Source organism: Cherax quadricarinatus, chromosome 61 (genome assembly GCF_038502225.1).
Source record: "Cherax quadricarinatus isolate ZL_2023a chromosome 61, ASM3850222v1, whole genome shotgun sequence".
Taxonomy (NCBI): Eukaryota; Metazoa; Arthropoda; class Malacostraca; order Decapoda; family Parastacidae; genus Cherax; species Cherax quadricarinatus.
In genome coordinates this window covers 6943098-7015186 of record NC_091352.1, presented here as the reverse complement: position 1 = coordinate 7015186, position 72089 = coordinate 6943098, and the positions used below count along the sequence as shown (strand labels likewise).

The window sequence follows — 72089 nt, the reverse complement described above, 5'->3', positions numbered from 1 at the left end:
TTGAAACTCTTAAAGATCCAAAGGCTACTAGCCTCAGGACCAAGAGGAATGAATTATTACTCTTATTATTATTAAATTTATGGGGGAAGCACTAAAGTCGTAGGAGTCATACAGCACCCAGGGAAAGGGGTACGGGAGGTAATCAGGATTAATCAAAGTGCTAGATAGCTCCAATTCCCAGAATCAAGAGCCCTTTACCGGCATGTCACCCTGAAAGAAAAGAACCGCTAGAAAAAAAAACGAACCTGACGACCTCGGCTGAGAGCCTGGATAGGGGAGACAGGATGATGATTTACAAACTCTTAGGAGAACTTAATATTGTAGCTGGAGATACTGCTTGAATTAAGAGGACTAGAGATAAAGGGGCACAGGTGGAAGACGAATGCACGGATGAGCCATAAGGATCTGAGGATGTATATATTTAATTTCAGAATGGGGGAAAAATTAAAGGAATTAAGTTGTATGAGGAAATGATAGCAAACTATAAAAACTTCAAGAGTAGGTATGAGATCCAAGAGGTCAGAAATCCGGAATACTGACCACAGTGTTATAGAAGGTGGGGTCAGCTGAGTCATGACCCCCACAAACAGTTCGGTGAGTGTCATTTATATTATACATCGACAAGTATGTTAATAAGACAACATGCAGTTTAAGGCATTTCACTAAAAAGTTTTATCCACAGGTCCTATCAACCCTCACAGAAGGTAGGTAGAGAAAATACACAGTATATAGCGAAGAGCTGTGGGAGAGGGGAAGGGATAGAGATGAACTAGTGACAATATATTTGATATACAATACCAACACGTAGATAAGCAAGGCACATTTGCAAAAGCTTGGGCGTGACGTCATCTGCAGTAATGTGTTCAGCCATGAGGAAACTGTCAAAGTTTAACTACTTGAAGGTATACCGAAAACGCAGACAAAAATTATTTACTGCACTACACATCTCATCACGACAGAACAAAACAAGGGACTATTATTAGTTTCATTCTAAGGGCACACAGGATATATTCTTCACCCACATTCCCAGAAAACCTTCCTAAAACTTTATCTACAAAATCCATCAATGACTCAGGAGAAGAGCAAAGATACTACACAATGTCAGATTCCAACCAAAGCAGATAGTTTTACCTGTCAATAACATAAGCAATAACCTATCTTTTCCAAGGCTAACACCAAAGTTGCTTCCAAAGGCTGAAACACCACTGCCGGCGTTTGCATCTTACTTGTGGAAATTGTGACAAGTTCTACGTTGGTGAAACTTCTAGGGACCTAAACACAAGGATATGCGAACACAGAAGTTCCTGCCAAAGATAACACCGCAATACAGGATCATCTGGTGAACGTCCCCAGCGAAAATTAGTTGCCAAAGAAGCAGACAGACAGAAAAGACTTTGTTTTGAATCTTCATTGATCGCAAACCATTAACATCACCATTCAGAGATCAGCTTCACATTGAATTTCTGAAGCACTGGCCCAATTTATTCTCACCGGATATGATACTGCTATTACATAAACTATACGGAGTACTGAGGTCGGCCTGCTAATCCACCAAATTTTAAACCTCGAGGTTTCCACCTAACTGAACACATTACTGTAAGTAACTTCACTCGCCCATCTTCGCACCTCGTGTCCCAACTATATATACGCTCTCTACCAATCTCTGAGAACTAATAGTCCTGATGGACCAAACTTTTCAATAAAATGCTATATTCCTCACACTCTTATTTACATACAATTCAGTGAACACTTGGCAAGTGAATCGATAAAATCCAAGTCTTTGTAATAAGCAGAGATAAAGGTAAAAAATAATGGACATCGGCCAAAGTAACAGGAAGTTCAGACGAAGATATACTCAGAATTGTGTTATGCATTCTAAATATATTTAAAATACTTGAAATAATGTGTGTCAATATTGCATTTAAAAAGGGGGACAGAAAAGCTCCTCTAAGCTTTAGCTCTGTATCAATGGCAAGCGTAATTTTTTATACAACTGGAGGAAATCGTTGAAGTGATAAAACATCTGTAAGGTAGCACAATGTTAAATCATTAGTTTAACCCTAGACCAGGTAAATCTTGCATATCCAATCCACCGAGTTATGATTAGTTATATGAATTATTCAAGAACGAAATGAAGGGGTGGGCTGTATTTACTGACACTTTAAAAGCTCCTGACAGGGTTCCTCATGTTATGTAGTTAGAAATGACAAAACAGTTTTAAAAGGTAAATTACTTTGGAAGATACGAAAAAAGCCCAGCAGTTTCCTGCCCAGCTACCGGCCCTTGTGGCTGTGATTCCAGTGTGACACTAGTATGTGTAGGGTTATAATGGGTGATTAAAATGAACGTAGTATACTAGAGTGTGTGGTGGTAGAATTATTGTGGGTAAGAGACTTACGTAAAGGTAGTAGCAGTAGCTGGAGCCCAGGTGAGACTCCCCAGCAAGACGATAACACAGTTCACCTCCAACAATTTCATCCTCAATTTCCAAATCCTCGTCTACCTGGGTAATTAAGACACAGGTAAGTTTTGGGCTGCCTACGTTTAAAAAATAATCTTTACCATTTTTTTTTACAAATTAAATGTTGAAGCTCATTAAAGGCTTTAGCAGCATCAACAAAATAAAGTCAACATATTGCTCCCCGTGAAATATCTTGTGTTTACTGTGACCATAAAATTTTAGAAAGCTGTACAAAATTTGTCCCTGAAAGCAAACTGAAACTCACAGGTTAAACTTTTTCAAACAAGCAGCTTAAAACTGTCTAACTTACCAAAAAGTAATTCAAAATATATACAACTCTAGTCCTAATGTCCTAAGTTACATATATTTAGTAACAATTCCTTATCGCCTGAAATTTCTTGCCAATTTGTATACGTATTTGTGTATATATATAATAACTTATAATGAGGTATATTTTCTTAACTTCTTTGAGGATTTTTTATTTAGTATTATCATTAATTATATCATCTTTATTGAGAAAACTACCAAAAATTATTATAGGCTCGATTTTTTTTTTTTTTTTGGGGGGGGGTTCAGAAGACTAATATGTCTAATGAATATGCCTTTGAGGATTTAATGCACTTATTCTGACTATTTTTTTTTCAAATCTATTTCTAATAATTTTTGAGAACTATTCATAATTATTAGAAATAATTATGTTAGGCTGTTAGGTTTAATCGACTACACGAGGGTTGTTAAGACTGTGATCCTTATGGATAACCAGCATTGTAAACACTTTAATCCCAGAATACTGAGATAAAAGATTTAGCCCTTGTCATTTTAATAATTATAATAATAAATTTCATTCGTCGCTCAACCTCTGGGACGAGCGGACGTGAGCTGAGCCCTCTGCTGTCACCCGGTGACAACTTCGTTTTCACAAAATGGCGCAGCAGGCAAGAAGGGTAAACACTGTCGGCATAGAAGTGGTGCGTGGGGCTGTGCATGCCCACTCAGCTCAAGTTTTATTACCTGCCATCATCAGGGACACATACGGCATTGCCAACGAAGAGCTGTATGGTGTAGCCTTGAACGGGGCATATAGAATTTTTGTGAAATTTCGCAATGCAAGTGTATACGAAGACATAGTCGCCAGATTCCAAGATCTTTGTGTACCAGTGAATCCTGCTGTGACGGTAAGGCTACATGATGTGTCCCGCCATTATACGTGGGTGAAGATCAGGAATATACCCTTTGAGTCTGATGAGGCAGACCTACGTGCCGTCTTCGAGAAGTTTGGGACTGTTCATATGGCGACATTGGGGAAGTGGAAGGAAGGATCATATGCTGGGATGCCTGAAGGAAGTTTTTCCTTGAAAATGACATTGAGGCATCCCATTCCTTCTCATGTTTTCCTAGAAGACTTCAGGACTCAAGTAATGGTGACCTACGGGGGGCAACGACGTACCTGTCGCTTATGCGGTGCCTATGATCACATTGCTGCGCAGTGTGTTAAACGACAGGGTACACAGGCGGATGAGCAGCATAAGGAGGCATCAGAGGACCTTGCGACGTTGAATTTGGCATGACCTGAGTCGATTTCCTTGAACAAGGCTTGGAGTGTGGAGGTCGAGGAGGCCGCCTTGAGGGAGGAAGAGTGTGTAACTCTTCCGAGAGTCATGTGCTGCCGGGCAGGCACCAGAGACCAGAGATGTGGTGTCGCTTGGTGAGGACAGGGCCGTGGAGGCTACCACTGATTCAGTCCTCCATGACCTGTTAGGGACCCCAGGAGAGGTCACAGTTGAGGGGCTTGTGGGTGGCCTGGATACTGCTGGGGTTCCAGGTGGTGAGAGGGGGAGGCATGTCAGAGACCCAGGTTGAGGCTGGGTTGCAAATTGGCGCTGTGGTGGCGGAAGTGCACGTGGATGGCTTCCGGGTGGAGGTGGGGGAGAAAGGCTTGAGTGTCATGGAAGAGAGCGGCAGTGCCCTCGGATGTGGACAATGTGCTCACTCCGGCACAACGTTCGGGCAAAAAGGTTTGGGCTGATGTGGTTGAGCATGGACTTGGGGGGTCCAGGGGCAAGGGGCATGTGAAAGCAGATCACAGAATGGTGATTGAAGATCAAGGGCGTATAAAGGGGAAGGGGGATAAAGGTGGTGTAGTACGTAAAGGAAAACCTCCATTGACAAATTCAAGATTCTCTCTATAAATATTAATGGTCTGAGAAATTATAGGAAGTGTGTAAGGTTTCATGAGCTTCTCATTAGGTATGGTGTAGATGTAGTGTTTGTGCAAGAGCACAACCACAAGCTGGGTTGTATGTTGATGATTGAGGGGTATACTGTATATGTGGCACACTCAACGAGGTTGAAAGGAGGAGTGGCTATTTTGGTGAGGGAGGCTAGCCCGTTTACTGTACATCATTGTGAGGAGGGGGGGGGAGGGGAGGGTTATAAGAGTGGATGGGATGTGGGGAAGGGATAAGATGTCTTTTGTGTGTGTTTATGGTCCGGCGGAGGGGGACAGCTGAGTGAAGAATGAGTTAGTATGTGAAGTGTTGGTGTATCACTTAAGGTTGCTTCCAGCATTAGCTGTGGTGGGAGGGGACTGGAATTGCGTCATACACCGCAGGGATGTGGAACCTAGGGGAGCAGGATATTGTTCTGGCATTCTGAGGGACCTGTTAACTGGGGTGGGGTTGGTGGATGTGGAGGGGGGGCAGCATGGGAGGTGGAGCACACCTTTGTGAGGCAGGGGTATGCTGCACGGCTGGACAGGATATATGTGACAAGGAAAGCAGTGGTGCAGAGTGTAAGGGTTTTGGATGTGTTTTTTCTGATCATAGAGGTGTTTTGGTGGATTTGGGATGGGAGGGTTGGCCAAACAGGTATAAGAGTTGTTGGAAATTGAATGTTCGGTTGCTTCAAGATGTTGAGGGGAAGGTCCTATTTGCACAATGGTGGAAAGGCTTATGGGAGGGGATGGAAGTCAATGGGGATGTGTTGAGATGGTGGGATGTGACAGCAAAGACGAGGATTCGAGAGTTCTATGTACGACAAGGACGGCACGAGAATCATTTGGCTTATGGGCTTATTAGGTATCTTGAGGGGCAGTTAAGGGAGTATTATGAGAGAGGAAGGGGGGGATGGGAGCCCCAGTGGCTGACATAGAGGGAGTGAAGGAACACCTAATGGAAGTGCAAAACGAGAGGTTTGATGCGGCAAGGGTTTTAGAGGGGTTGGAGGTCATGTGGGGTGATAGACCATCGGCGTGTGTCCTGCGAGGGCTGGGGCACCGGCGTGTTGCAATGGACATGGTGGGTTTGAGGGTTCTTGAGGACATCGAGGGGTATAGGGAGGGACAAGATTTGGTGACAACGGAGGGGATGGGAGGGTATGTTGATGCTTGGCTTAGTGCATATATGAGGAGTGTGGGTGTGAGAGAGGGGGCTTTAAGAGAGATGGGGGGATGGGTGCAGTGTGTGCTGGACAGGGACGACGGGGAACAGTTACAGGGGCCTATTGTGGAGGAAGAGGTGTGGACGGCTTTAATGAGTATGAGCAGGGGTAAGGTGCTGAGTGAGAGATTACCGGATGATATCACTCATGTGCACAGACTACAAACTTTTTGCAAAAATTTTGGGAAATTGTATAAAGAAAGTCATTGGAAAGGTAATAGTGAGGGGGGTCAATATGGGATTCCGGGGAGATCAATGTATGAGGGGCATGGGGTTATTAGAAGGTTTATTGAGGGTTCGCGAGAGGGGGAACGAGGGGTATTGGTGTTGGATTGGAGAATGGCGTATGACAGTGTCGAGAGGGAGGCTCTGTGGAGAATCATGGAGCGGCAGGGTTTCGGGGAGGACACTGTAAATTGGGCACATACTTTATATCAGGGAGCCGGGATGTGTGTACAGATTAATGGGCGGGTGGGGTTGCATGTGAAAATGGGCAGGGGATTGAGGCAGGGATGCCCGTTGTCACAAATATTATTTGCATGTTTACAGAATCCGGTTTATAGGGCAGTGGAAAGGTGCATATAGGAGGGGGTAAGGGAGGACATACGAGGTGGGAGTCCCGGTATCATAGGTTATGTTGATGACACAACTGTCCTTGTGAGTGGGAGGGAGGGATTGGAGGGTCTGGAGAGAGTTAAAGATGTTTTTGGGATGGCAACAGGTATGGCAGTGAATGTGCATAAATCAAAGCTCATGAGATTGGGTGAATGGGATGGGCGGGAGGGTGGGGGTGGGGGGATGAGGTGGTGTGTCGTGGACCGGGTGAAAATTTGTGGAGTTGTGTATATGGGTAATGCTCAGATGGCGAGGGAGGTTAATTCAAAGGGTGTGGTAGATAGAGTATTGGGAAGATTGACAGGATTGCGGCCGACACATCTTACACTACACCAGAGGGTCATTGTGGTCAATGTGCTTTTGTACAGCAAAATATGGCATGTGGCAGCTTTGTACCCTTTGGTGTATGGGGATGTCCGGAGATTGTTGAGCAGAGTTTTCCGTTTTATCTGGGGTTCGGGATGCGATTGGTTGAAAAGGGAGGTGGTAACACTTCCGGTGGCCTTGGGAGGGCTGGGGTTAATTCACTTGGAAAGAAGGTTGAAGTGTGTATATGTGAAACATGGGTTTCTAAGGGTTAGGGGGGAGGGGAGTGGAGGGTTGGGGATGCTGCAGGGAGATATTCAGAGATGGTGGAAGGAACAGGATTTGAGAGATGGTGAGGAGTTGTTGCGTCTATTGATGATGGTCAGAGATCCGAGAAACATGTGGGTAGGGTCCATGGAGAGGAAGTTATGGCCTAGGGTGGCAGTGGCAACGGAAGGAGTGTAACCGATGTAAGCATGGGAAGACATTTGGGGTTGATGAAAAGGGTTACGCATCCGGCCGAGCGTGAGAGGTTATGTATAGGTTTCTTCACGGAATATTGCCGTCTGGGGTTGTATTACGAAATAGGCAAATAAGGGAGGGTGGGGAGTGTCAGGTTTGTGGGGTAGATGAATCAGCTTTTCATGTAGTTTATTTTTGCGAAAGCCTAGGGGTTGTGCGGGAATGGTTAGGGAAAGTAATCTGGTATGTGGGGGGGAAAGGGTTGTCGGTTTTGAGAGCGCTCAGTTTAGATGTAGGTGGGGTAGGGGTAAAGGTTCAAAGGGCAGTGGCTTACTTAGTGGTTGATTTCGTGTTTATGTCATGGGCAATGAGAGACAAAGGGGCAGAGGAACGTAGGATGGCCATAGCAGCATCCTTTTATAGAACAAAGTGTCGCAACAGGGAAATATATGGTAGGAGGTGGGAGAGGGATTTCTCGGAGGGCTATAGGGACTTTCTTTTGAGGGATTTATGGACTTTATAAGCGGTAAGGGGCATGAACGGGCTGGCCTTCCCCGGGGGAAGGGGGTTGTGTGTGTTGCAGAGGTCGATTGTGTGTGTGTGGAATTGTGTGAGGAAAGGATGTTGAGGTGAGTTTTGAGTGTGACACATTAAGAGGTGTGATAGGTTTTCTCCAATAGGATTAACGCCAATTGTTTGATAATCTACTGCTTTATTATACATATTGTGTGTGATAATATTGATTTACGGTAATGACATTGTAATTTGGAGTTTTACTCAAATAATTCCATGTATTTGCTCCAACTTGTTTTCTAGGTGCCTTGCACTGCATAGTGTTGACGCTGTGATCATGCATGGTGTCCAGAGATATGCTGTGATAAGTTTGTATTAATGTCTGTGCATTATTGTTCGTCACTGGTGATTGTAATTTTCAGTTTTGTTTTGAGAGTAAAGAGTTTAATGTACGTCAGATGGTGTAAATAAAATTGGGCAACAGTGGTGTTATAGGTTTTTGTGGTTAGGTGTGCGCTAGGCACAGTCTTTATGAGTTACTTATGCCATGGTTATATTTTATGTTGTATTGTACTGTTGTCAATAGCACTATGTTATGTCCATATAAGCTGTATAGAGCTTGAATGTCATAGTTGAAGCTGTGTTATTGTTTTTTTAACGTTTGGAATTGCATGTTTAAATGTGCAGCTTACATGTGTTGGGTTTTTGAGACTAAGTTTATACCTATGGCTTTGTAATTTTGTATGTCTTTGTGACTTTTCTATATCACCAATGTTGTGTGATACATATTATGTAACTGAAGCATTAGGACAATTACATAAATTAATGTTTTGATCATTGCTGTGTGACATTAGATTAGGTAACATCCATTGTTTGTAGTATATTAGGTTGTAAATAGTGGGGTGGTTGGATAACCACGGGGGCGGGGGTAATATGTCTGTATAATATGTTCAGTGCAATGAATTGCATGATCTGTAGTCGATTACATCATCAAAGTGGGAAGAAAATGGATGTACAGATTAATTACCATTTCGAGGGATGTGTATATAAGTGTTGTTTATACGTATTGTGTAATTCTGTTGGGTAGCTCCAACAGGTTTGGGTTAAGTGATAGGATGAGGGACAGAGGGGGGGGGGTTGTACCCACACGGAGTTGTAAGTGTGGTGTGTAATGTTAGCTGTAGGTAGGACTGTGTTAATTTTATAGCCCTACATGAGTTTTATATATTATATTTTTGTAATGTCGTGTTTTAAATAAAATATAAAAAAAAATAATAAATTTCAATGTTCATAATATTAGTATATCAAGTAATATATTACCTTAAAATCCTATGTCATGACACCTTAATAAGCAGCCTCTTATCAAGTAAAATATTACCTTTATATGCACATTCTGTCTTGAGTAAATATATTTATATGTAATAAGGAGTTAATACATATGTGTCGTGAGTTAACACATATGTGGTAAGACGTTAATACATATGTGTGTGATAAGAAGTCACTATACACATATGTAGCAAGAGGTAGAGAAGAGAAGTTTAAAAAAAAATTATCTAACTAGTTGTAAGGAAACTGGTAATACATGTGATGGTTCTCACACATGTATGTTATCTCAGCCCACTCTTAAAGATTCTGCCCTTCAAGAGGGAGGGAGGGTACCTTGATGCTGAGGATGGGTGCCTTGATGCTGAGGATGGGTGCCTTGATGCTAGTGACGGGCTCTTGATCTAAAGAAATGAAACTACAAACCAAACCAATTGTCTCCCATACCCTATGCGCTATATAACCCCTACAAGTCATTTATTTCGATTCAATTCTCGCAGCTTACCTTCACACAAATCCACATAATTCTTGGATTTAAAAACATACCCCCTCCTTTCTTTCCACATTTCAGCATTTAATCTTACCAACACTCCATTTTTAGTTCTCTCAGATACACCCAATATTCCTCCACACTGGAACTCTCCCTCTCTAATTTTTGTGTCAGTTCTAGGACATTCAAGTTCTTTTCTTTCATACAAATTCTTTCTTGTCACTTGCACTATACCCACACATATTAATTGTTATTATTGATTTTACAGTGATTATTATTATTCCAAAAGCAATAAGCCCGTACGTAAGGTTCATACAATATTTTGGAAATGAAAGGCAAGAGGAAGCAATCCCGTAGCTCGAGCGCTAGCGCACTCAGCTCACACACTAAGTCCGGGGGTCGATCCCCGGTACGGATGGAAACATTTGGTCGTATTTCCTTAAGACACCTGCTATCCATATTCACCTATCCGTAAAATAGGTACGTGGGTGTTAGTCGACTGGTGTAGGTCGCATCCTGGGGACAAAACTGACCTAATTTACCCGAAATGCTCTGCATAAAAAGGGGCTTTCTGTATATTATTATGTCAGAAATAAATATTACCTGAGAAAAGATAAATTACCTCTAAATTTCACAGATCAAAAGGACCTTCATTATCATCAATGCACTTTTCCCCCCAGGCCTCCCTCATAGGTAGGGCAAATAATATAAAGAAGTCTTGGACTGAGAGAGAGAGTGGCGTCATTTAGTGAAAGTGAAGCAGGTGAAAGCAGGCGATACAACTTTCCAGTATAACAGGTATCCATGGAATAGATAATACTGTTTTATTTGTATTGTTATTATTAACCACAATGACAGGATGAACAGTGAATCAGTCAGCCTAAACTGTGTGGTGGGGACTATATACGCCATCTACCTTCATCCAGTTGTACATATATATATTGAAGATACAGAAATGACACTAATTCGAACTGGATGATAAGACTTTATAAGGTTGAATAACTGTGTTGAGGCTGCCGCTAGGCTAGCCTTGGCCGCCATAACTTTCACTTATCTGATATGACTAGGACAAATTTTTAAAGGAAAGGAAATATAGAAAAATGGAAATAAAGACTCTGAAAAAATTAGGGATAATAATCAATGAGAGAATTGGGAATAAGAAACAATGAATCTACGGGCAATGCAAGATGAAAAACTATAGGAATGATAGATGAAAAACTACAGGAATGATAGATAAAAAAACTACAGGAATGATAGATAAAAAAAATGCACACATTAATAAGAATAATAGATAAAATAATAGATAATACCCTTTATCATCATAGCCTCTGAAAAAAAAAAACACATAACAAAAACAAAGGTCTGCTTTATGCCACTGTTATTCGCTATTCCAAATTTAAAATCTGGATACATTATGAAATATACTAGTGATGTTTGAGATGAGAGCAGCACCCTACCTTGTATGAGAGACGGAGCCAAGAGACAATCACCTTGTCCTCTCTGTGGCTGCTGGCTGACTGAGTCTTGTGGTCTCTGCTGTCTTCACTATGCTCTATCACACCACCTCTACCACCATCCATATCCCCATGGTGGTGATAATGGTAGGCTTGGTTCTAGTGGGGGTGGTGGTGCTGGTAAGGGTGATGGTAGTTTTGGTAGCGGTGAAGGTTGGTGCTGGTGTGGTGGAGGTTGGCGGTGGTGGTGTGGTGGAGGTTTAGTGGTGGTGGTGTGGTAGAGGTTTAGTGGTAGTGGTGTGGTGGAGGTTGGCGGTGGTGTGGTGGAGGTTTAGTGGTGGTGGTGTGGTAGAGGTTTAGTGGTAGTGGTGTGTTGGAGGTTGGCGGTGGTGTGGTGGAGGTTTAGTGGTGGTGGTGTGGTGGAGGTTTAGTGGTGGTGTGGTGGAGGTTTAGTGGTGGTGGTGTGGTGGAGGTTTAGTGGTGGTGGTGTGGTAGAGGTTTAGCGGTGGTAGTGTGGTGGAGGTTTAGTTTGGTGGTGGTGCAAGACACCTGACATTTAACAGTGTATACTCTTCCTCGTACAGTGAACAACCAGATACACTAAATATATTACTTATCAGTACATTTGAAATAAATTCTTAATTATATTATATATTAAGAGATACTCAAGTTATATGTATATACACTGAGAACTTACTTTAATTCTTATTTTAAAAATTAAAGTATTCTTGAATGGTTGTGAACAGGTTACACGCAACCTCAATGACCTTGTAGCTGGTAGACTTTAAAACCCATTAACTACTCAACCAAAAAAAAAGGCATGTCACCATAATCTACACTTGGAAAATCTTGGAAGGAATGGTCCCAAATCTGCACACAGAAATCACTCCCTACGAAAGTAAAAGACTGGGCAGGCGATGCAAAATGCCGCCAATAAAAAGTAGGGGCGCCATTGGTACACTAAGAGAAAACACCGTAAGTGTCCGGGGCCCAAAACTGTTCAACAGCCTCCCATCAAGCATTAGGGGAATTGCCAATAAACCCCTGGCTGCCTTCAAGAGAGAGCTGGACAGATACCTAAAGTCAGTGCCGGATCAGCCGGGCTGTGGCTCGTACGTCGGACTGCGTGCGGCCAGCAGTAACAGCCTAGTTGATCAGGCCCTGATCCATCGGGAGGCCTGGTCATGGACCGGGCCGCGGGGGCGTTGATCCCCGGAATAACCTCCAGGTAACCAATAATAAGAGGCATTATGTAGGTAAGATTAGAGGCAGGCAGGCAGGTACGTTGACAGGCAGGCAGGCAGGCAGGCAGGCAGGCAGGCAGGCAGGCAGGTACGTTGACAGGCAAGTAGGCAGGCAGGCAGGCAGGCAGGTACGTTGACAGGCAGGTAGGCAGGCAGGCAGGCAGGCAGGCAGGCAGGCAGGCAGGTACGTTGACAGGCAGGCAGGCAGGCAGGTACGTTGACAGGCAGGTAGGCAGGCAGGCAGGCAGGTAGGCAGGCAGGCAGGCAGGCAGGCAGGCAGGCAGGCAGGCAGGCAGGCAGGCAGGCAGGCAGGTAGGCAGGCAGACAGGAAGGCAGGCAGGTGGGTACGTAGTCAGGTAGGTAGGGAAGCAGGAGGTGTATAAATTTACTGAAAAACATTCATGCACACTTCATCTCAAGGATCCTTATTATACCACGCGGCATTTGTTTCGTCAATCCTGCGCGCGCGTGCGCGTACTCTCATCCCCCTCCCCACATACACTCTGGGGAAGATTCATATCAAGCAGGTAATTAAAGGGAGCACGAAAAATACAGCCCATGGCTTAGTCAGGAATGCAGAGAGGCCCAGTGGAAGTATTACAAGACTTGGAAGAAGTACAGAGCAAATTAAACCGCACAAAACTGGGGAAACGGTAACAGAAACTAATACCCTCTCTTAGTTACTCAATGGTAATAACCATAACCATAGTTTTTAAAGGGGTGGACCGGTAAGCCAGCAGAAGGCCTCAGTCAGATGACCAAAAGCTCTAGCTGCGGGTCATGATACAAGTACGACCAGCGTCAGGAAACACTTATCCTCTTTCTTGACAAACCTAACCTGACCTAATACGCCAGAATAAAAATGGGGGCTGAAAGGCAATTTGGCTATTATATAACATCAAACGTCAAAAAAGTGAACCAAATATACTCAGAACAAGGAAGAGAATGACAAGACAAACAAGCGTACGAAGAACTTAGCAGATGATTCAGACCTTGAGTGTGTGCAGATGTCAGAAGTATTTTAAATATTTATAAACGTGACAAAGGTTTGGTGCAAATATTTCTGTAAATATTTAAAGAAGACCGAGTCACAATAACAAGGATCATTATGAATATAATAATGGTAAACAATGGTATACATTACTAACAAGCTGATAAGTAAGACACATGTGAAAGTTAGGTATCTTTATTCCGAAACGTTTCGCCTTCACAGTAGGCTTCATCAGTTGAATACAGAGGAGTCAGTATATTATTATTATTATAATCAAGGGGAAGTGCTAAACCCGGAGGATTATACAGCGCCTGGGGGGGGGGGGATGTGGAAGGCATTCAGGCTTAATTCGGTGAACTGGAGCACAGATCCAATTCCCTAAATCAAGAGCCCCTCACCAGCATCAAGGAACCTTCCTTGAGGGGTAGGAGTCAGTATAAGCAGTGAATATATCAAGATGTAATTAGTCCATCATCTTCGAAGACGTAGTTTTAAGATAATCAGTCCCTCAGTCATGATGCTAGTGAAGGGCTCTTGTTTCAAGGTACCGGAGCTAATAATAGGTGAGGTATGCTTGTATCCGGCTAAGCGCTCTCAGTCATCTCAACCTGTGTTTCCAGTTCGTAAATCCATTCTGTGAAGGATACTGTGTCAGAGGTCATACATCAAGTCCGCCACTCCTTCACATTCTTGCCCACTCCTGTAATTCAGCTATGTTATGAACGCAGGATTTTCTTTTTTTCTGTATCCATGCTAGTCTATAACAAAGTATGAGTTACTAGGTTATGATTAATTATTATCTAAATAATATGGGAGGTTGCGAAAGGCAGCTATAAATTGATTTGTTTTTATTATTAGTAGTAGTAGTAGTACCATATTTTATTATTGTTATTACAGAGAACCATTAGACCCGTGAAGTGTAATTAGTCAGTTACCATTTTGTCCAAAGCACTTGTCACTAAGACACTTGGCCTGTTTTGTGTGTGTGTGTGTGTGTGTGTGTGTGTGTGTGTGTGTGTGTGTGTGTGTGTGTGTGTGTGTGTGTGTGTGTGTGTGTGCGTGTGTTCAGCTGTCACCACTCTCACGCACTCAAAATACTCACACGGTGGAGTGCGTGGGTCTACCCTCTTTTTTAATTAATGCTGTTGTTGTCATGCATTCATTAACATTACTGGGATTTGCAAAACCCGTAGGGGTAATACAGCGCCTGGGAAATTACCTGGAGAGAGTTCCGGGGGTCAACGCCCCCGCGGCCCGGTCTGTGACCAGGCAACTATATACAGGGAGGCAACTATATACAGCTCAGGGAAGGGAAGAACAGTACTATTTCTTTATATCAAAAGTTTCAAATTGGCATCAAGGTACCCTTTTCCCCTACTCGTACAACAGTGCCATGCACTCATATAAGTGTCATGCACTCATACAAGTGCCATGTACTCATAAAACAGAGTGCAGCACAGAGCCTAATATTACTTGACAAAACTTTGCAGTCTAGCAAGACTTGATAAAGCTGTACACAGCGAAACATGACGTCATTAAAGACTACACAGAGGGACAACATTGTGTCATAAAGTTCTACACAGAGCGGGTCTTATTCATATGATGGCCCACCGCTGGAGCTTTTGGTCATCTGACCAAGGCCTTTCGTTGGCTTACCGATCCATCCCTTTAAAAATTAGGGCTATAAATATCTCCGTCGCCCTGCGTTGCTGTGTTCCTAGTGTCAAGTACGGTGTGGTGGTGGATTAGAGAAAGTAGCGATAAAATTGGACGATGCGGTGGTGGATTATAGAAGGCTTGGTATTTGCTCAGGCTGATGCGGCAATTATTCGGATGACTGGCTAAAAAATAGGGTATTTGATAAGGCATTGACCTGGTGAGTGCTATCATAGGTAAGTGCCTACTGAGGTAAGCTCCCCACACCACCCATCCTGTAGCGACGAGCGTGAGGTTTTCGACGATTTAAGCATTGATACTGTCTATCGTGTCATTTGTTACACAGCAGTTTGTGTAACGGCATTATTGATGGTTAAATATATACGAATATAGATAAATAAAGAAGCCTTACATATTATTATTATTAATAGTAATACATAGTGATATATGTACATAGAAGCTATAAAACCGTAGGGGTTATATAGCACCTAGGGCAGAGAAGGCAACAGCTTTCATCCAATTAAGGGATGGGTCGCCCCAGTTACATGGATCAAGAGCCTTTCACCATGGTAAAACACCCCACTAGAATAAACGTACATAAGTTTGGTATCTTTAATTTAGTTGATAAGGCTGGGAAACCAGCGTTTGGATACAGCTGTCTTCTCTGATTGATAAAACTCTCGCTGTTAGGATAGGACGGTTCCCTGGGCCTGGTCCGGGACCGTGGTATGGGGGCCATGACTCCAGGAGGTATCAACAGGTTAGTATAATTTGATTAAAGGTATATAATACCTAGAAGTTTTTGAATTATACGCAGAAGGAACACATCGGTATCTATATTGTTGCACAATCATTACTTTACTCATCAACAAACGAACAGGTCAGATGAGGTCACTGAGGTTGAGGTCAGAGGTCAGTTTCCTCAAGGTAAAGAGTGTCGTTCCACTTGGCCATTAATTTAAACCTTAATATATATATGCAATGTACAATCTCCGTATGAACTTCACATATAATAACATAATAGTCAGACCCTTGTTTTCACATTGTAATTCGCGTTCAATCCGTATAGGTCACACACTAAATGTCCTAATACATCAAATCTGTATACTCTGCATAAGTAGTTTTCAACTCACAGATGTACCGTAATGGTATAGTTTCTCACACTCAGGTATAAAGCAATCAACTGTGTATAAAAAGTTTATAGTTATTATTTTATATAAACATATATATATATATATATATATATATATATATATATATATATATATATATATATATATATATATATATATATATATATATATATATATATATATATATATATATATTATCTAATACATAATTCACATCATATAATTTCATTTGAAACAGTAGGTAATTCAGTGCCTGGGGAATAAGAGGTAATCAGGTTTGATAGACGGAAAGAGTACCCCTAACTGCTTGGATTAAGAGCCCTCAACAGCATCAAGGCACTTGAATACAGTACTACAGAGAAGATACACTGCAGGTGCAGACTGCCGTGTCTGACACAACCCTGCAGTGGTGATCGTGTTTTATTTGCCAAAGTACAGAAGTTCCTCTTGACTAGTCTTAAGTCATATGTTAACTTATTATTATACTTTCTATCCCTTTTTTAATTCAAAAGGCTGTCTCCCGGTAAGGTGGGATGAGCCAAAAAATAAAACACATTCACAATCATTCATTCAATCGACTTTTTTCCGGATACAGGAGGATCCCCTCCCCCATTCACAGTGATTCGCTTTACGGCATTTTGTTAATGCAGCGGTTTTCAATTATACCTATTCACCATTTATTCAGATTTCCTACAATAAATATATTCACCACTCACTATAAGCTAAGGACGAAAATATTTTAAGGTAAATAATGTGTACTGTATATGCATTTTTTTAGGCCTAGCTTTACTGCTCACTTAATAAACATGTTATCAGGTTTTTATATACATTTGAAAGTGAAGAAAACTGTTTCACTTTACAGCAATTTTAGCTTTACAGCCGTAACCAGGAACCTAACTTGCTGCATAAGTGGGGCCCTTCCATATTATTATTATTTTGACAGGTGTTGTAGTCATCGCTCTCTTAAGTTACCTCAATATTATCTTAAAAATCTCGTAGTTATCGTTGTTCAAGATGTATCTTAATAGCACTAGTTAAACACTTAATTTTGCACTAATATTTGGCAAGTCAGTAAAATAAATGGACATGGGCCAAGCCTATGTTATACTGTTTTGATAAAAAATATAATTATTCCCTAGAACAAGTGTATAAATACCATTAACGACTGTCTTGACAACACACATGACAACAGTCTCCCTGATACGACTTTTATCAAATGCGGACCAGTGACTGCTTCAACATCCTCTGGGTTAAGGGAGCTAGGTTGCTCATCCCAATTAAAAATAACTAAAGATCACTACCCAGCAGTTCATCTTATAATTCTTCATTGGTATACAACATATATATTTTCATTGATCTAATATATAGTTGTACTTAATATAAGGAATTCTTAATATAATAATGAAGCTGGTGTATTTAGCTAAAATTATTCGACATTTTTCTGGTTACTTTGCTACTGATTTATTTAGCTGATAAATGGCGCAGGTGAAAAATTTACATAACAAATAGTTCCAGTAACTTGGATTAATAACACCGATGAGAGGTGTATAACTTGATTACACAGGGGAGTTTGTACCGAGAGGTATTATCTATCAGTGTACACACATTCAGGCGTGTATGCGTATATACAACAAGAGGTGTGTACATTTCCGTGTGCGTATACAAACAGGCGAGATATCTGTGTAAATACACCGAGGTGAGCATGTACACTAAAAAGTGTGTCTGTGTACATACCTATAAAGGGGTGTGTGTGTGTCTGCACCTCTTAGCGTATCTTTCAGCATGGATACACTGAGAGGTGTATATAGCTAATTTATTTACACCTTTAGACTTCCTTGCTACTCGCTGTCATAGAAAATTAATATCATGCATTCATTTAATATAATCCCTATAATTACCATCGTAGTTCCACGTGTTAACACAAAAATTAAACTAATGCACCGTCTTGCACACAGGCACACTGCAGTGGCACTATGAACAAAAATACAATTGAAGAAGCAGGTTCTCTCACCAGCTTAACATCAAAGACCTGGTCCCACCACTCTTTACACCTTGATGTAAAATAAACATTAATATATTCCTTGTAGATCATTGGTGACAGCTCACAGGTAACAGTGACCTTCGTTCTGGCGGCACCATTCGGGCTGGACACGCTGGGCCATAATACCCCTCCTGACCAGTCGTTGTCTGTGGTGGACGAAGCGGGTCTCTGCGGCTTCCCAGTTGGTGTCTGGGTTGGTCCACAAGCGCTCAGCCAGAGCCGCTCCACGGGGCCAAAGCTGGAGCAGATATTAACACATGTCATCTTTAAAAGAATATATACCATGGTTTCTATAAGTATTATCCAGAAAGCAGAGGAAGTGTTGGCGAGGTGGTTTGGACATTCAGAGAGGATGGAACAAAATAGAATGACTTGGAGGGCATATAAATCTGTAGTAGAAGGCGGGGTAGGGGTCGTCCTAGAAAAGGTTGGAATGAGGGTGTAAAGGAAGTTTTGTGTTTGAGGGGCTTGGACTTCCAGCAAGCGTGTGTGAGCGTGTCCGATAGGAGCGAGTGGAGGCGAATGGTTTTTATGACTTGACGTGCTGTTGGAGTGCGAGCAATGCAACATTTATGAAGGGATTCAGGGAAACCAGTTAGCCGGACTTAAATCCTAGAGGTGGGAAGTACAGTGCCTGCACTCTAAAGGTATGTTGATATATTGCAGGTTTTTAATTGCAGTGTAGGCACGCCTTTGGCAAGATGGTGACGAATTGATGATGATAAAAGTGTTTCTTTTTCGGGTCACCCTGCCTTGGTGGGAAACGGCCAGTGTTAATAAAAAATACAATGAGCTGGATCCGAATGGTTTACTGTGCTGCCGACAATAGTGAAGAAGACATTTTGCAGAATAAGCTGTTATTGGGACAATGTTTTGTTCTACTTAGAATATTACTGAGCTTTATGAAACTCTACACAGAGCGAAAATTTCCCCCTTAAAAAAGCTTCTTCTGCAAAGTGTTTTTCCTGTCAACAACACTACAAAGCATATTTTTAACATAGCCTATTATTCATTTCAGTATAATGTACACAGATTAGGTTATTTAAGATATTACTCACCTTTGAATCTAGAGTGGTGTCGTCCACATGATGACTCCAGAGGACTGCCTCTCCTCCAAGAATAAGATTTCTGTGTGAAGATCCAGTAAGTGTTGCTGAAATGTTGTTCGGACTGTTGTCGTAGACGGCTTGCCAGCCCTTGTAGTTAATACACCAACTTTTACCACTAGGACTCAGGTTTCCAAACCCACATCCCAAATTCCAGGCATCCTGGTTGCTGAAGATAACCCGATAACCCTTTGTTAGTAGGCTCTTGATCATCTTATCAGTCCTATTCGTTAGGATCTGGATGATATATTGCTGTGGGTCTAGGTGACTCTCAATGCGATCCTTCTCCGTAAGTTGAGAGGTCCATAAGATGCCAGGAATCTGTTTACCCTGGTTGGCTTGAGTAAGGAGGTCGAGAGCAGACTTCTGGAAGCTTCCCCAAAGTCTGTAAAACGATTCGTGGTCTCGGCCATGGCCCTCTTTCTCTAGATGGGCCACGATCTCTTCTGTCGTGTTCCAGCAGTTAAGGTTCACCTGGGAAGAGATACCACGACAGTGATAGTGAAACCACCAAATAATAATATACACTACTAAAGGTGTCACGTGTACATTAATATAACTTATTACAAAACATGTTAATTTTAATATGGCCTGATTATATTTCAAGCCGTCAGTATGATAGGGGTACCTCACTGTGGGAGTCTGAAAGAAAATGATGAAAACAAAGAAACAATTGTATCAGTTTAATCTCTACCATTATTCTTTCTCATAAGATATGCTTGAATGAGGGGACAGGGGATATTGAATGCCAGTGACACCTTCCTTGGTAGCTGAGGTGACACAGATGTTGACATCAAGTTAAAATGAGTTTAGTCTTTTAGGAGACTGAAAAAAATAGAAATAAAAAAATTGTATACAAGAGTGACAGTCTTTCATTCGTTTCTGGTTGGAAAGTTTAATGTAACTCCTAGTCTTCTCAACCAGAACCGAGCCGCGATTCTCACTACTAGGCTAAAGCAGATGGTGTTAATCCTTCATATATGTTAGTAGTAGTGCATGACTGTACTGCTATTAGTGAATGATAGCTTGAGCTTCCACCCCTCATCTGAATGACTCATGTTTAGCATTTCGTATAAAAAAATAAGAAAAGGTGAAGTTCAGCATTAGCTACCTTGCTTCCTCCGAAATGAAACAGGTCAAGCGGAGAGAAAATGTCCAGCAGTTCCTTGTAGATCTGAGCCAAGATGTTGTACGTGTTGTTGTTGATGATGTTGAGTTGACCACAGGGCGGCTCCACACAGTATGACTGCCACGGCTCCTGTACCAAGCATACCACTCAATAATTTTTCTACAGACAGTCAATTTAAGTACATGTCACATCGTGATATTTCATTTTCTAAAACCATTATCAGGCTGACTGCCAAATTATTTAATTCATTATAAACATTATCAGGCTATTTTTTACTGAATCCCGAATCTTAGTAAATCTTTTATGATAACATTCACAAACTAATATCACACATTAAACCTTCCTCTACCTATACTAGATTATAATTACGTGGAAATTTTCTAGCACCTGGCACTGATATGTATATACTGATAGTTTACTTTAATCCTTATTTAGGGATCAAAGTATATATACGAATCTGTTGATTAAAGGTTGCGTGCTACCTTAATGACCATAGTTTTGTCAAGTATTTAAACTCCATTAACCAATCAACCTGACACTGTGATACTCATTTTCCTAATCATCAGAGAAACTCAACAGGTAGTCAAGTTCAGTGGCACTGTGATGAATGAAGAGATTTACTGTAATTAATATAATGAAGAGAAAGTGCTATACCCATAGGGAGAAAGGCATACTACATTTGGGGAACATAAGATAATCATGTTTGATTAAGGGGGAGGGTATCTACCATTCCTTGAATCAAGAGCCCTTAACCAGCATGAAGGTACCCTCTTTCCCTCCTTGGAGAGTTGTATGCACATTATAGAAGTGTGTTAAAACAAAATGTAATGATAGCACAAAAACTTATAGCAGAGCCAGCCATTATCTGCATGTCATTTCGCGCCCATGTCCCTGATCATTGCTTCAAAATTCATGTTAGCGAAATGTGAAATTAGTCTTAATCTCCAGTAAATATGTGTCCTATCATACCTGTCTTTTTTTCTTTCAAAGCAACTAATAAATCACCTGGTTGAGACAGACACCTAGCTTGCCCAAACCCTGCTTCTGGGCCCACTGCCACCCGTTGCCTGCGTGGGCAGGAGCAGGAAACTCAGGCAGCACCCGAACCCCTCTCACACGACCGTATTCCACCAGGTGCCGAACATCTGCCGCCCGATAGATCTCACGGGGTGAATAGGCGCCAAAGAAAGCCATTCTGGGTAGGCTCTCAAGGTACAGTGGAAAGGAGTGTGTGTCTGTGATGTGCCAGTGGAGTGTGTTGAGCTTGCTGGCCGCCATTGCGTCCAAGGTGCGTTCAATGGCCCTCACGCTGAAGAAGTTTCGGGAGGTATCAAGGAGAATGCCTCGGTACTTGTAGACTGGAGCGTCGACCACTGCCGCCGTAGACACGATCTGTTAACGCCAAGTATATTAGATGACGACACATAAGAAAGTATACTTCAACATCCTGATATACAATAATAACAATTAGTAGTAGTAGCAGTAGTATTAATAGTTTTGGTTCAATTCAGTATAGTTCTTCACCAAATGTGGCATAGTATAAACATCATATATTGCATACACCTACATTTACACAAATAAAATACTGCTGCACTATGCATTCCTCAGTAGGAGTAGTAGTAGTAGTATATGAAGCCGTAAACCCGTAGTTCATTCGATCCTCCGTTCCATAATCGTGAGTCAGAAACCTGGCCCTGGCAATCAGGATTTCCTCTGAGCCTACCTGAAAAACGCGCTACCTAAAAACGCAAGCCAGCTGAGCCTACCTGAAGAACGCCAGCCAATTCATCGTACTCGATCAGCTGAGAGAGCGTCTCCAAGGCATGACGTGCGCCGAAGAAGTCACCAGCGAGGACTGTAGCATTGGTAACGTCCCCCCGGGTGGTGATGCCCAGGGTGTAGGCCTCTGACGTCTCCAGTGACAGTCTAGTGACTCTTCCTGTAACAGTTACAGCTACGAACACACGATGACTGGTCACCTGTTCACGATTAAAAATAAGTATTATAAAAACACAAGTCACATTAGAAATCCTGTATTAAATGCATAAGCCATACTTGTAACAAAGGACATTAATCCGAACGTATTCTTTAATTCATGGTTTAAAGAACATGGTGATTATTAGACGGAGTATCAAGCCTCCAGCAATCCTTGTGTTGAATGACTCACAAAGATTAATTAAAACACTAACCAGTGACCACCTCCTTGGATCGAAACCGATTATTTGAGTGTTAGATAGGAGTGAATGGAGACGAATGGTTTTTGGGACCTGACGAGCTGTTGGAGTGTGAGCAGGGTAATAATATTTTGTGAAGGGATTCAGGGAAACCGGTTAGCCGGACTTGAGTCCTGGAAATAAGAAGTACAATGCCTGCACTTTAGAGGAAGGGTTTGGGATATTGACAGTTTGGAGGGACATCTAAACTGTCGTATCTGAGCGCCTCTGCAAAGACAGTGATTATGTATGAGTGATGATGAAAGTGTTGAATGGTGAAAGGTTTTTCTTTCTTTTCGGGTTTTTCTTTCTTTTGGGGTCACCCTGCCTCGGTGGGGAAACGGCCGAAGTTAAATAATAATAATAATAATAACTTTAAGCAGTGACCTACAGACTCCAATGAGACAATTATGTTTCAAATGCATTATTTCGGAATATTCTTGTTAATTTAGCTGCTCTATATTTTTTTAATAATACATTTATTTTTGGTTGTGTATTTATTAAATATATGTTTAATGTTATAAGACACTTTAAGTGAAGTTTTCCCCCTTTAATACCTGTTTGTGGAAGGGGCCCATCACCGTTGCTTTGCCTCCTCCCTCAGGTATGTTTTTTCCCACATTGTCTCTGAAGATATGGAAGGCCTTCTCTACCAGTTCCTTTACTTGATCCGTCGGAGCTGTTATCCCTCGCAGCGTCAGGGACTCCAGCAGGAAGTGGACAGTCTGTTGGATAAAAGGGTTGAGTTGTTACTTTATCAAGAAGCGGACAGTCTGTTGGGTAAGTGGGCCGAATGTTTCATTATCAGGAAGTGGACAGTCTGTTCGGTAAAACAGCATAAACTTCATTATAACCCTTTACCAATACTCCACCTCTAAAATCTACATTACCAATAATATCAACGGTAATCTAAGTAACAACTCAAAAGTACTTTCATTACCAACAATACCGTTAACAACAATTCTACTGCCATCTCTATTAAAAACAACACTACAATCAACACCTGGAACTGCGCCACCCAGACCCATCAACATCACTATCCACCTCACGACTAACAATATATCATAATTTCGTAACACACGCAAGGATTTTCTCAACTCCCCGGAACTGCTTCACATCCCCCAGCAATAGTTTATTAAAAAGTCCAAAGTCATAATCACGACTTCTTTCAAAACCATGATGAACCTTTAATACTTCCGATTTAAACAAATCAGAATGAGTAGCTTTAAAAATAGGTTAGACAGGATGAAAATTAGACACATGTGTAACATCTGGGTATCTTTATTGTAGATTTTTCGCCAACCAGTGGTTTAACAATACAAATTTAAGGACATAAATGAAAGACAATAGAACTATAGACAAAAGAAGAGCCAGCTTTCTTGCTTGTGCTTCAGACTCTTGTTGGTATTGTGTACTATTCATGTACAGGTTAGACAGGTACATGAGTAGGTGTGACTTGGACCTGCCTAGCATGGGCCAATAGACCTGCTGCAGTGCTCCTTCTGTATGTTCTAATGGCTTGACTGGGTTACCTTAGGTTGGATCTACATAATTTATCACTAATGTATGCCTACAAGACTTATTTACTTTCTAAACTATTGTACAAATTTATAATGCTGTCTGGAAAATTATTTACAAATTTCCTAAAAGCAGTAGTGCTTTATTTGCCACTAAACAGGACAAGTGTCTCTCGACACTAGAAAGCAAAGTTTTTACCCCATTTAAAAAAAATCTTTCCACATACTGTAGTAATGACCTAGGATTTTCTGAATAAAACCGATCTTCAATATGATAATGGTATGTTGTGTCTAATTTTCATCATGATAATGGTATAATAAGTTGATAAGTAAGACACACGTTTCAAAAAGCCTACTGTGTATGCGAAACGTTTCGGAATGAAAATACCTAACTGTTCCACAAGTGTCTTTATCAAAGCTTGTTTTATCTCAACAAGGACTCACCTGTGGAGCTATTTTGAGGAAGCCTGTGGGTGAGGGCCAGATGGTGCTGTCTTGACCACAGGTCAGTTTACATGTGCTGAGATCAGCTAGGCTGCGAACACCATCGTTCTCCTGCTTCACGCATGTCTCATTTATACACCTCCATCCCCATGGACTCGTTAACCTGAGACATACAGAGTAGTCACACTCCTAGAACACTAATGTTTCGTACCTTTGATTTTTTATATGGGTTGGTCGGTTTATTTGGTTCAAAATCTATCGACTACACGAGGATTTAAGGCAACATGTTACTTGTACACCATCAGCTAAGGATCCTGTAATCCCTAAAACATCCCCGAGTTTACTTTAATCCCTAAAATATGTGATTAAAGTAAACCCAGGGCATATAATTCTGACAACATGGTGAATTATTGCAAAAAATTGGATCTTCGATGTTTAACATTATTAGGATACAGAAACTACCACCAAGACATACTTAGTACGTACTGCCAGACACCAAAGTAGTTAAAAATATTTCTCTTTCACCAAAGGAAAGATCAAAGTCGCTGCTGCTACTACTACTATTACTACTACTGCTGCTGCTGCAACTACTGCTACTACTATTACTACTACTGCTGCTGCTAATACTACTACTGCTGCTACTACTACTACTATTACTACAACTACTTCGCACCATTTCCTTTGGTTCCTGTATGTCTTCCTTCTCGTTGCTCTTTGTTAGACTGGACGAAATCTCTTGTGTCTTATTCTCCGTACATAAACCCGTATATGGAGTGGAAAATCTACTATCACATCTTACTTATTTCAAAACATAGGCATTCCCATCTATGTGCCCTCAAAAACATTATACAATTTTTTACATCTATTTGTAAAACAATTTGAAGATTTTTTCTAAGTGAAAAAAAATCTTTTTCTGCAAATGATGAAGCAGGAAGCCAGCTTAGAGCTTCGTCCAGTCATTAAAAAGTTCTACTAAGCTGGTCAGTATATGACTAAGATCCCCAACACGAATAATGTTCATATTTCTCCTGACAAATAGTCACCACCTAGTGGTCAGACAGGTTTCCCAGGTCGACCTAAGATAAACTGTCAGGTCAACTTCCAGAGGTTAAAAATAGACTTGATAACTACCTGCGTGGATATTTGGTGTGTGAACATGACCACTCTAACACCTGCCATTGAATAGGCTTACTGCAGCGTTTCTTTATTCTTGTTTTAATATGGAGCTGTGGAGGTGTGACCAGGAGGCCTGGTCACAGTCCGGGCCGCGGGGGCGTTGAACTCTCTCCAGGTAAACTCCAGGAAGGTAGGCTTGATGCAAGGAAGGAAATGGTAACTCCAGTTCCTTATATCAAAAGCCCTTCATCAGCTCCTCCCTTGAAGGAGAGGTTGAGAAGCATTGCGACGAGTGTGCCACAACAGGGTAAAATCAAATAACTTTAATACTGCAGCGTGACCTATGACCTGGTGGAAAGTATAGTGGGAGGTGGCACTGTAACGTGAACTTAAACTTAAGATCAGTCCACGTTTAGAGTCCCGACATTATAAATTTATAACTTTAACTGAAGAGTTATAACTTAATTTACTTTAAATAATTACCTTCCAACGGATTTTTCTATAACTATAGAAAGAACGTCTTCAATAAATATCGTTATCACAAGCTTCTGATGATGTGTTGATTGCAACACGAAAGGTCTAGTTATTCAACTCCCCCGTGGTTTTCTGCGTGCATATAATATATATATATATATATATATATATATATATATATATATATATATATATATATATATATATATATATATATATATATATATATATATACATGTGGAAAATTGCATTTATCTGAATGTAACTCATTATGTACATAACAGAAAATGATAACAAAGATAATTATTATTTATCAGAGTTACATAGACAAGTAGGAATTTGGGACACCTAGGTCGCAAAAAATGTCCCCCTTCGATACCTACCACTGTCATATCCACAAGTTGCTCTGGACCTATTAATCATAAATGATTTGTATCACCAGGAATGCTGGTAAATATATAAATTTGTGGACTGTATATTAAAAATAATAAATTATAGATACACATATATACACATTTACACAACAGAAGGAGAATATATCTTAATCATAACACTCACCAATTTGACTGGAGATTAATGTGTCATGTACAGGACCCCCCCTTTTGCCAACATTTATGAAGAATTTACTGGCCAGAAATTAAACATAATTTAGACAGCTTATCTGAGGTTCCTGGAGTTGTCCTGTCCTGTCGCCTGATTCTCAAATTATGCAGGAATGCACATCCAACAATTTCGCCTCCTATTTGAGAGGTGTCAGCCCAATTTTAACCTCTAGAGCACGAAAAATTCTTCCCATTATTCACAACGTGTTATTCAATTCAAACAAAATGGCGACTCTCCCTTCTCCCCAGGCTGTTTCCCATTTTCTATGACATAAATGTTATTAAATACAGTATGGCCATTTATATACATATAAATACTGAATTTCTGGAAAATATATACAGTGTTTTCCACACATGTATATAAATTTTTGCTTCGTATATGTTGTAATGCATTACATTGTACAAATTAAAAAAAAAGTAAATTTTGGAGTTAAGCTTTGGCCCAAACAATATCAAGAAAGCTATATTGTTCTGTATGACAAAATAAAATCAACATTGATAATGTGGGTATCATCGATAACTCAAACATCACTTGAACCGATCTGACACATCGAAATTTTATAAACATTAATTAACTTTCTAGCCTCAGTAATGGCACCCAACACGAAATGAATTTGAATCTCTTGAGAAGGCACGAAGAATGAGTTTCATACACTAGTATGAAACATTATACCTGAAGGTATAATGAGTTTCAAAATATACCTGAAGGTGGTGCTGCAGGGTGGGACGCTGAAGACCAGACACACCAACAGGAAGATCCTCCCCACATCTGACGCTACTTTTGTAATCATTGTCTTATCTGGAAATAAAATTAAAACTATGCTGTCACAAAATAGTTACGATTATGCTGTTTTTTAGACGTGAATCATCATAATACTAACGGGGAAGAGCTAAACCAGAAGGGGTCATAAACTGTCAGGAGAATGGGGGAGGGGGTAATCGTGTTTGATTGAAGGGGAGGATAGGTCCAGTTCCCTGGATCAAAATCCCTTCGCCAGCATCATGGTACGAGGGAGACAGGTTGAACAGTGGAATTCACATCAATATCTCCGCAGTTGATGGTGACGAAAATGGTAACCCTAAACCATGATAGTGACCTACATGCATGACGATGATGGTGATGGTGATCCATAACCATGATGATGGTGATCTATAACCAAGATGATAGTGACCCAGAAGTATAATATTGATCCTTCGCCTACTTTCTCTCGATGGGTGTGTATGTTTCATGGGCCAACACCCACTGCCAGACACACACTTAGGATAGTATCATACACCCCTTCCCAAGCACACATAATTACGACATATAAGATTCTTAAGAGGCTTTGACAGAACAGATAGGGGCAGACTTTTCTGAAATCAGAGGCAAATATTTTTTTTAGTCTCAAGAGTGGAAAATAAATGAAATAGATGAGGAAGTGGTAAAGGCAAACTCAATACACATTTTCAATAATGCCAGCGTTTAAGAGACGAGGCCAGGAACTTAGCCTCGACCCCCGCAAACAATTCGGTGAGTACAACACACGCACACACACACACACACACACACACATTACAGTTTCCATCCTTTGTTCTCTATCACTATTAATTTCTGTGCGATAATCTGATAACACTTACATCATCCAGCACTTACATCATCATTTTGTGATTGGAAAGAGCAGTTCCCTTGTGGATGATTTTATTAAATACTATTTTTTTGTGTGGTTGGAAGGGGTTTCTTCCTTGGCTACTGGAGCAATAATGAATAAAATATGGGGTCAGGAGCTGAGACACAACCTCCGTAACTACTACTAAGTGAGAACACAGAAAGTGAAAGCAATAACTCCTTCACCTTCTTGGAACGCAAGGACAAATCTTTTTTAAATATGACATCATATGCAATCTTTCCAGTCAAGTTGGTCTACGTCAGCAATGTGCATCTTTACGTTAACCTTATTATCAAGACGCCTCATAGATCTTTTAACACATCACTTAGATCTTTGCTTACTTATAATCACGTCTCTCCTTCCTGCCACTGAAGGCTACTCTTAAAAGCGCAACACTAAAGGCCGAATGTTAAACTGCATGCAGCATCCAACACCAGGACAATAATATAGACGATAGGAGTAGGACTTGTCAAAACATTAGAATTTATGATACTCTGTACTGGTATTTCATTCTTTAAAAGTAGAGCAATACAAATCATTTTTATAGTAGCGATTCCCTTTTTTTGGTCGTCTTTCGGCAAATTTATAATAATAATCTGTATCTTTTGGCATCTCGACAAATTCAATACCCACATCTCTCGTCTCTTAAACCAGCACTCAAACCGGATATCGTTTTCATTCGCTTCTGTTCATTTTTAAACCATCCACTTATCTCTACATTATTCCGTATATTAATACTATTAATACTAAGTCCCATCACACTAAGATATACCTGAAGCCACAGTGATGCTCCGTTTATAACGTGAACAAAACAAATTCCGTCTTTTACATCAGTTCCGTTTTCTTTGGGAGATGTTTGTAGGTGGCACCACAAGGCCGTCTGTGAACCATGACTTCAGGTAAACTTTATTAAATGTTGAAATTCCTTTGAAATTAATGAAAAATTATTGCTCAACTCTGGATTCTCTCTCATACCTCTGTTTATGTGTCTTCACACCTGCTACTGTTTTGCTCATCGACAACTAAATAACAGAGGCAAATGAGAAATTAACTACTTCCTTTACTGTGGCCATGGACGATGCACATCCGTGTGGACATGCAAAAGCTCATGGCCATGGAGGATGCATGGAGGGAGGGGGTGAAAGAGGGGTCGTCGGGTGACGGTGGGTGAGGCAGGGAAGGTGTTGTATGTTAGGGGGTGAGGCCTGGCAGGAGGCATATGTTAAGGAAGGGAATGAAAGGGGCCGTGGATTGAGGCAGGAATGTGAATGAGAGGTCGTGAGAGAAGAAAAAGGGCGTGGATTGAGGCAGGTGTGAAGTGAGGTAGGGAATCATAAGGTGAGAGAGAAAGAGAAGGGCGTGGATCGAGTACATAGGAAAGACAGATGGCAGAGGACTTAAAAGTTAACATCAAGCCTATCTGCTGAGAAGTATCTACTTCTACCTAGATTTAGGACTATCATGTATTATATACGTGTATGTGTCAAGGACAGAAAAGCAGAAGGATCTCTCCCTACGCTTCAGCAACTGCTGGCATTAAAACAAGGGAAAAATATACGATATTATAATAAAAAAATACAGATATATAACTGAATAAAAGACGTAGGCTACACTACCTCTACTAAATCATTAAGTTTTTATTCGGGTACAGGTACACATAAATACAGTTACATAGTTTATCATACATAGAAGCATATGTGTAACTACCTAGGATAACCCAAAAAAGTCAGTGACATATCCATTGGGGTCCTTAAACTATTCCTTTTGCTCCACTGCCTTTCACAAAGCTGTGTACTTCCTAGTAGTTCTACTTTTGGGTACCACCAGGTCTGTTATGTCTGTCACAGCCCTGTACTTCTATTATTGACTCGGTTGCCTAATTTCAAACTGGCAGAAGTGTGCAGTAAGGTAGGGGTCGTGAGGTGACAGGATTAAATCAAGGGGGGGATAAAAGCTGAGATAAAGACAACTTTCTTTACCCTGCAGGCCACTGGCGAGACAAAAATTTCTCTCACACTGAGCTTGACACTCCGGCTGCAGGAACGAGCCTTGCTTTTTGTAAGAGAAAGCAAAGGGAAGGAAAGAGCGGAGAGAAAACGTAACACCAGAAAACAGACAAAAGAAAAATACACCACGAGAAAGTACATTTAAATTTCTTATTAGTTCAAGCTTTCCTAGATTCAAATTTTCCTTTTTTTTATTAATATGAGAAAAGTGAGAACATGATTTCAATTTTTATATTTACGAGTAACATAATGAATTAGTCACATCAAGAAGTCGTTGTGTACTACCATACAACTTCACCTCAGTTGCCTTTAAGGGGAGAGAGTATCTTGTTGCTGGTGAAGGGATCTGGATTAAAGGAATTAGATCTACCCTTTCTTAGATCAAACGTGACTACCTCCCATTTTTCAGGCGCTGTATGACCTTTACGGGTTTCCCGCATCCCCGTGAATATAATATACATTTATTTAAAGTATACAGATTGTATACTGTGAAGCTTAGTGTATCGTCACCTCGTAGAGATAATAATGGAACTGGTTAATCGAAGACAGTGACGTAGCTAGGCAGTAACAGAACGAGGGACAGGTTATCCCCTATACATGTAGGCAGTGATAGGAGAATATGGTCCTCCCTTGACATGGGAAGTACCGATTCTCCTGTTCTGTTCTATGGTACCACCAGACCATTCCCTCCTTATCCCCCTGATTGCAACAGTTAGGTGCCAGCCGCGAGCTGCGAAGGACGATGCTTAAATCAATTACAGTTTCTTGTCCCACCGAGTCCACTTTTACTTCGTTGTTTTTCCAGTTTTATGTCCATGCATCACGTCAGCGTTGAGTGTACAGTTTAAATCTTCCCTCCGGCGCCCGAAAGTCTTTTTCCTTTTCAAAAGATCACTACCTCATTAAAATTATTTTTAATATAGTTTTTTTTTCAATAACTTGTCTTCATCGACTCCGGAAGTTTTATGGTATGTCAGTCATAGATTCAAAGCTTTTACGGGGACGACGTGTCGCTCTTCGAAGAGCTTATTTAAGACATGACTTGATAAAGCTCTACATAGTTAAACGTTGTCTCAATACAAGTTGTCTCAGTATGTTAACTGCGTTGCAGTTGCCACCAGCCTTGAACATGCAGATAACCCCATGTCCTCTCCAAGATTACCTCTGACCCATTTTCCGTTGTTTTCCTGTTTGCATATCATTATTTAACTTTTTTCAGAAGTCATAACCATCTTCACTCGTGTAACAAAACACCTCAAGAAAATAAACCGATAGCAGTGAAACTCTGGATTTAAAAGTATGGAATAGGTAGGGGAGTGTAGGATGGTAAATATGGGAGAGGACAAGGATAAGTGTGGGAAAAAACAGGGTTAAGTGTGGGAGGGCAGGGATGTGTGTGTGGGAGAGGAAAGAGATGAGTATTCGGAGGGCAGGGATGTGTGGGAGAAAGCAAGGATGATAAGTGTAGAAGGCAGGGGAGATAAGTGTGGGAAAAGGCAGGAAAGAAGTGTGGGAAAAGGCAGGAAAGATTGATGTGGAAAAGGGCGTATGTAGTGTGGGAGGACGGGAGATGTGTGGGAGAGGAGAGGGGAAGTGTGGGAGAGGGCAGGGGAGATGAGTGTGGGAAAGGGCAGGGGAGATGAGTGTGGGAAAGGGCAGGGGAGATGAGTGTGGGAAAGGGCAGGGGAGATGAGTGTGGGAAAGGGCAGGGGAGATGAGTGTGGGAAAGGGCAGGGGAGATGAGTGTGGGAAAGGGCAGGGGAGATGAGTGTTGGAAAGGGCAGGGGAGATGAGTGTGGGAAAGGGCAGGGGAGATGAGTGTGGGAAAGGGCAGGGGAGATGAGTGTGGGAAAGGGCAGGGGAGATGAGTGTGGGAAAGGGCAGGGGAGATGAGTGTGGGAAAGGGCAGGGAAGATGAGTGTGGGAAAGGGCAGGGGAGATGAGTGTGGGAAAGGGCAGGGGAGATGAGTGTGGGAAAGGGCAGGGGAGATGAGTGTGGGAAAGGGCAGGGGAGATGAGTGTGGGAAAGGGCAGGGGAGATGAGTGTGGGAAAGGGCAGGGGAGATGAGTGTGGGAAAGGGCAGGGGAGATGAGTGTGGGAAAGGGCAGGGGAGATGAGTGTGGGAAAGGGCAGGGGAGATGAGTGTGGGAAAGGGCAGGGGAGATGAGTGTGGGAAAGGGCAGGGGAGATGAGTGTGGGAAAGGGCAGGGGAGATGAGTGTGGGAAAGGGCAGGGGAGATGAGTGTGGGAAAGGGCAGGGGAGATGAGTGTGGGAAAGGGCAGGGGAGATGAGTGTGGGAAAGGGCAGGGGAGATGAGTGTGGGAAAGGGCAGGGGAGATGAGTGTGGGAAAGGGCAGGGGAGATGAGTGTGGGAAAGGGCAGGGGAGATGAGTGTGGGAAAGGGCAGGGGAGATGAGTGTGGGAAAGGGCAGGGGAGATGAGTGTGGGAAAGGGCAGGGGAGATGAGTGTGGGAAAGGGCAGGGGAGATGAGTGTGGGAAAGGGCAGGGGAGATGAGTGTGGGAAAGGGCAGGGGAGATGAGTGTGGGAAAGGGCAGAGGAGATGAGTGTGGGAAAGGGCAGGGGAGATGAGTGTGGGAAAGGGCACAAGAGATAATTGTGGGAAAGGGCAGGAGAAATAAGTGTGGGGGGATAAAAGAGGTATGATGAGTGTGGTATAGAGTAAGACTAACAAGTGTGGGAGAGTAGTACTGCTCACCACAGACGTCACCACCACCAGTGCTCAACAAGGACTGGTCACTCGCCTTCCTAACTTCACTTTCTACCCGTTCCCCGTCTAACGACCCCCTAGCTTTGGCTCCGGCTTAGGCCTCACCACCTCCTTTGTTTATCTCTCTAAACCCCACATTTCCCAGCTTTTTACCTAGTTTATATTAATTTCAATAGGTACTTAGCTGTAGAAAACGCGATATTCTACTTTAATGTGCCAGTACAAAATTATTCTTTTATTTTGGTTATGGTAATTCACGCAAACGTAAATGTTGCAATGCCAAAGATACAGTCAGGGAAGGACCTCCGTGCCCCCATCATGGCACGAGAATCTGTTTTTATGTGTGTATTCACCCTGTTGTACATTGAGTTGGTTGAGTTCCAGCTCTTGGGCCATCCTAAAAAGACCTTCATTAACCAGAATGCATATATGATGAATTCGTGCACCTTAGTTCTTATAATTCACCGACTTTATACCTCCGAATCAACCTTTTGAATTTTGCGCTTTTCAGAGCTATTAATTATTATTATTATATATTTTTTCAATCTGTGATGGAATTCGTCTTTTATTACCTCTTTTCATTCATTTCCCCCACAAGGGAGGTTCCTTGATGCTGGTGAGGGGCTCTTGATCTAGGGAATTGGATCTGTGCTCCAGTTCCCTGAATTAAGCTTGAATACCTTCCTTCCCACTGGCGCTGTATAATTCCTTTGGGTTTAGCGCTCCTCCATGATGATGATGGTTTACCTTTAGAAGGTTTCGAGGGTCAACTCCCCCGAGGCCCTGTCTGAGACCAGGCCTCATGGTGGATCAGGGTCTGATCAACCAGGCTGTTACTGCTGGCCGCACGCAAGCTGACGTACGAACCACAGCCCGGTTGGTCGGGTACTGGCTTTAGATGCCTGTTCAGTGCCTTATTGAAGACAGCCAGGGGCCTATTGGTAATGCCCCTTATATATGCTGGGAGGAAACTGAACAGTCTTGGGCCCCGGACACTTATTGTGTTGTCTCTCAGTGTACTCGTGGCGCCCCTGCTTTTCATCGGAGGAATGTTGCATATTCTGCCGAGTCATTTGCTTTCATAGGGAGTGATTTTCGTGTGCAGGTTTGGTACCAATCCCTCCAGGACCTTCCAAGTGTATATTATCGTGTATCTCTCTCGCCTGCGTTCGAGGGAATACAGATCAACCCTTCCCAGTAGTTTTTAGATGCCTTATCGTACTTATGTGTGCCGTGAAAGTTCTTTGTACACTCTCCAGGTCTGCAATGTCGCCAGCCTTGAAGGGGGCCGTTAGTGTACAGCAGTATTCCAGCCTAGAGAGCACAAGCGATTTGAAGAGAATCATCATGGGCTTGGCGTCCTTAGTTTTGAAGGTTGTCATTATGGTGATAATAATAATAATAATAATTCTCTTCACTTACACTTAATATATATTCCAGTCTTACGTCCACAAAAAGCAGCAACAATGACTATACAAAGCATAGAGTTAAATGTAAGATGCTTCCTAGTACTGCACCTCAGGTGACTCCTATGTAAGCAACCATCTCCATGTTATTACACCTCTTGATATAAATGCAGTTAATCTGTTCGCATTCTTAGGAACTGCTATCTAAATCAGAGACAAAACTACGAAACTGAACACCTGCCATGTAGGCTGAAGGACTGAACACCTCAAATCTCCAATATATTAGTCACCTCTGCGTTCGACTGAAGAAGACTGCTGAGCAGGCGAAACGTCTTGGCAATAAAGATACCTAAATGTTGCACATGTGTCTTAATCATGATGCCGTCAAGTATCTGCATCCTTGCGCCAGGAAAACACAGCCTCTGCCTCCTCCTCTAAACTTTAGTAACAAAAGACCTGTACATAAATTTACCCCGGGAATCTCCGACAACATCCTTACCTTCACTAGCGGTCACCGTTGTAATGTTTTCGATGGCCGCCCCACACTCGTCAGGCATCACAAAGAAGGAATCAGCAGTCTCCACAAGTCTCCTGGACCTTCCTCATATTCATCTTCAGCCCTTGCCTTCCCACCAGTTTGCATTCGCTGTGGCTGATTTCCACCATCGACGCTGCCGGTTTTTCTCTTACTTGTTCGGGGAAGACCCTTGCACTCCTGAACTGCTGAATTTCCTTTCTAGTCTCCTCTAGCTCCGCCTTAACCTTACGGTACAGCTGCTCAAGGCTCAGAGAAGACATACCATCTGAGAGAGATGATATGTCTTCTTTGTCTTAGCGTACTCTCCTTATCATCTCAGAGACATGGAAAGGAGAGTACGCTAAGCCGATCTTCACTGACCCTGGAGACAATAATCAAGTGCTAAGTGACCCTCTTCACAATGACACACTCATAACATTAGTATCTTCATTGGTGTCTGAGGGTGAAGCAGCACGGAAATCACTGGGCTTATCTCAGTGTATCCAATAACATACTACAAGCATATCAAACGACACCGGTTAAGGGAGTGAATCTGCAGTATATGTTCTGATCGAAGCCATCAGTTTCTTAAATGCATGTTTACTTCATAGCCATTTATAAAGAAGTTCTTAGATTTCTAACGTCTGCTGCTGGGCATACTACTGACTTCACGAAGTCCAGGGACTAACAATAGATGGTGGTGCTGTAATGTGAGACTTAAGCGACGGCCATTGAACTTAGCCAGCATCCTGGGGAGTGACTAAGATTGCTAGTCTACAAGATAAGAGTCGATACCGATGAGCATGAAGCCTTCAAAAACATAAGAATTCCGAGGTTAAAAAACCGTTCTATATTAAATTCTTGTAGCTAAGTGAATTAATGCTAGTGGTGCTGGAACATAAGAAATTTGGTGGACACAGCAGAGAGAGAGTTGTCTTGTTCTGAGAGAAACCACAACTTGCCAGACTGAATTCTTCAATAAAGAATATTAAATTCCAAAAAATCAAAACCTTGTGATATCTGCCAGACAAGATTCACTGAACACCATAATACCTTTGAGCTGTTTTGTGAGTTACAATATGTCAAATTAAATTAATTCAAAAATTGTATGTCTTCGTATAGTATACAATGTGCAGCTTACATGTAATAAAATATTGGAAGATATATATGTCCGAGATATCTTCCAGAAATAATTTTTGTCATGACACGTCCTATGAAGTATCCACACCGCTTCTAGCAACAATTGCAAACTTTCAGTTCAATATAACTGTTAAAAAATATATTGATATAACGTTGGACTCAGTAATAAGCTCCAAGGAAAAACTGATGACATTGTGTCAGTTTACCAGAGCCAGTGAAACAAACCAGAGAAAACATGGATAACAAGTTTTGTGTATGGGTAACTAAATCCAATATGTATTCCTAGTAAGTGTGCTTGACAAACATAACAATATGCCAGCAGATACCCTGGAAAAATGCTACAGACGCTCACTAGTAAAACTGTCTTAATAAACTCATTGCTGGCGGTGGCCCGTGACCTGGTGGCTAAAGCTTCACACGGCGATGTCCGGGTTCGATTCCCAATGAGGAAAAAAACATTGGGCGTGTTTCTTTACCCCGGTTGTCTATATTCACCCATCAATAAAATGGGTACCTGGGAGTTAGTCGACTGGTGTGGGTCACATCCTGGGACAAAGCTGACCTAATTTTCCCGAAATGCTCAGCATAACAAGGGGCTTTCTATATAGTAGTATGTCATAGATGTCAGCTAGGCCTGTATACCATGTACTTGTAGAAACATATTATTATTGGAGGAAATACTCACATCATTCAGCGCACAGTAACTGTGACATTGTGTTCACTACCCATCATGGTTGTCCAGTTCCGTGGAACACAGTCTGTCCTGAACAAATTAGAACCTTAATCAGCTTTCAGACTGAAGATCTACCAAGTCCTAGAGGATTGTTCATAGACACGGTATGCTAGCGAAATTAATGGAGACATATGCTGCAAATAAAAAACAGCAGCCGAAACAGTTAAACTGCAATTCAGTGGATTATCCGAATATTTATTGTACGCTATAAACTGTGTAAACTGAGTGTTGCAAGTTGTAAATGTGTTTCAACATGAACATTGAACACGATAATTCAAACTTAAAATAATTAGTGTAAGTAAGTAAGTTGATTCAGGTATACACAAATACAGTTACATAGATTATCATACATAGCAGCATATGTGTAGAGAACCTGGGATAACCCAAAAAAGTCAGAAAATGGCTTATTTCCATTAACTGCAGTGCTTTGAAAAACATGCGATTAATTATTATTATTATTATTATTATTATTATTATTATTATTATTATTATTATTATTATTATTATTATTATTATTATTATTATTATTCTTGATTTTAATTATGTCCGACTTAGTTGTTATTTATGTCAATTTATTACACATTTTCAATAAAGATTTTCTTCATATGGTTTATTAGCTTACTTCATATATAATACACGAGGTTTGATAAAGCTCATGGAGCAGGGAGAGAGAGGACCCAGTAGCAGCCGGTGAAGAGGCGGGGCCAGGAGCTAAGTTTCGACCCCTGCAACCACAAATAGGTGAGTACACAGGCCTCCCTAACCTATATAATGACACCTCATATATAAATTTTTGGCTCCGTCACTGACTATGGTGAGAAATACGTCTCAAAATAATGATAATAAAACCTTGACGAGTGAAATTTTATTCGTTTTTATTTTCTAGTGGAAGGAAATAAGTTTTTTACTAATGTTTTTTCAAGCTTACAAAGTTTATATTTGGTTTTGAAGGAAGACACACATGTGTATAATACATTACTTGTATCAAATTACTCTTTTTACTATTGTTTAAAAAAGCAAAAATTGTAATCAAATGTACTGTAAACTTCTATGTAACTTCTCTGTATGTCCATTAACAAATATAAAATTAATTTTATTAATTTTATTAATTTTATTGGGGCTGTATCCCCTCAAGGAAGGTTCCTTGATGTTGGTGAGGGGCTCTTGATTTAGGGAATTGGATCTGTGCTCCAGTTCCCCGAATTAAGCCTGAATGCCTTCCACATCCCCCCCCAGGCGCTGTATAATCCTCTGGGTTTAGCGCTTCCCCCCTTGATTATAATAATAATAATAATAATTGGGGCTGTATTCCTCCGTACACATCTTACCCAAAACATTTTGCGCGATAAATAACCACAAACGCAATAAACGTTTACTAAAACAATTTTTCTGTCTTCTTCTTTTTATTATAAGTATTATTCTAGGAGTGTTACAATTTATTATTACAATTAAAACGTGATATTTATAAGATAGTAAAGGTGTAGGTGTTGTTGTGGTGTCAACACTACCCATAATGCTCAGCTCCTCCTCTACAACCTCTGGTCGCAATGGTGAGGCTTGACTCCACTTACAACGCAAAATCCTCTTTCATCTCCTTTGTCCTTCACTTTGTGGGTTATTTTCTGATGCGGTATGGTAGAGCGGTTCCTCGAGCGTGGTTGTTAATTGATTGTTTCATTTCAGGGTAAGGATATATCCCATAAACATGACCGAAAGGTCATCAGGCGGAAGCCCAAGTCACAAGATGTTTATTTGAGGCTTCTGGTTAAGGTTAGTGTTATTGGTTGTTGTTAGTGCATGTTTTACCAGTACCTGCACTCAAAGTGTGGAAATTTTATACTCTGGACTTTATTTAATACTATAACAGTGGTTTGAGAATTGGTCTAAGAGATGCTTAGGGAGGTATTTCAGTATAATTTGTTCATTTCATCGTACAGTTACTAGTATTAGAAATAATATAACTGCAAAATACTGTAATAAGCGTACATAAAAGTTGCGTAATATTTTCACCTAACAATTGAGCAGCATTGCAGTTGGCTCACAAGTTTAAATTTGTCATTTTGAATATTTTTCACACAATGGAGCCGTGTTGAATGGCCCATACTGGTTTAGCACTTGTTTTTAATAAAATTTACATAATAGGTATCCAGTGAAATCACCTGTCTTGAGTTATCTAAGAGGCAGGCTTGGCCACCCAGGATAACCCAATAAAGTTAATGCTTCACTGAGGGACAATCTTGTTTCCTTTGGGGTCCTTGAATATTCTCACCCAGGTACCTACTTATTGCTAGGTTAACAGGAGCAGCAGGTGTTAGGAAACATGCTCTATAGCTAGTGCACTCGGCTAACACATCGAAGTTCGTGGTTTGAACCCTAGTACAGGTGGAAACATTAGGATGTGTTTCCTTAAGACACCTGCTGCCCCTGTTCACCTAGCAGTAAGTAGATACCTGGGTGTTAGTCGACTGGTGTGGGTTGCATCCTGGGACAAAATTAACCTAATTTGCCTGAATTGCTTTACATAGTAAGGTGCTTTCTGTATAGTAGTATGTCATTGATGTCAGCTAGACCTGTATACCTTGTATTTGTGTATACCTGAATAAACTTACATGTACTTGTAGAAATTATTATTTCCCATGTGCTGGGGAGCAGTGACCTGAGGATGCTATCAACTAAGCCACAAGTGACCCAACATGATTTAGGTTTATTTTAGGTAAGGTTACATTATAGGTTTATACCTGCTGATAATTTTGCTAAATTTTTATATAGTGCATTTAAATCTGTAGGAAAATATTTTAGACATCTGACCAATCACTGACTTGATAATGTCAGTGAGGTAGCTGGTATTCATTAGAAATATGCTATGTATATGCTTCAGAACCATTGTACAGATGCATTACTATCTTCAAACTAATTTCTAGATTTCCTGGTCAGGCTTGTTTTATCAACAGTAGACCTACTGGACCATGCTTGGTAGGTCTTGCATCCATCCATTCTTATCCATGCATCTTCAACATATTTTTTAAGCTAAACAAAAAGTTCTGTACCAAATGACAGCCCTTGAGGATTTGTTCATCATCCATAATTATAGCCAAATCAGTGATATTCCAGTATCCTTTCAAAATCCAAATGTATCAAACTGTAATCTGTTTCTGCAAATAATCATAATCACACTGTATTCTGCAAAGTTGCCAAGTTTTCAAATCTCTGACATCAGGCAGCTTTCTGGTAATTTGATTTAGGTTTATATTTAGGGTAGTTTCTGTCCTTGCCAATAATTTGCTAAATTTGTGTGGGAGACCTCTTCACTAGAAGGAAGGAAAGGAAAATATCAGACTACTGAAGTGTATGTCATTGTTTTTAACCTATTTTCTTTGGGAAAAATTGCCGTAGAGGATTATGTTGTGTATGTTATATGGAGAACAGTACAGTTCCAGTGTCATACCTTCATTTTGAGACTGATTGCGGGTTCTATCCCCGCCCGTGGTATGGTTTGGTTGCAATCGTGTCATTACGATTTCGTGAGTCATACCTTCATTGGTTGCAGCACAATGAATATGGATTTTATTTTGTGTCTCTGACTTGCTGATTGGTCAGACCTCTCCCAGAACTTAAGTACAGTGGACCCCCAAGTTTCGGCAGCATCGACTTTCGGCAAGTTTTTTCAGCAAAATTTGGCCTCGAGTTTTGTGATTAGACTCGTGATTCGGCGACCGTCCGGTACCCGTCCGCCCGTCACCGCGCACACGAAGCCAGTCTCCCACGCCATTCACGCTCAGTGTGCCATTGTTTTCCAACACGTGACCATCACCCCGCGGGTTCATACATAATAATCCATTGTTTTTTGTGATTGCAACTGCTAAATAAGTCACCATGGGCCCAAGGAAAGCTAGTGCAAGCTCTTTGGTAAAGAAAGCGAAGAACATGATCCAGAGGGATTTTGAAGGGTTTGAGGCAAACCCTGACCCTGCCGACCCTCTGCCTGTTGTGGAAGGTGTGGCATTGGGCAAGTCCATGGGGTTGGAGGCGAGTGACGGGGATGTGGAAGAGTTGGTGGAGGACCACAGGGAAGAGCTAACCACTGACGAACTGCAAGAGCTTCAACTGGAACAGCGTCAGACCACAGCTGAGGAACTTGCTTCAGAGGAGGAGGAAAAGAGAGTGAAGGAGGTGCCCTCTTCGGTGATTAAGGACATGTGTTCAAAGTGGAATGAGTTGCAAAGTTTTGTTGAAAAGTATCACCCTGACCAAGCTGAAACAAGCCATATCTGCAACATGTTCAGTGACAAAAACTTGTCCTACATCAGGCAAATCGTAAAGAAATGCCAGGAACAGACCTCTCGGAACATATTTTGTGTGACAGGGGTCCAGTGACTCTCAAGTTGTTCCCAGTGGCATTAAAAGAAGGGAAGTAACCGCAGAAGAGGACTTGCTACCTGAATTCCTAATGGAAGGAGATTCTCTTTCCAAACAATAGTGTACACCTTCCTATCCCCTCCTCCCATCTTCCATCCACCCAAAAGTCTTCAGTAAAGGTAAGTGTAATGTTATTTTTTATATGCATGTACTTGATTTCTGATTATTTTCAGTATGTAAATCTTTATTTAATTTGAAAAAAAAATATTTTTTAATATTTTTGGGTGTCTGGAACGGATTAATTTTATTTCCATTATTTCTTATGGGGAAAATGGTTTCAAGTTTCGTGATTTTCGACTTTCAGCAGGCTCTCTGGAATGGATTAATCATGAAACTCGGGGGGTCCACTGTACTAGCATCAAAATCTCCCCAATATACCTGTAGTAAACCTATTGACACATTCTGATATGCACCGTAAGTAATAATATGTCACATTTGATGCCATTCTAATACAGCCTCTTCTCACTTAATGATGCAGTTCCGTTCCTAAGACCGTATTGGTAAACGAATTCGTCGCAAAGCAAGGAGCATACTGTAATTGTAGTGGGTTTGTGTCAACCATCTTTGATATTGTTTTAATATCACCTTTGCACCATTTATAGCATTCTTGGTTTATCAGTGTTGGTAGAATTACCGACTATGTTAGGTAAAAGGACACAGGTACAACTAATGACATTTTATTGTGGCAACGTTTAGCTCCTGGAGAGCGAAACGTTGCCACAATAAAATGTCACTTTGCTTGCACTTGTGTTTTTTTACCTTACATTTTTAGTATTTTTTAAATGTTTATACAGTAGCGTACTGTATATTGTAATACAGAATAGAGGAAATTAGCTCTAGTATACATTATTTAGGTATGCATACTGGTCAAAGAGCCTATCATAAGTATGCGTCATCGGTAAACGAGTACATTGCTAAGTGAGGAGAGGCTATATAACTAAACTTTGGGGAAATATTTATTTTTATGTTCACTCTTTAGTTATTTTATTTGGAACCTAACCAAACAACCTGTGACTTATCTGTGAACTGTTTTGATTTTCCTGCTCTGGTGGCTCAACCTGGAGCCAGACCTCCCAGTTGATTCTGTGCAGTTTTTAGCATATAAGTACAGTAAATAATAAACTTGTTTTCATTTATACTAATGTCTGCTTAGTTTCCAACAGATCATGGTGGGTCAGAGGTGTATTGTTGAATTATTATTATGTGACATCTGTTGGTCTGGCTAAGCCTAGGAACCAAGGGTGCCAGAAAATTGGTGTTTCGTCAGTAATGCAGTACATTGGTATTCACAGACTGATTAGAATTAAATTGTTGGGTAATTTGTTAATATAATTTACACTCCAACTGACCTTGAGAGGAAATGGTTTTAAGATGTATGTATATGATTTTTCAGCTTTACCGCTTTCTGGCACGTCGCACCAACTCCAAGTTCAACAAGATTGTTTTGAAGAGACTGTTCATGTCACGCATTCACCATCCACCTCTCTCTCTCTCCCATCTTGTGCGCCTTGCAAAGAAACCTGGCCGCCAGGGAAAGATTATATGTGTTGTTGGCACTGTCACTGATGATGTACGCATCTTCAAGATCCCCAAACTCACAGTAAGTTTTATGTACAATCAACTGTTTTTAAAAGCTACTCAGTACATGTATAGTGTGACTTATTGTTAATATGATTAAAAAAGTACATAAAAAATTGACCTTTTCATGTGCTATTTCAACCATGCTTACAAAAAATCGCACTATGGAGAAGCTTTATAAAAGAGCTGACTATATACAGTATATACAAGGCATTTTATGGCAGAAAAGAATGAGCCACCTTGGCCAAAATCCAGGTTGGTGAAAGAATCAGTTACAGTGGAAACTTGGTACTTAAACAGCTCCCTACTCAAACAGTTCGGCATTTGAATGCATTGTTTGGTAAAAAGAAATCACTTAGTAGTTGACCGTTTGCTCGGCACTCGACCAAACAAACATGATCTGCCAGAATTTCACTGTAAACTGTTTTGTTTCTCTTTTTTTTTTTTTTTTTTTTTTTGTCATGTCACCATGGGGCCTAAGAAGATTAGTGATAACAACCAACAAAGAAAATTGGTTGGGAAAAATGTTTGGTATTCGAACAGGTCAGCACTCGAACAGCCTTCTGGAACGAATTAAGTTGGAGTGTCGAGATTCCACAGTACTTTGTTTCATCTGTTAGTGAGACGGTATTGTAATTGTTATCCATCTGCAAGTTAGGCTCAGAGTCATGAAGTATAATAACTTGAGCTTCATAGCTCAAGCGAAATTTTACTGCATTTTTCTCCATTGTTTGAATTTGGTGCTATTCTTTTCTGTCGAGCAAAGCCTCATACATCTTATATGTGAGTTTGTCCATGGGGCAACAGTTTTTTTTTTTTTTTTTTTTTTTTTTTTTTTTTTTTTTTTTTTTTTTTTTTTTTTTTTTTGTCCCTTAACACTGCTGTCATGTTCTTACAGCATGACTAGTTATTACGCAAGGGATAAAGAAAAATTGCAGATCGTTAGGAAGGTCAATGACTATTATCATGACCTTCTGGATTGAACTGTAAACAGACTTACTTTTAAATATTACAAATAAAATAGTGCTTGTTTGGTGCTTCCTGTGGGGCAGTTAGATGAATTTGATTGGGTAATTGTGAATTGGCAAAATGGGAACTAATTCTCAATTTTTATACTATTATAAGAAGTTGATAATTAATGAGGATGGAAGTGGTTAGCCAGTATCTTGTGGTAATCTGATAGCCAGAAAAAATGGCATATGCCTTTTAATGTGGATAAATGTAAGGGTCTAATTCTAAGTAAAGAAAATAACCAAGGCACATTAACTAATATAGATCTTAATTGGATTGAAGGCAAAAATCATCCAGGAGTTCTGAATAGCAAAATTGTAAAGCATTGTAGTGCAGAACTGCCACTCATAAATTTTGTTGTATTCTAGGTTAAATATTCATAATTTGCTATAAATTATTTCTTTGGTAGATTGTCCTCTTCACTATATTTAGTGTTTTATTTATGAAGTATGGTGTTAGCTATAAAATCAAGCAGCTTGTTTTATCTACCATTTTATCAAAGATATTTATTGGTCCTATATTTTCCTTATTATATTTGTAAGGGATGGTAATATACTCCTTAGCAATATGTACATTGAAACCTTCCTTAATATATGTAGCAGTTATGTAAGCCAAGAACTAAGGGCAGCCCCACCCCCAAGGGGAGTCTGGGATATACAGGTGCTCCTCAACTTTACAATATTTCAACTTTTCAAGAGTGCAAAAGTAATTACTTTGGAGATAATTACCCAGCATGAAGGCTGATATTTCGTTACAGTAATTATTTGTTTATTTAATGACATTTATTTTCTTATTTAGCATTTCATATTCATATTCGACTTTGATGGGTTTGTGGGAACATAACCGCATTGTAAGTCAAAGAGCACCTGTACAGTACCTTGGTTACTGTGTGGGATTTAATAAATCTGTAGTAGTTGTTATTTATTGTAAGGTCATGTATATATAAATACAAAATACAGCCAGTCCTTACATGATGTCGTCGATGGGTTCTTGAAAACCAAGTTTAAGGGAAATGACGTATAACGAAACCGATTTTACCATGGGCTAATTGATGTAAACATCGGGTGCACAACAAAACTACATTAAATGAGGACTTACTGTAGAAGGCAAGATTAGTTTTCAAAAGTGTACTGTTCCTTAATTCATATATAAAATGTATTACTTGAAATTAATGAAACTTGTTTCAGATATGTGCTTTACGTGTAACAGCACGTGCCCGTGCCCGAATTGAAAAGGCTGGAGGAGAAATTATTACATTTGATATCCTTGCTCGTCGGTCTCCCTTGGGTAAAAAAACACTACTCATCCAGGGTAAGTTTTCAGTGTTTTATTCAGTTGGGTATACTGTGTCACAGACTTGATTTCTGCATGTACAACAGAAAAAGTAAGCCAATAGATACTTGAGTTTGTGATTAATAGCACATAGTTATAGTAAACCAAGCAAAATCTAGCCTTAGCAAAGTGAAAAGCTTAATAATACTTCAAGACATCTCGTACTGCTGACAATTTTGGTGATGTCCATATTGTCATCATCACTATCCACTTTATCTACAGGGAAACCAATAACTTGATTTTGCAATTTCTGCATCACTACTCAGGTAACGAGGATTTTCATCATTATCTTCCAACCATTAAAAATATCTCTGTGTAATCCTCCCTATTTTGAGGAGCACAGCCTCTCCTCACTTAGCGACGTACTCATTTACCGATGACTCGGACTTCTGACAGGCTCTCTGACCAGTATGCATACCTGAATAATGTATATTAGAGCTGATTTCATCTATTCTGTTTTATTACATTATACAGTGGACCTCCAAGTTTCGTGATTAATCTGTTCCAGAGTCTACCAAAAGTCGGAATTCACGAATGTCGAAACCATTTTCTCCATGAGAAATAATGTCAATCCAATTAATCCGTTCCAAACACCCAAAAGTATTAACAAAAATTAGTTTTTTTTAGATTAAATATAGATTTACATATAGAAAAGAATGAGAAATTAAGTATAAAACAATATCACACTTCATTGAAGACTCTTGTTGGTGTATGGAAGACAGGAGGAGGGGAGAGGATGGAGAAGTAACACTGTTGTTTGGAAGGGAGAATCCCCTTCCATAAAAACTTTAGGTACCAAGTCTTTATCTGGGATTACTTCCCTTTTGTTTTTTAATGCCACTAGGACCAGCTCGAGTCACTGGACTCCTGTCACTCGAAAAATTGCTCCAGACAGCTCTGTTTCTGGTGTCTATTTAATTTATTGTCTTATTAAATAATGTGTGTCAAGGTGTATTAGTCCTTTGAACATGAAGATGCATAGTATGCCATATTCCTGAATGGAATATACAGTATAAATTGGTACAAATAATTTTTTCATGTTTCTTTGGCCCTTTTTTAACATTGTAGAGGGAAATCTTGCATTACAATTGTTTAAAGGTGTGATTAGCCTGAAAGGAGTATGTGCTGTGTAGCATTACACTCCTTCGCGTAATACTGTTATGTGGATCTGCATTCTTTGGTTGTGTGCAGTTTTCTTCTTTCCTGACTGGTACACATTTTTCCTTGCAACAAAATCCCCTTGATTTCTCCCGGTGTCAAATTCTTGTGTCATTGCCATTGTGTATATTTGCTAATGAGGTAGTGTTAGCTAGTATTGAAAATAACTTTATTTACCCATGCTGCATTGTGTGGACTTGCATGGGCCTATATTTTTCCTGAGCATGAGGTGGTGTGTGAGCCAGTCACTTTAGCCAAGTACTAAAATAGTGGCACACTGTATATTCAAACACAAATGTGTTGGAAGTGCAATACCTGCACTCTGAAGTAGGGGTGTTAATGTGTTAGTTTTTTAACTGTAGTGTAGGCATGCCTCTGACAAGACAGTGATAGAATGAATGATGGTGATAGTGTTTCTTCTTTTTTGGGTCATCCTGCCTTGGTGGGAAAATGGCTGATGTAATAAACTAAAAAATGTGTATATATGTTGCAAGGAGTTGGGCTCCATGCATAAATTAATGTTGCACACAGTTAAAGGGTTAGGATTGTGGGTACACAAAAACCAATTAATTTCATACAGAAGGATATCTTTGGATAACTTTGCTCACATTCAGATATGTTAATTTTTGTTTTCACAAAAGTGAATCTACATTTTGTTTACTTACTGTATGTGTGAAACTAAACCCCATAACAAAGTGTAGTAACTTGGGCTTCATAGCTTAAGCAAAACTAGCAAAGTTTTCCCTATCGTTTGAATTCTTTGTTTTTGTTGTGCAAAGCCTCATACATCCTGTATGGCAGGAGGCAGCAACCTTTTTGGAGAGGGGGGCCAGACACCTATGCAGTCTCTCGGAGGAGGGCCATGTTATTAAATGTAATTTAAAAAAAAAATTCTCACACAGTGTTGTCATTAGTTTTTTAAACCAATTTTGGTCTAATTCTAATAATACTTAACACAATTTATCATAAATGATTAAATAAAAATTATTATCAAATGCAGATACTTACTGTAGAGTTATTTTGCCACCAGACAACAAACTCAAATGAAAAATTCTGAGGGAGGGTACGAAGGAACTTTTTCAGGGACTGCTTAACCTTGAAGTGAACTAATGCACCTGTATTTGATACTAATTAGATAATTTGTGTCCAGGTGTTAAGTTGGCGGGCTGGATGAAAACCTCACATGGGCTGGATGTAGGCTGGGGGTTGCCGACCCCTGCTATATGGGTTTGTTCGTTGGAAAACGGGCTTTTTTTTTTTTCTTCTTTTGCTTTATTGTCCCTTAACACTGCAGTCATGTTTTAATAGCATGACTAGTTATTACGCAGAGATAAAGGAAAATTGCAGAGCGGTTGGAAGGTCAATGACTCAACATGATCTTCTGGATTGAACTGTATACAAATTGCATTAAAATACAGCCTCTCCTCACTTAACCCTTTGACTGTTGCAACCCCCAATCCTGAAGTGTCTCCTGGTGTCGCAAAATTTAAAAAAAAAAAAAAAATATTTTTTCTTATGAAATGATAGAGAATCTTTTCCCGATTGTAATGACACAAAAAAAAACGAAATTTGATGGAAAACTGACGGAATTATTCTCTCGCAAAGTTAGCGACCTCAGCGCTGTTTACAAATCGGCGATTTCGCCCACTTTGAGCCCTATTTTCAGCTAATTCCATTATTCCAGTCGCCCAAACTCATAGCTATTTCTTTAGAACTCTATTTTTTCTATCGATTGAGTACAAGAAACTGCCCATTTACCGATTTCAACTACCTAATAATGTGGTCAGAAATTTGCAATTTGGCCAATTTCACGAAAACTAAAAAATATGACAATTTCAAAATAAGGTCCAGAATGAACAATGCAGACATTCCTGGCTCTAAAATAACATTTTCTTTGCTCATCAGTCATGTCTCCAGGCCCCTCTAATATTACTATTGCTTTCTATTTTGAATTTTTATTCAAACAAAAAATAGAAGACTTACTATTATGCAGACTACTGCAATACTGTAATAATTGTATAAATAACATCAACCCATTCATGACTGCATATTAGAATGGCTAGTTGGACATTTATTGGACAATGGCATCATTTGTTTACTTTTGAACATTGGCAAAAATCAAACATTTCCCCAACTTTGAGCTCCATTTCTAGGTTCTTTTTATAGTAAAATCAATCAAAATCACCTCTATTTCTATAATATGTTTTCCATTCTATCAAATGAGACCAAGAAAACGAGAATACAACAATAAATACTATACGAAAATAGACCACAAAGTCGGCATTTTAATTAAAAAAAACTGTCGGTTTTTTTTTTCTCATTATGCACTGCGTGCTCCAGGATTTTTTTTATATGGTGCACACTGACCACACAGACCCATTCTTTCACATGTGGGCCTACCAGCTTTCTCCTGCTTGATTTGAAGCCGCTAGAATTTATGAGTATATATACGTCAAACATGGTACCTCGTAAGACGTATATATACAGCCGTGACAGTCAAAGGGTTAACAATGAAGTTCCGTTCCTAAGACCACATCGGTAAATGAATTCGTTGCTAAGTGAGGAGCATACAATAATGGTACATAGTGGGTTTGTCAACCATCTTTGATATTGTTTTAATGTCACCTTTGCACCATTTAAATGTTTATATAGTAGTGTACTGTATATTGTAATAAAGCAGAATAGAGGAAATCAGCTCTGATATACATTATTCAGGTATGCATGCTGGTCAGAGAGCCTGTCGTAAGTCTGAGTCATCGGTAAACGAGTATGTTGCTAAGTGAGGAGAGGCTGTACTATAAATAAAGTAGTACCTATGTTTTGTGGTTTCTGTGTGTAAAATGCCTCTTCAAGGGGGGCTCCTAGGTGTGGTGAAGAGGCTCTTGGTCTGAGGAATTAGACCTGTCGGTCTTCTTCCTCAGACCGAACCTAATTACCCCCCATTCTCCCCTCCCCTATCCCATCCTCCCCATCCTCCCCTTTTTCCATTCCTCCTCCTCCTCCTCCCCACCCCTCCCTTTTGCCCTTCCTCTTTTTGGCCTTTGGGATTTCTCCCAGAGGCGTGCTAGTTCCTAGGTAGGGGAAAGGACACCGGGGTCCATCCCATTACGTTGAGGTTCTTGGCGGTGGCATAGTTTGCCGTGGAATCTGGATCGCCTGGGGATGTCCCGATCCCTCTCCAGTATCCCGGAGTAGCTTTGGGTATCTTTCGGGCGACGGGTGTATCTCTGGAAGCCACCTTTCGGATTCCGGGGGTGGTGGCCGAAGGAGGTATGCTTTGTGGCGGATATCCGGCCGCCCTCTCTTTTGTCCACCGAGGTAGCTCGGCAGATGTGAGGTTGCTATCCCGGATTGCTGGTTTACTGGCATGAAGGGTAGGGTATGGCACGGGTTCCATGCTGCATCTGCGCTACTAGCGGTGCTGAGGTCCTCTTGGGCGTGGAGGGAGATTTCCGGCCCTTTCATTCCTCCTGGGAACTATTCCTCCCCGCTCCCCCCTTTTTTTATTCTTTTTTTATTTTTATTTTCTTTTCTTCTTTCTTTTTTTTTTCTTAAAAACAAAAGGCAAAGGAGTAACCTAACCATGGAGAACCCAATCCATGAACCCGCTACCCCCGGGCCCCTTCTTGATACCGCACCCCATTCTGACCCTGCCTTGTGTTTAGACCACTCTTCGGACACTCCTGATGCCCCTGTACCTCTTGCTGGTGCTGTTTCCTCACCCGCTTCAGGTACCGGGGCTTCGACTGACTCCTTCGATTGTCTGAACTCCGCTCTCCTTTGACTATGCTTCCGGCTTCTCCCTCTACGGTACGGCAATTTTCGAATCACCCGCCCATTTCATGCCGGACCAACTCCGGTCCTACTCCTAAACGCCAACGTCAATCTCCTGATGATGCTCCTTCGTTACCTTCCCATTCTACTCAGAAAAGACCGACACGTCAAGCACTCCCTCTCCACGCTCAGTTTCGGACCACACAATGGACTAAATTCTTTACTTTAAGACCGACTTCTTCTTCTGCCTACCTTTCTGACCATAGTATTGGCAAAGCGCTCCTGCGTCATGTTGGTAGAGATATTTCATTTCATGCTCTCAAGAGCGGTACGCGCATCGTCACTGTCCAGAATGCTACCCAAGCTCATGATCTTTCTCTCCTTTCGAATATCACTATCGAAAAACATCTTTCTCTCAATTCTTGTAGTGGTACTGTCATTCTGCCCCATACCATAGTCCAACAGAATTTTCAGTCACGTGGCAATGACATTTTTGAACAGCTGGAACTCCAGGATCTCCCAATCCTCAAAGTAGACACTTATGTCCTTCCTGCCCGGGGGCGGAGACGTTACCCTTGCAATGTGGCTCGTTTAACTTTTGACAGCCGAGAACTCCCGTCCTCTGTATATGTCGCGGGACATCGGTTACAAGTTCGAAAGGTGATACCTACACCGCAACAATGTAGAAATTGCTGGCGTTTTGGTCACCCAGCGAAATATTGCAGATCTATGGCCGAATGCCCAGTCTGTGGTGCCGACGACCATTCTAATACATCTTGCAGTCAACTTCCATCTTGCCTTAATTGTAATGAAGCTCACCCTTCGTACTCCCGCCGTTGCCAGGTCTACTTAAATGAACGTGAAATCCGTTGCCTCAAAGAGGCAGAAGGTCTCCCTTATGCTATGGCAGTTACTCATCTCTGCCTCCAAGGGAGACTACCCCGTGTTTCTTATTCTCGTGTTTCCAAACATCACCCCACTTCTGGGGTCCCATCTTCTGCAGGCTCCTCTGTTGTTACCCCTCCCATAGCCATTCCGGCATCTAATCCTTTTGCTGTCCTTGGCTCTGACGTCCCGACTACAACTCAGTCTGTTCTCACATCTTCGCGTCCTTCCTCACAAGCCCCAGTATCGACAAGACCTCGTACGACACCTAATACCAATCGCCCCTCTACTTCTCAGAAGTCCAAAAAATCCACATTGCTCAAATCTTCTTTGCCCCTTCCTTCCCTTCTTCCACCTCCACACTTTACCTTTCCAGTCTCTGTACCTAGTTCTTCCCCTCTCTCTGGCTCTATTACAAGTGTGGAGATTCACCCTCCTCCTCGTACTATGCCTTCCACCCCCGTCCCCTCCCAAGTTTCTCCCTCTTCTGCCACCTCCCAGGTTTCTGCCTCTTCTGTCCCCCCCCCCCCCCCCCACACTTCATCTCCAGTCCCTTACACTCTTCCCTCCCCCTCTACTTTGGTACAGTCCATTACTGTCCTAATCTTTACTCGCCCTCCTCCTTCTATCTCCAATATGGTCTCCCATACATCTTTGAATTCAGAAACACTTGAAGCCATTTCAGAATATATTGCAGAGACTAAACCTTCAATGGAAACTGATTCACTTCCTGTTCCTTCTCTTCCCTCTCCTCCATCTTCACAACCCCATTCTTCGCAACGCTCCATTCCTTCGCTACTTGAACGTCTTCCAATGCCACCACACGTTGACTTTTCTAACCCCTCTAGTCCGTAGGTGCCTTTACCTACAGATTCCTGGTATTTTCTTCATCCCCAATCATGGCCTATTTACAGTGGAATATCCGCGGCCTCAGGGGTAATCGGGGTGAGCTTCAGATGTTGCTTTCCAGGTTTTCCCCTGTTGGTGCTTGCTTACAAGAACCAAAATTACACTCGGCTGTTTTCCAACCTATCTCAGGCTATAATTTGTTGTATTCTTCGGATCCTTTCTCAGATGGGACCTTTAATGAAAGTGCCCTTCTTCTACGCAATGATATTCCGTACTGTCAACTATTTGTCCATACCTCGCTGCATTACACTGCAGCCCGTATCCACTTGAATAAGTGGTTTACAATATGTTCTTTATATCTCTCTCCTTCTCGAGCATTTTCTATCCCAGACTTTACCTTTCTTGTTTCATCCTTACCGCCACCACTTCTGTTACTTGGTGATTTTAATGCCCACCTTTTCCTCTGGGGGGGGTCTCATTGTGACTCACGTGGCATCCAGTTGGAGGCTTTTCTCGCCTCTCACCCCCTCCATGTTTTAAATACGGGTACTCCCACCCATTTTGATCCTCGTACTCATACTCTCTCTTGCATCGATCTATCAGTCTGCTCTTCCTCCACTGCACTAGACTTCACCTGGTCTGTTCTACCGGACTTACATGACAGCGATCATTTTCCGATCATTCTTACTTCTCCTTCCTATTCACCACCTTTCTGTAGCCCTCGCTGGCAATTTGATCGGGCAAATTGGGATCATTACTCACACCTCACTGCTTTTCGTGAGGTTCCTTCTTCATCCTCCATTGATGAGCTAGTACACATCTTCTCGACGTCGGTTTATTCCGCAGCTTCTCATTCTATACCCCAAACCTCAGGCAGGCATTCTCAGAAGTGCGTGCCTTGGTGGTCTTCTGCTTGTGCTCGTGCAGTACGTTTGAAACGCGCTGCATGGGGCAGGTACCGGTACAATAGAACCGCTGAGAGACTTCTTGATTTTAAGCAGAAGCGTGCAATCGCTCGCCGTGTCATCCGTGAAGCTAAACGCACTTGTTGGCGAGACTATGTTTCCACCATCACCTCTGCTTCTTCTATGAGTGCAGTCTGGAAAAAAGTGAGGAAATTGAGTGGTAAATACTCTCCTGACCCGGCTCCTGTTCTATGGGTCGCTGGTGTTGATGTAGCAAACCCTCTCGACGTTGCCATTGAACTTGGCACACATCTGGTCCGTATTTCCCGAGGGCTCCATCTATGCCCCTCGTTTCTTTCCTCAAAGTCTGCCAGAGAGTTAGTACCCTTGGACTTTTTTTCTCTCAGAGAAGAACAGTATAATGTGCCTTTTACACTTCAAGAATTAGAGGCAACGCTCTCAGCTTGCCGATCATCGGCAGCTGGGCCTGACGACATTCATATTCGTATGTTACAACATTTACATCGGTCAGCCCTTGTAGTCCTCTTACACCTCTTCAATCTTATTTGGGCACAAGGAGTTCTTCCCCAGCTGTGGAAATCTGCCATTGTTCTCTCTTTCCGCAAACCAGGTACTACAGGACATGATGCCTCCCACTATCGTCCCATCGCTCTTACTAGTGCAGTTTGCAAAGTGATGGAACGTTTCGTAAATCGACGTTTAATGTGGTATTTAGAGACACACAACAGTCTCTCCGCTAGTCAATATGGCTTTCGTAAGGGTCGTTCTACCATAGACCCCTTACTACGCTTGGATACGTATGTTCGTAATGCCTTTGCGAATAATCACTCAGTTATTGCCATATTTTTTGACCTTGAGAAGGCATATGACACAACTTGGAGGTACAATATTTTGGCCCAGGCCCATTCCTTAGGCCTCCGAGGGAATCTACCATCCTTCCTTAAGAACTTTTTAACTGACAGACATATCCGTGTTCGAGCCAATAATGTTCTTTCCCCGGACTTTGTCCAAGCTGAAGGTGTCCCTCAGGGATGTGTTCTAAGCACAACACTTTTCTCCTTGCTATAAATGATTTGGCCTCTGTTCTTCCACCCAATATTTGGTCATCACTCTATGTTGATGACTTCGCTATTGCTTGTGCAGGCGCTGACTGTCATCTTATTGCAGTTTCTCTCCAGCATGCGGTCGACCGTGTTTCCACTTGGGCCACCACGCATGGGTTTAAATTTTCAAGTACCAAAACTCACCAAATTACTTTCACTAGACGCTCTGTTATCTCCGATCATCCTTTGTATCTCTATGGCTCCCGTATCCCCGAACGTGATAGTCAGATTTCTAGGCCTTCTCTTTGACCGTAGGTTATCCTGGAAACCTCGCATTACCTCTCTGAAGGCAGCTTGTCACAGCCGGCTAAACCTTCTTAAAACCCTTGCTCATCTTTCCTGGGGAGCTGATCGTCGAACTCTGCTTCGCCTACATTCAGCCCTCGTTTTATCGAAACTCGATTATGGTGACCAGATTTATTCCGCGGCCTCTCCTGCTACTCTCTCTAGCCTTAACTCTATCCATCACCAAGGATTACGTTTGTGCCTTGGTGCTTTTCGCTCTTCCCCTGTTGAGAGCCTCTATACAGAAGCGAATGTTCCATCCTTGTCTGATCGCCGTGATGCCCATTGCCTTCGCTACTATGTACGCTCTCACGATCTACACAATCCTTCCATTTATAGAATGGTCACCGATATTAGTAGACATTCTTTATTCGTTCGCCGCCCCTGTTTGCTCCGTCCCTTTTCTCTTCGCCTACATTCACTCTTGTGTTCCCTTCAGTTACCACCTTTATATGTTCATGTAGCATCTCACTTTTCCCTACCCCCCTGGGAAGTTCCAGCTGTTCGGGTCTGTTCTTTCTCACTCCCTTGCTCGAAAGCTCAACTGCCTACGGTGGCTTCCCGCTCTCTTTTTCTTGATCACTTCCACTCCCATTCTCATGCCACCGCTGTGTACACAGATGGCTCTAAGTCTTCAGACGGCGTCGGATTCGCAGCAGTGTTTCCGGACAGCGTCGTGTGGGGGCATTTACTATCTTCAGCTAGCATTTTTACTGCTGAACTGTATGCCATTCTTGCGGCACTTATTCGTATTGCATCTATGCCTGTGTCATCATTTGTAGTAGTCTCAGACTCCCTTAGTGCTCTACAGGCTATACGAAAATTTGATACATCTCATCCCCTAGTTCTCCGTATCCAACTTTGGCTACGCCGTATCTCTACCAAACATAAAGATATTGTTTTTTGTTGGGTCCCTGGTCATGTCGACGTACAGGGCAATGAACAGGCAGACACTGCTGCGCGGTCAGCAGTACATGACCTACCAATTTCCTATCGAGGTGTTCCATTTCTGGACTATTTTGCTGCAATAGCTACCCACCTTCGCACCCGTTGGCAGTAACGTTGGTCAACTCTGCTCGGTAACAAACTTCATTCTATTAAACCGAGCATAGGTTACTGGCCGTCTTCTTGTCATCAGTGCCGAGGTTGGGAGACCCCACTCTCCCGCCTTCGCATTGGCCACACTCGTCTTACTCATGGGTATCTCATGGAGAGGCACCCTGTTCCTCTCTGTGAGCAGTGTCAAGTTCCAGTATCGATTAGCCACATTCTGTTAGACTGCCCTCTCTATCAACGAGCACGCAGAATTTACTTCCAACGTCGTCTTCGTTCTACTACTCTCTCTTTACCTTCCCTTCTTGCTGATGGACCCTCCTTTAATCCTGACTCTCTCATTGACTTCTTGACAATGACTGATTTACTCCACAAACTCTGATGATACTTTTCACACTCCCCTCAACCCTTTCTAGTTCAGTCTCTTGCTGCCCTTTACCCTTTCACCATCCACTACCCCGCTGTCATCCGTAACCTATTACTCATCCATCTCCCTTTTGCCACCTGATGCCCTCGCTTCCTTCCTGCCCTGCAGCGCTGTATAGTCCTTGTGGCTTAGCGCTTCTTTTTTATTATAATAATAATAATCTTCATGGCTATCCATAAAGTACCCCTGGTATAGAGCATGTTCTGAATTTATATTGTATTGAAGTTTAACTTTGTTATAATTCATTTCATTGTGTGTACAGGTAAACGTAATGCACGTGAAGCATGCAAAAGATTTGGTCCTGCTCCAGGTCTTCCTCACAGTCACACCAAACCCTTGGTACGCAGCAAGGGACGCAAGTTCGAGAGGGCTCGTGGCAGGAGGTCCAGCTGTGGTTATAAGAAATAAAAATTGGTATGAGAATAAACAAGCTAAGACTTTTTATTTTTAATCCAACCTTAAATTAGCTTCGGTATTTGTGACTTCATGATATTTGATTCTTAGCCAATGGAACATATGCTTAAAAAACACTGTAGATCAAGATGAGATAATTAGGTATAATGATGGTATAAGCCTCAGGTATGGCCGGTGAAGAAGCTTTCTAAGGAAGTTGAAAAAGTGGCATCTGTAGTAGTAATAGTAGTAGTAGTAACAAAATTTTTGTCTGCCATGACCTGTATAATTTACTTTGCCTTCTCTGTAATGCATGTAGATGTCATATTCAATATTTCCTGAAGATTAGCCATTTTTTAGTGTTGGCTGTGGATGGGAGGGGATGACAGCCTTCAAAATAAGTTTGACATCTTTTTTTTTTTTTTACCAAGGCTGGTTATATGGTCTTATTGTGTATTATAGCTTGGTATTATTGTGAGATTGAGGTACAGTATTTCAGTACACATTACTGTGCTTGAAGTTAGTTGAAACGAGAAATGTCATTTGGTTTCAGTGAACCAGTTTTGATGTAATAAAAAGTAATGATTTAGTAGCTTAGTTTACTTAGTGTTACCAATACTTATTTTTCTCCCTAAATTACAAAAATTAATGTTTATCTTGTGCAACTTTCCCTTCAAGCTGGTGGTGAGGGCTCTTAATTGAAGGAATTAGAGCTGGCCTACCCTAAGTGCATTTGTGGTCACTGGGAGCGTATTCTGACCTACTGGTGTATAGAATTATACCTAATTCGATTAATTTTAGGCCAGTATGGTTTGCTGGATAGCACACTGGCCTGCAAGTTTTAGGACTTGTGGTGTTTGAGCCTCCACTCATTGAGTAATTAGTGATGGAATTATCCGAGCACTACCACAGTAGACCTCTTCAAGGGGGGCTCCTTGGCGTGGTGAAGAGGCTCTTGGTCTGAGGAATTAGCCCTGTCGGTCTTCTTCCTCAGACCGAACCTAATTACCCCCCATTCTCCCCTCCCCTATCCCATCCTCCCCATCCTCCCCTTTTTCCATTCCTCCTCCTCACCCCTCCCTTTTGCCCTTCCTCTTTTTAGCCTTCGTGATTTCTCCCACAGGCGCGCTAGTTCCTAGGTAGGGGAAAGGACACCGGGGTCCATCCCATTCCGTTGAGGTTTCTTGGCGGTGGCGTAGTTTGCCGTGGAATCTGGATTGCCTAGGGATGTCCCGATCCCTCTCCGGTATCCCGGAGTAGCTTTGGGTGTCTTTTGGGCGACGGGTGTATCTCTGGAAGCCACCTTTCGGATTCCGGGGGTGGTGGCTGAAGGAGGTATGCTTTGTGGCGGATATCCGGCCGCCCTCTCTTTTGTCCACCGAGGTAGCTCGGCAGATGTGAGGTTGCTATCCCAGATTGCTGGTTTACTGGCATGAAGGGTAGGGTATGGCACGGGTTCCATGCTGCATCTGCGCTACTAGCGGTGTCGAGTCCTCTTGGGCGCGGAGGGAGATTTCCAGCCCTTTCATTCCTCCTGGGAACTATTCCTCCCCGCTCCCCCCTTTTTTTATTCTTTTTTTTATTTTTATTTTCTTTTCTTCTTTCTTTTTTTTTCTTAAAAACAAAAAGCAAAGGAGTAACCTAACCATGGCAGCCCTAGTCCATGAAACCACTACCCCCGGGCCCCTTCTTGATACCGCACCCCATTCTGACCCTGCCTTGTGTTTAGACCACTCTTCGGACACTCCTGATGCCCCTGTACCTCTTGCTGGTGCTGTTTCCTCACCCGCTTCAGGTACCGGGGCTTCGACTGACTCCTTCGATTTGTCTGAACTCCGCTCTCCTTTGACTATGCTTCTGGCTTCTCCCTCTACGGTACGGCAATTTTCGAATCGCCCACCCATTTCATGCCGGACCAACTCCGGTCCTACTCCTAAACGCCAACGTCAATCTCCTGATGATGCTCCGTCGTTACCTTCCCATTCTACTCGGAAACGACCGACACGTCAAGCACTCCCTCTCCACGCTCAGTTTCGGACCACACAATGGACTAAATTCTTTACTTTAAGACCAACTTCTTCTTCTGCCTACCTTTCTGACCATAGTATTGCCAAAGCGCTCCTGCGTCATGTTGGCAGAGATATTTCATTTCACGCTCTCAAGAGCGGTACGCGCATCGTCACTGTCCAGAATGCTACCCAAGCTCATGATCTTTCTCTCCTTTCGAATATCGATACTACTCCTATCACTATTGAAAAACATCTTTCTCTCAATTCTTGTAGTGGTACTGTCATTCTGCCCCATACCATAGTCCAACAGAATTTCCAGCCATGTGGCAATGACATTTTTGAACAGCTGGAACTCCAGGATCTCCCAATCCTCAAAGTAGACACTTATGTCCTTCCTGCCCGGGGGCGGAGACGTTACCCTTGCAATGTGGCTCGTTTAACTTTTGACAGCCGAGAACTCCCGTCCTCTGTATATGTCGCGGGACATCGGTTACAAGTTCGAAAGGTGATACCTACACCGCAACAATGTAGAAATTGCTGGCGTTTTGGTCACCCAGCGAAATATTGCAGATCTATGGCCGAATGCCCAGTCTGTGGTGCCGACGACCATTCTAATACATCTTGCAGTCAACCTCCATCTTGCCTTAATTGTAATGAAGCTCACCCTTCGTACTCCCGCCGTTGCCAGGTCTACTTAAATGAACGTGAAATCCGTTGCCTCAAAGAGGCAGAAGGTCTCCCTTATGCTATGGCAGTTACTCATCTCCGCCTCCAAGGGAGACTACCCCGTGTTTCTTATTCTCGTGTTTCCAAACGTCCCCCCACTTCTGGGGTCCCATCTTCTGCAGCCTCCTCTGTTGTTACCCCTCCCATAGCCACTACGGCATCTAATCCTTTTGCTGTCCTTGGCTCTGACGTCCCGACTACAACTCAGTCTGTTCTCACATCTTCGCGTCCTTCCTCACAAGCCCCAGTATCGACAAGACCTCGTACGACACCTAATACCAATCGCCTCTCTACTCAGAAGTCCAAAAAATCCACATTGCTCAAATCTTCTTTGCCCCTTCCTTCCCTTCTTCCACCTCCACACTTTACCTTTCCAGTCTCTGTACCTAGTTCTTCCCCTCTCTCTGGCTCTATTACAAGTGTGGAGATTCACCCTCCTCCTCGTACTATGCCTTCCACCCCCGTCCCCTCCCAAGTTTCTCCCTCTTCTGTCACCTCCCAGGTTTCTGCCTCTTCTGTCCCCCCCCACACTTCATCTCCAGTCCCTTACACTTTTCCCTCCCCCTCTACTTTGGTACAGTCCATTACTGTCCCAATCTTTACTCACCCTCCTCCTCCTATCTCCAATATGGTTTCCCATACATCTTTGAATTCAGAAACACTTGAAGCCATTTCAGAATATATTGCAGAGACTAAACCTTCAATGGACACTGATTCACTTCCTGTTCCTTCTCTTCCCTCTCCTCCATCTTCACAACCCCATTCTTCGCAACGCTCCGTTCCTTCGCTACTTGAACATCTTCCAATGCCACCACACGTTGACTTTTCTAACCCCTCTAGTCCGTAGGTGCCTTTACCTACAGATTCCTGATATTTTCTTCATCGCCAATCATGGCCTATTTACAGTGGAATATCCGCGGCCTCAGGGGTAATCGGGGTGAGCTTCAGATGTTGCTTTCCAGGTTTTCCCCTGTTGGTGCTTGCTTACAAGAACCAAAATTACACTCGGCTGTTTTCCAACCTATCTCAGGCTATAATTTATTGTATTCTTCGGATCCTTTCTCAGATGGGACCTTTAATGAAAGTGCCCTTCTTCTACGCAATGATATTCCGTACTGTCAACTATTTGTCCATACCTCGCTGCATTACACTGCAGCCCGTATCCACTTGAATAAGTGGTTTACAATATGTTCTTTATATCTCTCTCCTTCTCGAGCATTTTCTATCCCAGACTTTGCCTTTCTTGTTTTATCCTTACCACCACCACTTCTGTTACTTGGTGATTTTAATGCCCACCATTTCCTCTGGGGGGGGTCTCATTGTGACTCACGTGGCATTCAGTTGGAGGCTTTTCTTGCCTCTCACCCCCTCCATGTTTTAAATACGGGTACTCCCACCCATTTTGATCCTCGTACTCATACTCTCTCTTGCATCGATCTATCAGTCTGCTCTTCCTCCACTGCACTAGACTTCACCTGGTCTGTTCTACCAGACTTACATGACAGCGATCATTTTCCGATCATTCTTACTTCTCCTTCCTATTCACCACCTTTCCGTAGCCCTCGCTGGCAATTTGATCGGGCAAATTGGGATCTTTACTCACACCTCACTGCTTTTAGTGAGGTTCCTTCTTCATCCTCCATTGATGAGCTCCTACACATCTTCTCGACATCAGTTTATACCGCAGCTTCTCATTCTATACCCCAAACCTCAGGCAGGCATTCTCAGAAGTGCGTGCCTTGGTGGTCTCCTGCTTGTGCTCGTGCAGTACGTTTGAAATGTGCTGCATGGGGCAGGTACCGGTACAATAGAACCGCTGAGAGACTTGTTGATTTTAAGCAGAAGCGTGCGATCGCTCGCCGTGTCATCCGTGAAGCTAAACGCACTTGTTGGCGAGACTATGTTTCCACCATCACCTCTGCTTCTTCTATGAGTGCAGTCTGGAAAAAAGTGAGGAAATTGAGTGGTAAATACTCTCCTGACCCGGCTCCTGTTCTACGGGTCACTGGTGTTGATATAGCAAACCCTCTCGACGTTGCCATTGAACTTGGCACACATCTGGTCCGTATTTCCCGAGGGCTCCATCTATGCCCCTCGTTTCTTTCCTCAAAGTCTGCCAGAGAGTTAGTACCCTTGGACTTTTCTTCTCTCGGAGAAGAACAGTATAATGTGCCTTTTACACTTCAAGAACTGGAGGCAACGCTCTCAGCTTGCCGATCATCGGCAGCTGGGCCTGATGACATTCATATTCGTATGTTACAACATTTACATCGGTCAGCCCTTGTAGTCCTCTTACACCTCTTCAATCTTATTTGGGCACAAGGAGTTCTTCCCCAGCTGTGGAAATCTGCCATTGTTCTCCCTTTCCGCAAACCGGGTACTACAGGACATGATGCCTCCCACTATCGCCCCATCGCTCTTACAAGTGCAGTTTGCAAAGTGATGGAACGCCTCGTAAATCGACGTTTAATGTGGTATTTAGAGACTCACAACAGTCTCTCCGCTAGTCAATATGGCTTTCGTAAGGGTCGTTCTACCATAGACCCCTTACTACGCTTGGATACGTATGTTCGTAATGCCTTTGCGAATAATCACTCAGTTATTGCCATATTTTTTGACCTTGAGAAGGCATATGACACAACTTGGAGGTATAATATTTTGGCCCAGGCCCATTCCTTAGGCCTGCGAGGCAATCTACCATCCTTCCTTAAGAACTTTTTAACTGACAGACATTTCCGTGTTCGAGTCAATAATGTTCTTTCCCCGGACTTCGTCCAAGCTGAAGGTGTCCCTCAGGGATGTGTTCTAAGCACAACACTTTTTCTCCTTGCTATAAATGATTTGGCCTCTGTTCTTCCACCCAATATTTGGTCATCACTCTATGTTGATGACTTCGCTATTGCTTGTGCAGGCGCTGACTGTCACCTTATTGCAGTTTCTCTCCAGCATGCGGTCGACCGTGTTTCCACTTGGGCCACCACACATGGGTTTAAATTTTCAAGTACCAAAACTCACCAAATTACTTTCACTAGACGCTCTGTTATCTCCGATCATCCTTTGTATCTCTATGGCTCCCGTATCCCCGAACGTGATACAGTCAGGTTTCTAGGCCTTCTCTTTGACCGTCGGTTAACCTGGAAACCTCACATTACCTCTCTGAAGGCAACTTGTCACAGCCGGCTAAACCTTCTTAAAACCCTTGCTCATCTTTCCTGGGGAGCTGATCGTCGAACTCTGCTTCGCCTACATTCAGCCCTCGTTTTATCGAAACTCGATTATGGTGACCAGATTTATTCCGTGGCCTCTCCTGCTACTCTCTCTAGCCTTAACTCTATCCATCACCAAGGCTTACGTTTGTGCCTTGGTGCTTTTCGCTCTTCCCCTGTTGAGAGCCTCTATACAGAAGCAAATGTTACATCCTTGTCTGATCGCCGTGATGCCCATTGCCTTCGTTACTATGTACGCTCTCACGATCTACACAATCCTTCCATTTATAGAATGGTCACCGATATTAGTAGACATTCTTTATTCGTTCGCCGCCCCTGTTTGCTCCGTCCCTTTTCTCTTCGCCTACTTTCACTCTTGTCTTCCCTTCAGTTACCACCTTTATATGTTCATGTAGCATCTCACTTTTCCCTACCCCCCTGGGAAGTTCCAGCTGTTCGGGTCTGTTCTTTCTCACTCCCTTGCTCGAAAGCTCAACTGCCTACGGTGGCTTCCCGCTCTCTTTTTCTTGATCACTTCCACTCCCATTCTCATGCCACCGCTGTGTACACAGATGGCTCTAAGTCTTCAGACGGCGTCGGATTCGCAGCAGTGTTTCCGGACAGCGTCGTACGAGGGCATTTACTATCTTCAGCTAGCATTTTTACTGCTGAACTGTATGCCATTCTTGCAGCACTTATTCGTATTGCATCTATGCCTGTGTCATCATTTGTAGTAGTCTCAGACTCCCTTAGTGCTCTACAGGCTATACGAAAATTTGATACATCTCATCCCCTAGTTCTCCGTATCCAACTTTGGCTACGCCGTATCTCTACCAAACATAAAGATATTGTTTTTTGTTGGGTCCCTGGTCATGTCGACGTACAGGGCAATGAACAGGCAGACACTGCTGCGCGGTCAGCAGTATATGACCTACCAATTTCCTATCGAGGTGTTCCATTTCTGGACTATTTTGCTGCAATAGCTACCCACCTTCGCACCCGTTGGCAACAACGTTGGTCAACTCTGCTCGGTAACAAACTTCATTCTATTAAACTGAGCATAGGTTACTGGCCGTCTTCTTGTCATCAGTGGCGAGGTTGGGAGACCACTCTCTCCCGCCTTCGCATTGGCCACACTCGTCTTACTCATGGGTATCTCATGGAGAGGCACCCTGTTCCTCTCTGTGAGCAGTGTCAAGTTCCAGTATCGATTAGCCACATTCTGTTAGACTGCCCTCTCTATCAACGAGCACGCAGAATTTACCTCCAACGTCGTCTTCGTTCTCCTACTCTCTCTTTACCTTCCCTTCTTGCTGATGGACCCTCCTTTAATCCTGACTCTCTCATTGACTTCTTGACAACGACTGATTTACTCCACAAACTCTGATGATACTTTTCGCACTCCCCTCAGCCCTTTCTGGTTCAGTCTCTTGCTGCCCTTTACCCTTTCACCATCCACTGCCCCGCTGTTATCCGTAACCTGTTGCTCATCCATCTTCCTTTTGCCACCTGATGCCCTCGCTTCCTTCCTGCCCTGCAGCGCTGTATAGTCCTTGTGGCTTAGCGCTTCTTTTTGATTATAATAATAATAATACCACAGTAGACATGAACTCCATAATGGGTTTGGAGAAAGACATGGCTGCTCTATCAGTTAGGTAGTCCTTGTGGCTTAGCGCTTCTTTTTGATTATAATAATAATAATAATAATCTATCAGTTAGGTAGTTTAAGAGTATGGGGTTCATTTAAATTTATCCACCAAAATGAGGCAAGGATATGGAACATTGTACATGAATTGTGGAGTAGGTTAGTAGACATCAGATATCCAAGGAGGTATTACCTTTGTCAGATGAGTGTGAAATGGAAACCTTTTAATATTTTTTTTTTCACTCAGGATTGGTGATCTTTTCTGGCTCCTGAAAATTAAAGGGTCAGTCATGTTAAAACACTAATCCCACATGGGTTATGTAGTGCCTGGGGAGTGATAGGCAGTTGGTTGATTCAAGGAAGGGAAGGACTGGCCCAATTCCTTAGATCAGATGTAACTCTCCCACATTCAGGATTATCATTGCCCCTGGGTGGGGCTGGTAAATGATAGTCTGAAGGCATTGAATCTGAGAGCAAGTTGATTATAGGAGTGCCAGGTGTCTCCAACCATGCCTCCTAGGTTGGACAGGCAATATTACAGGTTTAAGAATTAAGATAATAGGAAAGTAATGGTGTTTATATAACAAATGCAAATAAGCTTGTAAGATTTACCTGTCGTCTTTTACTTGCTTGCTTCATGCCTTGATTGACCTCTCCGAGTCTCCTATGCAGATTGATTTGTTTTGTGAAAGCCGTTTACAGTACTGAGTTGTGACCTTTTGCACATTCTCTTCACATGCTGTTCTGTTTCCACTGCAAATATGTGGAACAGCTTTAGCACATTCCACTCCCATTCTCATGCCACCGCTGTGTACACAGATGGCTCTAAGTCTTCAGACGGCGTCGGATTCGCAGCAGTGTTTCCGGACAGCGTCGTGCGGGGGCATTTACTATCTTCAGCTAGCATTTTTACTGCTGAACTGTATGCCATTCTTGCAGCACTTATTCGTACGGCGACATAAAGCCGCCAGCAGCAGCCTGTCTAACAACCTCCTTAGCCTCCTCCTGCTCTCCTGGCTCACTGAAAGAAGCCCACCTCGGCTGGCGCCCAACGATCAGCTCAGAACTGGCACGGACAAGGGGAATCCGACTGTCTAATTAAAACAAAGCATCGCGAAGGTCACAGATGGATGTTGACGCGATGTGATTTCTGCCCAGTGCTCTGAATGTCAAAGTGAAGCGATTCAACCAAGCGAAATTGAATTGGCCACACCCAGGACAGTAGAGTTTGCAGACCTGACTGGGACCAACTGTCGAAGTTTGAATCTTTCATAGAACGGTGTTACACTTGCAGTTTTGCCTTTCCTCCTGCCTGTATAGATTATATTAAAGGAACTGATGAAATGTCTAGTCTTTAAAAATTTTCCATAACTGCCATTTGGTTTACTTATTTTATAGTATTTATACAAAAAAGCTGAGCAAATGTACATGAACTTAATCCTGATCAATAATTGGTTCTCTGTACATTTCGTTAACCTGATAAGCTATGAAAACCATTCCAACTGGTTGCACGTAGGCCGGCTGACAGATGCATCAGTAGACTTAGCACACCTTATTTGGTCATATAGAGGAGTTACTTTTTATGTTCACAGGCAGAAGCAGCACTCCACATTGTGTAGAAAATGTGACAGGTATTTGCATACACAAGTGGACCAAAGAGCCCAAGTCTCGCCTGTGGATCTCCACACCTCACCACTGCCAGTCTTCCCCCACACTGCTACCCCTCATTTCCACAACCCAAGCTCTTCCCACCTTTCCCAAACAGCCATACCACACTTTTCCCATCTCCCTCCCTGCACAATAACGGTGTTAGCTTACTTCTACGGTAATACTTAATGCCTTACAGGTCTGAGTCATGTCAACTAATTTGTCAGTTTAGCAGTCAGGGTTAAACTGACTGTTCAGACCGTTCAGAAGCAGTCATCCTTATGCAAATATAATTGCTAAACTTTAGGCTGGAATGCAAACCGAAGGAGTTAACTTCATATATCTTGAACTCTTGGCTTGGTAAAGAGGGGGTTCACTTTCTTTTTTTAATGCATCTACCCTCCCCCATCAATTTTGTTGCACTTTCTTTGATTTAATAATAATTATATCCCTTTTGTTTTTACCCACTAATAATTTTTATACAAACCTTTGGCCGTTTCGGGTTTACTGCTTTCCTTGAACACCAAAATAGGGGAGGGAATGCAGTAATATTGGTGAATACCTCTGATCCAAGGAATTGGAGCCATCCCCACCCCCTCCCATCTTAGATTAAACATCACCCTCTCATTCAAGTGCTATAAGATCCATTTATTATTTTAAATTAGATAGAGCACTTTGCGTGGCTACTCCGAGTTACGGTATGATTGTTTTATGCTGTTCAAGCGCTGTATAGCCCGTGTGGTTTAGCGCGTTTTGATAATTGTGCTGTTCAAGATTAAAACTAACTTAATTTACTTGCTCTTATGTAAATTATGTAATTGTTCACAAGAGAGACTGAAGACGATGGTGTCAAGAAACAAAAATGAGGAGACTTGGTAAGGAGATACTTCGTGTGAGACAGTAACTGGGGAAGTTATAGAATGGAGGAGACATATGTGTGGGAGCAGTGTTAGTGGTCAGATGTGGGTTAGTGTGGCAGCTGCCAACGCCACTTTTTTTTTCCTCACCCTGACAATCTGACCCAGACCCTTAACAAAGCTGCTCCTACCTACCTCGTATTATTTAATTTTCTTTATTCTTTTTTCTTATTCTCCTCTCCTAGTCCACCTCTCCCTTCCTACCAATAAATTCGCATTTACGTTCTTGTCTAAACACTGTTTACATCACTCGACCTGTCAGGTTAAGAACTGTTGTATGTAATCGGTAAACAGATGAATGACTGCGTGGACACAACCGAAGTGTTAATATCCAGCTCCTGAACCTTTTGGGAGGGTTAGAGTTGTATCCGAGGTGTCGTGAAGTTTTGGAGCTTCATCGCCCATGATTATTGAGGGTTATAGGAGTTCCATGAGATGACGCACGGGGGATATTTGTCTTTGTTGCTTAGTGACCGAAACGCGTCTAGCTACATAGGCAGTTAACGTACTAGTGTGCCAAACATAGGACAGTTTTAACCACAGCAACTGCACATACATTGTGACTTACTTTGGCAAATTTGAAGACAAAGATTGAAGTACCTTCAATCAGTCTTCTCGTGCAAGATAGATTAGGTATGCACAAGACTGTTCAGCAGTTTCCCACTATATCAGAATTCATAACCGTAATATTAGCTGGGAAACGACTTATGTTATTTATAGAAATAGTTATGTACAATCATACAATATTCGATTTGGTTGATTGCGCCATGACTTTTTGTACAATTCACAAGACTAGCAGAGGCCTGATGTGATGGTTACATTAACCCTGAGGTCTTGTTCTTGCCCTACCTTCAGGTTCACCAAAGGAGGTTTCTTGGTGCTGACGAGGGGCTCTTGATCCGAGAAATTGAACCTGTGCGCCAATTCCTCGAGTGGAGCCTGAATGTCTTTCATTTCCCCAGGCGCTATATGACCCCCATGAATGTAATAACATTGGCCAACAATACTTTCAGTTCATATAAAAGCGTGTTTAACTAATTTTGAGACACTGAATTCAATTCTGTACTGAGTTTTGCTCCAACATGTATAATTTTTTTGTGAAACAGAATCCCTTGGTGAACGACTTCACGACAGCCATCATGGAGAAGAGACAGGTAAACCCGACGATCAGTTTGGTCAACTAGAACTAGACCTCGCAAGTAAGGACCCACTAGGGGTGAGAGGGAAGTGGGGATAGTTGAAGAACATGGGGGAGAGGAAGAGCTACATAAAAAGGAATAAAGCCAGGATTAAACCCAGTAGTAAATGTATTGTCACCTGCTGCTGGACACTGGTGTGGGAGAACCATACTGAACACGAGTGAGAAAGCCTGAAAACTGTTAGGCAAATATGTTTACATGACTAAATTTATTTTTTATGATTGTTATATATATATTTGCATATTTATATAACAGTTTTCTGGCTTTCTCGTTTGTGTTCAGTATACATACAAGGAATTTACGGTAAGAAAGATAGCGTTTGTCATTGCATGCACTACATCAAGTACCTATGTATAACATAATGCTTAAAACAATCAATTTGGCTTTTGAACTGGATAAAAAAAAAGGTTAAATTTTGTTGGCAAGTGCAATTCGTCTACTGCGTTTTTCAGTCTGCTGAGAAGGGCGTCAATATGAGCGAAATATACAGAACTCTTCTTGTCGTTGGTGCCTCAACCACATGTTGATTTAAACCTGAAACTTCGCTCAATTACATTCAAATGTATAATAATTTTGAAGACATTCTCTTGATTTAGGGAATTGGATCTGTGCTCCAGTTCCCCGAATTAAGCCTGAATGCCTTCCACATCCCCCCCCCCCCAGGTGCTGTATAATCCTCCGGGTTTAGCGCTTCCCCCTTGATTATAATAATTTGAAGACATTATATCCAAAATGGTTAGAAACTGTGCAATAAGAAATGTTAAAAAAAATAACTGGCAACAGCTGCAAATATTTTAAAACTTATAAGCAAAAGAAAATTAATTGCCTCGCTTTCTTTCTTCCTTGCTCTATTTTCCTTGTTTCTTAATGCTTAATTGCTCTCTGCTCCACTTTCCTGTGCTATGTTTCTTGCACTATTTCTATTGTTTCATTGCTTAATATCTTTCTATTCACTTTTTGTACATCTCTTCCTCATTTTTATCCCTCTTTCTCTTCCTGTACGTCCTCCTCCTCCTCACTTTATATTCCTCTTTCTTCCTCAATGTTTTTTCCCTTACTGTTCGTGCTGTCGTAGTAGTTGAAAAGTTTCTTCCCCTTTCCTTCTCATCCCTACCTCGTGATGGTGTGATGAATAGTTTTCAAAACTATTCATCGCACCATTTTTCATATTGCCCACGTCTGTCTGTCTCTCTGTCTCTCTGTCTCTCTGTCTCTCTCTCTCTCTCTCTCTCTCTCTCTCTCTCTCTCTCTTTTACACAGGGTTTGACAAGGTTAAGGATAAAATTGACAGCTATATTACAGGTTAAGGATTCCTAACTTTATTGGCAAGCTAAGAGCTGCTACCTACATCAGCTCATTTGAAAGCATTTTTATTGTTATGAGACATACAAGTAGGGAACAGGATGAAGTTGGAGCCATCTGTGGGCCAGCATTTTCATTTGATCAACTGACTTTATCTCGTTGACATCATTATGCTGTACGAATGTGTTCCATACTCGAGTCATCCTGGGTATGTATGATCTCAGATGGAGTGATGTTCTGGAGAAGGGTACAGCCAGAGTGAAGTTGCTGCTTTCTGCCCGTCTTGTGGCATAAAAGCTTGTTTCACGCTGTCCTCGAAGTGGATCCAAGTGTGGTCTTTTGACAATATTGGCCTTGTACATAACAGTAAGGCCACCCACATCCCTCCTATGTTGAAGGCTCTGCTGAAATGACAGATCTATCCAGGATGGGTCCAGGCGAGAGATGAGACGTCTTGCTCTGTTCTCTACTCTGTCAAGCAGTCGCAGATGAGAGGGGGGGCAGACAAACCAAGAAAGTGGAGCATACTCAAGGTGTGAGCGTACTTGTGCCTCGTACAGGATCTTGCAACCCCTACTGTCAAGCAGATGCGAGATACGGCAAGTGCTGTAAGCTTCCTGGCTGCCTTGTTTGCAAGATTTACAACATGGTTCTTCATGGTTAGTTTGGAGTCAAATTTCACCCCAAGGATATCAACTTCTTCTCCAGGTGCCAACATCCTCCCATTCATCCTTACTACTGCACCAGCATTTCCATCATGGTGCCTAGAGACGATCATCATTTGCGTTTTCTCAGGTGCAAATGTTACTTGCCATCTATTTCCCCAAGCTGATATAGCTCTCAGCTGGTGATTGATGTAGCTTAGAGCAGCTGGCATTTCTTCTCTTGGATAAGTGAATGTCAGTGTACAGTCGTCTGCATATGCATGTGATTCTGGGATGAGATGAAGAAGGTCGTTGAAGTAGACATTCCATAACAATGGACCCAGCACGCTTCCTTGTGGAACGCTTGCCCCAATAGGATGCCTTGCCTTGCCCCCCCCCCCCCCTCTCTCTCTCTCTCTCTCTCTCTCTCTCTAATATATATATATATATATATATATATATATATATATATATATATATATATATATATATATATATATATATATATATATACACTTAGGTCCCACTACACATGTACACGTTTATTTATACACACTCATCTGAGTTTTCTTTGATTTTATCTTAATAGTTCTTGGTCTTATTACTTTTCCTTTTATATCCATGGGGAAGTGGAATAAGAATCTTTCCTCCGTAAGCCATGCGTGTTGTAAAAGTCAACTAAAATGCCGGGAACAATGGGCTAGTAACCCCTTTTCCTGTAAAGATTACTAAAAAGAATAAGAAGAAAATTGTCAAAGTGGGAAGTCTGAATGTGCGTGGATGTTGTGCAGATGATAAGAAAGAGATGATTGTGGATATTATGAATGAGAAGAAGCTGGATGTCCTGGCTTTAAGTGAAACAAAGCTGAAGGGGGTGGGAGAGTTTCAATGGAGAGGGATAAATGGGATTAGGTCAGGGGTTTCAAATAGAGTTAGAGCTAAAGAAGGAGTAGCAATAATGTTGAAGGATAAGCTATGGCAGGAAAAGAGGGACTATAAATGTATTAATTCAAGGATTATGTGGAGTAAAATAAAGGTTGGATGTGAAAAGTGGGTTATAGTAAGCGTGTATGCACCTGGAGAAGAAAGAAGTGTAGAGGAGAGAGAGAGATTTTGGGAAATGTTGAGTGAATGCGTGGGGAGTTTTGAATCAAGTGTGAGAGTAATGGTGGTTGGGGATTTCAATGCTCAAGTGGGTAAAAATGTTATGGAGGGAGTAGTAGGTAAATTTGGGGTGCCAGGGGTAAATGTAAATGGGGAGCCTTTAATTGAGCTATGTGTAGAAAGAAATTTGGTAATAAGTAATACATATTTTATGAAAAAGAGGATAAATAAATATACAAGGTATGATGTAGCACGTAATGAAAGTAGTTTGTTAGATTATGTATTGGTGGATAAAAGGTTGATGGGTAGGCTCCAGGATGTACATGTTTATAGAGGGGCAACTGATATATCGGATCATTATTTAGTTGTAGCTACAGTTAGAGTAAGAGGTAGATGGGAAAAGAGGAAGGTGGCAACAACAAGTAAGAGGGAGGTGAAAGTGTATAAACTAAGGGAGGAGGAAGTTCGGGGGAGATATAAGCGACTGTTGGCAGAAAGGTGGGCTAGTGCAAAGATGAGTAGTGGGGGGGGTTGAAGAGGGTTGGAATAGTTTTAAAAATGCAGTATTAGAATGTGGGGCAGAAGTTTGTGGTTATAGGAGGGTGGGGGCAGGTGGAAAGATTAGTGATTGGTGGAATGATGAAGTAAAGGGTGTGATAAAAGAGAAAAAGTTAGCTTATGAGAGGTTTTTACAAAGCAGAAGTGTTATAAGAAAAGCAGAGTATATGGACAGTAAAAGAAAGGTGAAGAGAGTGGTGAGAGAGAGAAGCACTGTCAAGAAATTTTAATGAAAATAAGAAAAATTTTTGGAGTGAGTTAAACAAGTTAAGAAAGCCTAGGGAAAGTATGGATTTGTCAGTTAAAAACAGAGTAGGGGAGTAGTAGATGGGGAGAGGGAGGTATTAGGTAGATGGCGAGAATATTTTGAGGAACTTTTAAATGTTGAGGAAGAAAGGGAGGTGGTAATTTCATGCACTGGTCAGGGAGGTATACCATCTTTTAGGAGTGAAGAAGAGCAGAATGTAAGTGTGGGGGAGGTACGTGAGGCATTACGTAGAATGAAAGGGGGTAAAGCAGCTGGAACTGATGGGATCATGACAGAAATGTTAAAAGCAGGGGGGGATATAGTGTTGGAGTGGTTGGTACTTTTGTTTAATAAATGTATGAAAGAGGGGAAGGTACCTAGGGATTGGCGGAGAGCATGTATAGTCCCTTTATATAAAGGGAAAGGGGATAAAAGAGATTGTAAAAATTATAGAGGAATAAGTTAATTGAGTATACCAGGAAAAGTGTATGGTAGGGTTATAATTGAAAGAATTAGAGGCAAGACAGAATGTAGAATTGCGGATGAGCAAGGAGGTTTCAGAGTGGGTAGGGGATGTGTAGATCAAGTGTTTACATTGAAGCATATATGTGAACAGTATTTAGATAAAGGTAGGGAAGTTTTTATTGCATTTATGGATTTAGAAAAGGCATATGATAGAGTGGATAGGGGAACAATGTGGCAGATGTTGCAAGTATATGGAATAGGTGGTAAGTTACTAAATGCTGTAAAGAGTTTTTATGAGGATAGTGAGGCTCAGGTTAGGGTGC

General features: G+C 41.9%; 3 protein-coding genes across 5 annotated transcripts in view; 1 reads left to right on the top strand and 2 right to left on the bottom strand.

The window, feature by feature from the left end:
- The window catches only part of LOC128699400 (chitooligosaccharidolytic beta-N-acetylglucosaminidase), a 24400-nt gene extending 13199 nt beyond the window's left edge, over positions 1 to 11201 (bottom strand). The window contains exons 1-2 of the mRNA XM_053792075.2: positions 11065 to 11201; positions 2399 to 2503 (exon numbers count right to left, since the gene is read on the bottom strand). Of these exons, the coding sequence (XP_053648050.1) occupies positions 2399 to 2478 (80 nt within the window). The 5' untranslated portion in view covers positions 2479 to 2503; positions 11065 to 11201. The remainder of the gene's footprint in view (positions 1 to 2398; positions 2504 to 11064) is intronic.
- A 5081-nt stretch (positions 11202 to 16282) lies between these two features.
- On the bottom strand, positions 16283 to 33154 carry LOC128699402 (chitooligosaccharidolytic beta-N-acetylglucosaminidase). 3 transcript variants are annotated; one of them, XM_053792077.2, is made up of 9 exons: positions 33100 to 33154; positions 27430 to 27526; positions 24536 to 24698; positions 23132 to 23299; positions 22128 to 22340; positions 21367 to 21753; positions 20344 to 20490; positions 19185 to 19706; positions 16283 to 18364 (listed from the first exon to the last, which is right to left on the bottom strand). In XM_053792077.2, exons 2-9 carry the CDS (start codon positions 27516 to 27518, stop codon positions 18188 to 18190), a joined length of 1866 nt encoding a protein of 621 aa, XP_053648052.1. In that variant the 5' UTR covers positions 27519 to 27526; positions 33100 to 33154; the 3' UTR covers positions 16283 to 18187. The 3 variants fall into 3 exon arrangements, with proteins under 3 accessions (XP_053648052.1, XP_053648053.1, XP_053648054.1); XM_053792078.2 differs by having other exon boundaries at positions 33074 to 33131; XM_053792079.2 differs by lacking the exon at positions 33100 to 33154 and adding an exon at positions 28715 to 28833.
- A 5234-nt stretch (positions 33155 to 38388) lies between these two features.
- On the top strand, positions 38389 to 56142 carry RpL18 (ribosomal protein L18). Its single transcript, XM_070098193.1, has 5 exons — positions 38389 to 38457; positions 38591 to 38677; positions 42717 to 42923; positions 45100 to 45223; positions 55967 to 56142. Exons 1-5 carry the CDS (start codon positions 38455 to 38457, stop codon positions 56110 to 56112), a joined length of 567 nt encoding a protein of 188 aa, XP_069954294.1. The 5' UTR covers positions 38389 to 38454; the 3' UTR covers positions 56113 to 56142.
- Positions 56143 to 72089: the final 15947 nt, after the last annotated feature.

Excerpts from the sequence above, each read along its gene's own strand:
- LOC128699402 (XM_053792077.2), bottom strand. The coding sequence starts at position 27,518 with ATGATTACAAAAGTAGCGTCAGATGTGGGGAGGATCTTCCTGTTGGTG. Across the intron at positions 22,341-23,131 it reads TGGGCCCCTTCCACAAACAG|GTGACCAGTCATCGTGTGTT; the intron begins GTATTAAAGGGG and ends AATCGTGAACAG. Across the intron at positions 19,707-20,343 it reads TTCATTTCGGAGGAAGCAAG|GTGAACCTTAACTGCTGGAA; the intron begins GTAGCTAATGCT and ends ATCTCTTCCCAG.
- RpL18 (XM_070098193.1), top strand. Across the intron at positions 38,678-42,716 it reads ATTTGAGGCTTCTGGTTAAG|CTTTACCGCTTTCTGGCACG; the intron begins GTTAGTGTTATT and ends ATGATTTTTCAG. Across the intron at positions 42,924-45,099 it reads TCAAGATCCCCAAACTCACA|ATATGTGCTTTACGTGTAAC; the intron begins GTAAGTTTTATG and ends AACTTGTTTCAG.